This window comes from Rana temporaria, chromosome 9 (assembly GCF_905171775.1).
Source record: "Rana temporaria chromosome 9, aRanTem1.1, whole genome shotgun sequence".
Taxonomy (NCBI): Eukaryota; Metazoa; Chordata; class Amphibia; order Anura; family Ranidae; genus Rana; species Rana temporaria.
Window position 1 is genome coordinate 145,964,080 of NC_053497.1, and position 72,089 is coordinate 146,036,168.

Consider the following 72,089-nt stretch of genomic DNA (forward strand, 5'->3'; position numbering starts at 1 on the left):
TAGTCCAGTAGCAGGGTACAAGATAAGTCCAAGAGGCAGGCAAAAACATGGTCAAACAGTCCGAGGTCAGTTCCAGATCAGGCAGAGGCAGTACAGAATCGTTAGGCAGAAGAATGGTCGAAAAAACAGTCCAGGGTCAGTTCCAGATCAGGCAGAGGCATTACAAAATCGTTAGGCAGAATCGTGGTCAAAAAACAAGCCGGGGTCAGTTACAGAGCAGGCAGTGGCATAAGGGGTGTGAAGGTGTGTGAAGGCAGGAATGGAGGATTAATAATTTAGTTTGGTGTGGTAACGACGAAAACATTCAGTTATACAGAGGCCTGGTTTGGAAGGGCAATCAGCACAATGGAAAGATGTGTCTCGTCTGACTCCTTGACTGGTGCATACCTTGCATTTTTTTTTACGTCGTCGGCCTGTTTCTGTGGGAGGGATTTTATCGGGAAAATGACGCTCGCCGAGACGATTTAATACATCAGATCGGATGGTTTGGGGTGCATCGTTCGGGAAAATAAGGGCAGTGATAAGGTCCTCTTGGTAGCGAAGGAAGCGTTTGGGGTTTTGGGTGGAGTTGCTGTAAATTACATAAGAATTGTATATGGCCAATTGAAAAAAATAAATGGCAACTTTTTTGTACCAATGGTACGTTCTTCTTGTAGCAAGATAGGGTTCAAGCATCTGGTCATTGAAGTCGACCCCCCCATAAACAAATTATAGTCCTGGATGCAAGTGGGCTTTCGGATGGTGGTGCCACGCCTTCTGCGGGTTTCAACAATGGTGTCATTGTGGATAGTAGATAGCATATAGACATCCCTTCTGTCCTTCCACTTCACCGCCAGAACCGCATTGTTTCTCAGACTTGCTGATTCTCCTTTTTTCAACTTTTTGTTCACCAGGCTTTGAGGAAAGCCTTTCCTGTTGTTTCTAATGGTGCCACATGCTGGCGTCTGCTTCCGGTGCAGGTTGTGGAACAAGGGAAGCGAGGTGTAGAAATTATCTACGTATAGATGGTATCCTTTATCTAATAGGGGGTTGATTAGTTCCCAAACAATTTTGCCACTTGATCCCAAGTAGTCTGGGCAATTAGGGGGATTGAGCTGGGTGTCCTTGCCTTCGTATACTCTGAAGGCATACAGGTATCCTGTGACTCGGTCACACAATTTGTACACCTTCACACCATAGCGGGCTCTTTTGCTGGGGATGAATTGTTTTATTTGGAGTCTGCCACTAAATTTGATAAGGGACTCATCCACACAGATGTGTTGGTCCGGGGTATACAATTGGGGGAATTTCTCGGAAAAATAATTGAGTAAGGGCCGGATTTTGAAGAGCCTGTCATGATCTGGGTGATTTCGGGGTTGGCACTGGGTATTATCATTAAAATGTAGGAATCTCATGATGGTGAAGTATCGGGCTCTGGGCATTATGGTGGAGAAGATGGGCATGTGGTAAATGGGATTTTTGGACCAAAAGGAATGGGAAGCGTTTTTTGGGTTGAGTCCCATACACAATGTGAGGCCTAAAAAAGTTTTCAACTCCTCCACCGTAAGGTCTCTCCACTGGAAGGGACGGGCATGGTAGGACGTGGGATTATTTGCAATAAATTGCTGTGCAAATAGATTGCACTGGGCCACAATTCCAGATATCATGTCCTCTGTGAACATTAGATTGAAATAATCAATTGGAGTGAAATTCTCCGTGTTCACTTGGATTCCTGGCTGGGCCGTGAAAGGGGGAATGTTGGCTTCTCCTGAAGTAGCAGGAAGCCACAAGGGGTTCTGAAGGGCATAGGAAAGGCTGGCATGGGTCCTGGAAGTTTGTTGCAGAGGCACTGCGGTGCTGGCGGATGGCCCTGCGGTGCTGGCGGATGGCCCTGCGGTGCTGGCGGATGGCCCTGCAGTGCTGGCGGATGGCCCTGCAGTGCTGGCGGATGGCACTGCGGTGCTGGTGGATGGCACTGCATCCTCACTAGAACGTCTTCGTTTAGCCGGCCGGCTATCTTCCTCCTCTGAGTCACGCAGTGTTCCGCTACTGAGGGCGGGCTCATAATTGACGTCCAACTCAGAATTTGAATTGGAAAGGGACTCTGAAAGAGAGAGCTCCCCGTTGCTCTCGTCGGGGGCAGAAATGATTTGGAATGCCTCCTCAAGGGAATAGGACCTTTTGGACATGGTTGCTGGTGCAACTACACAGGTGTGTGCTAAGCCTTCACTGATGGGCACTGATTGGCGGAGCAGATGTGCACGGATGATGCTGCACAGATGTGCACTGATGATGCTGCACAGATGGGCACTGATTGGCACAGGTGGGCACTGAGGTGGTGGCACAGGTGGGCACTGAGGTGGCGGCACAGGTGGGCACTGATTGGCGGCACAGGTGGGCACTGATTGGCGGCACAGGTGGGCACTGAGGTGGCGACACAGGTGGGCACTGATTGGCGGCACAGGTGGGCACTGATTGGCGGCACAGGTAGGCACTGATTGGCAGCACAGGTGGCCACTGATTGGCAGCACAGGTGGGCACTGATTGGCGGCACAGGGATGGCACTGATGAGGTGGCACAGGGATGGCACGGATGAGGTGGCACAGGGATGGCACGGATGAGGTGGCACAGGGATGGCACTGTACTTTACTGTATGGGCACTGTACGGTGCAAACATTTGCAACAATGTAGCTAGTTCACTCACAGACCTTCTCTCTCCTCACACGCGCTGTCTGTGTGAGGAGGGAGAGGCGGCAATGAGAGATGATCTCATATGTTTACAGCAAACGGCCACTCTGATTGGCCGTTTGCGGCGATCTGTAATTGGCTGTGTCCAGGGGACACGGGCAAAACAGAATTTCCCCGCTGCACGCTCGGGAGCGCGTGCGGGGAACGAGCAAAGGGGAGGACATCAAATGATGTCCTCCTGAGTTTTCAGTACCGCGCTGAAGCCGTCATTCGGCTATAGCGCGGTACGGAAGTGGTTAAGGAGATATTTCTTGCACCTACAGGTAAGCCTTAATCTAGGCTTACCTGTAGGTCTAAGTGTTCTGTAAGGGTTTACAACCACTTTAAGTGAATCGGAATGTTCATGACTCCCTACATGTGACCACCGGCTTTTATAGTTGGAACAACATCAAACAGTTTGCCTTGCAGAGGCCTCCTCAGACCAGTCTTGGTATTTCTATACCATGAATAAAAGCTTTCAAGACTCAGGCCCTACTCTTTGAACCTTAGCTCTACTTCATGGTTTTCCACTCTTTGTACAATGTGTACCTTTGCTATGGACCTTACTAATGTTTCATCATGAATGACCAGGAGACATTTATTTGTAATGTTCTTTATTGAAAATAATAAAAATGGTTGAAACAGAAATTAAGATTCCTATCTTGTCCTCCCTTATCTGTTTCATAAGATGCCATGTCCTTGAAGTTGTAATAAATAGTGGAGACTGAACATTATTCTGCCATATGTTGAAGCACATATCAATATGAATGGGAAATATAACATATACGTTTTGGAGTGCCAATAAGGCAATATCATTGTAGTTCAGCTAGTTTCTCTTGTTAATGCGTATCTAAGTCAACCTTTGACAGCGTTGTCTTTATGCCCTATACATCTGTTTTTTCAATATAAGAAATGCTCCGAAAAGAACAGACATACTTTGATTTATGTGATCTAAGTTATTTGTTAATTGGCTGTGCCTTTGTATTCTGACAGAGGGGAGACTTCCCTTAACATCAGAATACACTGATAGCCGGCGGCACTAATTGAACGGCAAAAATTCAACAGGGTGGTTGTTGTCAATCGGTAGATCAACTTCTGTACAACTGCTCTGCCTACACATGGATGGAAATTCGACCGGTCCCTGTTGAACCAGCTGAATTTTGATCCATGTATGGCCAACTTAAAGCGGGGGTTCACCCGTACATAACACTTTTTACCCTTAGATGGATGCTCGTTTGTCTAGGGGAATCGGCTAGTTGTTTTAAAATATGAGCAGTACTTACCGTTTACGAGATGCATCCTCTCCGTCGCTTCCGGGTATGGGCTGCGGGACTGGGCGTTCCTATTTTGATTGAAGTCTTCCGAGAGGCTTCCGACAGTCGCATCCATCGCGTCACGATTTTCCGAAAGAAGCCGAACGTCGGTGCGCAGGCGCAGTATAGAGCCGCACCGACGTTCGGCTTCTTTCGGCTACTAGTGACGCGATTGATGCGACTGTCGGAAGCCTCTCGGAAGACTGTCAATCAAGAAGGAACGCCCGCTCCCGAAGACCCATACCCGGAAGCGACGGAGAAGATGCATCTCGAAAACGGTAAGTACGGCTCATATTTTAAAACAACTAGCTGATTCCCCTAGACAAAACGAGCATCCATCTAAGGGGAAAAATTGTTTTATGGGTGAACTCCCGCTTTAAAACCACATCAGTTCATGAATGTTAATGGAACAAGTGTGTGTCAGTCTGTGATTGTTTTCCCCCAAATATGGTGAGGTAGATAGTTCCCCTGTATAACACCCATTTATATTCTATTTCTTTCTTTAGTAATCTTGCCTCTACTTCCTATTAAAAAAATAATATCTGTTGTCACAAAATCCGTCACTGTATCTTTAATTCCCAACGAGCTTATTTATTGTACGTCTATCAAAATTATATCAGAATCGGCTTGCTGCCAGATGTGGACGATATTCCTGGTAAGGCACTTTGCTTGGGTAGTCTGTCCTCTTGACTTATTGATAGCCGGTCCTAAAAGAAGAACACATACATTCATGGTATCTTTTTCTGTATTCATGACTTAAACTAAATGACAGGTTACAATAATGGCTGTAAATACAGAAGACTGTGCGCCACCACAAAAAAATAAAACAAAAAAAAAATGCAGAAGAATAATAAACACTAATATTGAGAGGCTGCAGCATACAATAATAATGTGTTCCCAAGACAATAATTAACACAAAAATGTGTATTGCGCTACTCAAAATGTACAGTATATAACCCTGCCTATGTATTGTACAATAAATCACAAAATATGCATTATCCTATTAAAGGAGTTGTAAAGTCGTGTGGTTATTCACCTCAATGTATTCCATGCATTAAGGTGAAAAACCTTCTGTGCTGCAGCTGCCCCTCAGAGTCCCCCTTTTTCTCACCTGAACCCGATCGTTCCAGCGATAAGCACGAGCCCAGAAGCTCCAGCCACTGTCTCGGGTCCTCATTGGATAGACTGATAGCAACAGGAGCCATTGGCTCCTGCTGCTGTCAATTAAACCAGTGACACATGAGGCAGGGCCAAATCCTGCTGTCTGTGTCAGTGGACGCAGCAGCAGGACTCGGGAGCGCTCCCCTGCACGAGTGCCCCAATGTAAATCGGCTCTCCGTGGGGGCACTAGCCGAAGAGGAGGAGCCAGGAGAACACAGAAAAGGAGGATCGGGGCCCGCTCTGTGCAATAAAAAAAAACAAAAAACATTTGCAAACACTTCAATTAATATAAACATACCTAAAATAAATCATCACAAACAAAAAAATAATAAAAATTAATAAATGTCCAATCAAAAAGTTAATTAACAATCTTCGTGCTTAATAAATTCAACTCCGTGCTCCACCTGAAGAATGTGCAAAACTCCACAAAATTAGAAGCCACAATATAGCACACTCACAGATTCATTTGGAGTCTCATGCCCCGTACACACGTGCGGGATTTCCGACGGGAAAAGTTCCCATCGGAAATCCTGAGGGGAAAGCCGAGAACCTGCTCGGTCAGTCTTTCCCCTACACAGGGTGGGTTTTCCCCACAGGAAAACTGCGATGGAGCTTTGGTCGGGAATCCCGGCCGTGTGTATGCTCCATCGCAGTTTTTCCCATAGGAAAATTGTCAAAAAACGCTAGGCAAAAGTCCGCCGGTTTTCCCGGCGGGAAAAAAGAGAGCTGGTTCTCTTTTTTGGGGCAATTTTCCCGTCGGAAAAACTGCGAGGCGCATACACACGGCCGGGATTCCCGGCCAAAAGCTCTCCTCGCATTTTTCCCCTCGGGAGAACCGTCCGTGTGTACGAGGCTTCATACTCTTTACCAGCATTGAGAAAACACTCACTTCCGGTTTCGGCTCAGGACCAAAAGTGACGTCACCTGGCTCCACCCTACGCATTGCGTAACTGCTCACATAGCTTTAACAGGCTCTTGGAAATTAGTGTTTTCTCAATGCTGGTCAACAGTCTGTGAGCCTGCTATATTGCAGATTGTAATTTTAAGTAAACGGTCGTGCACCATCAAAGGCTTTTTCTTCTTCTCTTATGAGCAAATATATGAGCAGAAGGATGCTGATGAGTTAAAGGGAACCTACTTTCCTTTACATAATAGATTAGAGACACCACCAGATGATGCAATAAGGTGCTTTGTGACCTGTATCTCTATATAGCTCCACTATTCAGGTGAGCGAGTCTTCTTACTGCTGGTGGAGTTTTGCACATTCTTCAGGTGGAGCACAGAGTTGAATTTTATTAAGCACGGAGATTGGTAATTAACTTTTTGATTCGACTTATTCATGTTTTTTTTTTTGTGATAATTTCTTTTTTGCACATTTATATAAATTAATGGGATTATGCATATTTAGTGATTTACTGTACAGTACATAGGCACAGTATATAGCCACGGTTATATAAGTTGGAGAGCAGAGCAATACAAATTTTTGGATTAATTGTTATAACAATTACTGCTATGTTCACCCTGGGGCTTAAAACTTTGTGGGGTACAAAATATTCCATAACTGTTTCTTTATAATTATACACTTGGACAATGAATACGAAGGTCACATATGGGGTCTTACCCTTCCAATGCCTGGATAGGCTTGTATAGGCCCAAGTCTTGTGGTTCTAGAAAGCATTCCAATTCTGCTGATCACCCCGCCAGTGGTGTCTTGTCTCGGTACTAGTCCCAGATCTCCTATCCGGTAATGAGGACTGACGCCTGGGCCTTTCAAAGTGGGGGACACAAGATGCCTAGAAGAAACTGCCATGTGTTTACAATCAATGTTCCTACAATGTGTATGAAATACCATCTCTACAGTGAGACCCAGAAAAAGGAATACAACATGTTTTTAATAAGTGTATGACTCTCAGAAATTCATTCTGCAAAAACGTCAGTATCAGAAGCAGACCTACAGATCATGAAGCTCTTGAAGATTTGAAATTTCAAAGGTGATCAGTATCAATGGGATGCAACTGGGCTTTTCAAATCTTTCAGAACAGCCTGTTTATTGCCTTATCTTTATGATATACCATGCCATGTGGTCCTGAGTCTGGTATGTGGCTTAGCTTGGCTCTACTAACAAGCTGCTTCCATGTAGTCAAATCTCGTTTTCAGTTTGAAATGGTAACCCCAACAATCCCACTAAAAAACCCTGTTTTCGCTTTCTCATCCATTGAAGGAAACAGGAATTCTTAATATTCTTATGCCGTGTACACACGATCGGAAATTCCGACAACAAAACCGCAGATTTTTTTCCCAACTGCATCTTGACTCAAACTTGTTTTGCATCAAATCTTGTCGGAAATTCCAAACGTCAAGAACGCAGTGATGTACAACACTATGACGAGCCGAGAAAAATTAGGTTCAATGATTCTGAGCACGCGTCGAATTGATTCCGAGCATGCATTGGATTTTTGCATACAGACGACCGTTGCTCTTAAATTTTTGTGGTCAGAAATTCCGACAGCAAATGTTCGATGGAGCCTACACACGGCCGTAATTTCCGACCAAAAGCTCACATCAAACATTTGTTGTCGGAATTTCCGACCGTGTGTACGCGGCATTAAACTGTTGGGTTATACTGCCCCATACAGGAGAAGTGGTCACTGGAAATAAAAAGGGGGTGGCCTGCACAGGATAATCCAGCCCAAAACCACCATGCCTCAATTTTTTGCTATTGTCCTCTGTAGAGTGAATGTGTTTTTTTGCAGCCATGTTTCTGCATAGTCTATCTTGTTTTAGAGCTCATTGGCCTTTTCCTAAGAATTCCTGTATCCCTCCAAAAAATAAAAAAAGGATTTTATGGCAAGTACAGAAATCCTACATTTCTGCCACTTGTCCTTTCGGTCATTACTTATAGCTAAAGAGCATACTGAGGATTTAAATGTGCTTATTTTAATAAATTGTACCTGTTGGCTTTAGGTGTAATGTGAAGGTCCGTAGATTGGTTATCTCTGCTCTGGAAGTCATCTAAGGCTGGACCAAGCCCTAATGTGGCAGCACTGTTGAGTATCACCCAGAGTTTCTCCAAAAGTTGGTTTTGTGTTACTAATAATGTCGATTCTGGGTCATCCCCCTCAATTTTGGATGTCTCCTGCACAGACATACGGTAAATAGTGAAAATAAATACAAATAAAAACCTTTTATCACACCTTGTAACCTTTCCTGGACTGCTCTTATAATATTGCAGTACAGCCACAGGTAATGAAATATAGAGAAATATTACAACAGACTTTAGACTCAAGGGTTGTATGTATCCCCACTATGGCCCGGATTCACGTAGGAGATACGATGGCGTATCTCCAGATACGCCGTCGTATCTCTGAGTCTGAGGCGTCGTATCTTGGCGCCTGATTCAAAGAATCAGATACGCCAGAATTTGTATAAGATATGACCAGCGTAAGTCTCCTACGCCGTCGTATCTTAAATGCATATTTACGCTGGCCGCTAGGGGCGTGTACGCTGATTTACACCTAGAAATATGTAAATCAGCTAGATACGCCAATTCACGAACGTACGCCCGGCCGTCGCATTACAGATACGCCGTTTACGTTAGGCTTTTTCCAGCGTAAAGTTACCCCTGCTATTTGAGGCGCAGCCAATGTTAAGTATGGACGTCGGGCCAGTGTCGAATTTTCCGTCGATTACGTCGTTTTGCGTAAGTCGTTCGCGAATAGGGCTGTGCGTCATTTACGTTCACGTCGAAAGCATTGGCTTTTTGCGGGGTAATTTGGAGCATGCGCACTGGGATACTTTCACGGACGGCGCATGCGTGGTTCGTAAAAAGCGTCATTTACGTGGGGTCACAATACATTAACATAAAACACGCCCACATGTTCCATATTTGAATTAGGCGGGCTTACGCCGGCCTATTTACGCCACGCCGCCGCAACTTTGCTTTGAGAATACTGCACTTGCCTGTCAAAACTGCGGAGACGTAGCGTAAATAGGATACGTTACGCCTGCTCGCAAATACGCGCTCCCTACGAGAATCTGGCCCTATATGTGCTATGCAGATCTCTTGACTTGATAGGGATACCAGCAGAGGGACAATGAGCTTCCAGCAAGGCACTCTCTCATTGACTACCAACCAATCTGCCCCTAGTTGTACACTCAGGCCTGGATTTACAGGAGTAGATGGGAAATCTTTCAATGGGAACACCTGTTCCAATGCTAGCTTTCAAAGGTGGGATTTTCTCCAACTTTGGGGATACTTGCACTTACTTTCTGTCATGTGTCTGGGATAGAACATTTTAAATAAGTCTCCCTGATGGAGACAAAGATAGCAATGAGAAAATGGGCAAAGGTTCTAAGCCCTCACTTAGGGGCTTGGTGTAGGTGCTAGGAGACATTATGAAGGCTAATTTAAAGCGCAGCTCCACCAAGATTCTTTTTTTTTTAAATGCTGCAAAAAAATAAAATATTTATATATATATATATATATATATATAGCTAAAGGCCCAGATTCTCAAAGGGCTTACGACGGCGCAACGCCATTTGCGCCGTCGTAAGTCCTAATCTGGGCCGTCGTATCTATGCGACTGATTCTTAGAATCAGTTACGCATAGATATCCATTAGATCTGACAGGCGTAAGGCTCTTACGCTGTCGGATCTTGAATGCAATTTTTTTTTCCGCCGCTAGGTGTCGCCTCCGTCGTTTTCCCCGTCGTCTATGCAAATTAGCAAAATACGTGAATTCCCGAACGTACGCCCGACCGACGCAGTGAAATTACGACGTTTACGTAAGATTTGCGACGTGTAAAGTTGCCCCTGGGTCTATGAGACGCAGTCAATGTTAAGTATGGCCGTCGTTCCCGCGTCGAAATTGGAAAATTTATGTCGTTTGCGTAAGTCGTCCGTGAATGGCGCTGGACGCCATTTACGTTAACGTCGAAACCAATGACGTCCTTTGCGACGTCATTTAGCGCAATGCACGTCGGGAAATTTTAGGGACGGCGCATGCGCAGTACGTTCGGCGCGGGAACGCGCCTAATTTAAATTATCCACGCCCCCTACCCAGATCATTTGAATTAGGCGGGCTTGCGCCGGAGGATTTACGCTACGCCACCGCAACTTTACAGGCAAGTTCTTTGTGAATCAAGCACTTGCCCGTAAAACTTGCGGCGGCGTAACGTAAACGAGATACGTTACGCCCGCATAGTTCGCGGGTCCCGCGGGCGCGGTCACGGAGCTTCGGACCGGGTCACGGCTGGGCTCTTAAAAGGGGACATATACATACGTCCCTGTGCCCAGCCGTGCCATTCTGCCGACGTATATGGGCGTGCGGCGGTCCTTAAAGCCGGGGTTCACCCCCAAATTTTTTTTTAACATTACATTCAGCCGAGTTGTCAGAATGACAATCGCCTGTTTTTTTTTATTTCATTGCCATACATACTGTATTTTCACCGCCGCTTCCGGGTATGTAATGTGCGGGACTGGGCGTTCCTAAGTGATTGACAGGCTTCCGACCGGCGCATACATTGCGTCACGAGTTGCCGAAAGAAGCCGGACTGCGAGTCGGCTCTATACGGCGCCTGCGCACCGACGTTCGGCTTCTTTCGGCAACTCGTGACGCGATGTATGCGCCGGTCGGAAGGATGTCAATCAATTAGGAACGCCCAGTCCCGCAGATTACATACCCGGAAGCGGCGGTGAAAATACGGTATGTATGGCAATGATATAAAAAGAAACAGCAGATTGTCATTCTAAAAACTCAGCTGAATGTAATGTTAAAACATTTTTTTTGGGGGTGAACCCCCCGCTTTAAGTGGTTAAGAATGCATTATGAAAGTACATATTTCCCACTCTGCTTTGGGCTGTCTGATAGATACCGTATTATCAATGATCAGGTCCTTCATTAAGTTCTGATATGACTCCCCAAATAAAACAACTTACTAGACTTAAAGTGGATGTAAACCCACTCTCATCCTTTCTAAACTACTGCCATAGTGCTGATTTATAAGGATATAGATGCCTCCTGCATGTATCCTTACCTGTCAAATGTCTCCCCTCTGTCTGTTATAAGACCTGAAAAACTGCACATTCTGTGGGTGGGTCTGTTGTCTGGAGCTCTGTGGGTGGAGTTGTGATGTCAGTATACTCCCCGCCCACCTCTACACTCCCCATGTCAACATGCATTTTCTCCTGTGTATTCCTTACACTAAATTCTGCTATGATCACTAACATCCAGTCAAAATCCAGAAAATTAACCACATAAATTGAGAAAAGGAGTAGGGGTGGGAATTAAAAAATAATGCCAGTCTCGGGCTAGTGCATGAGATATGTAAATAACCTGTCACTCACAGCAAGGGGGCAGAACGGACTAAGGTGTTCTCCTGTTTGTCCGTTTTTTTTTTCACTGAAAAAAGAAAAAAGAGGATTGCTCAGAGCTGGATTAACTCTGTGTGGCAAGGCTGGGCACAGATGATAGGAAATCTTATCTTATACTGTACATTGTGACAGCAAAAAATAAAAAAAATTGGGTTTACATCCACTTTAATGATCATGGCCCAGATTCTCAACCAAGATACAACGGCGTATTTCCAGATACGCCGTCGTATCTCTGCGTTGAGCCGTCGTATCTATGCGACTGATTCTTATAATCAGTTACGCATACATATCCATTAGATCCGACAGGCGCAAGTCTCTTACGCCGTTGGATCTTAACTGCATTTTTTATTGGACCGCTAGGTGGCGCTTCCGTCAAAATCCGCGTTGAGTATGCAAATTAGCTAGATACACGAATTCCCGAACGTACGCGCGGCCGACGCAGTAAAGTTACAACGTTTACGTTATGCTTTTCCCGGCGTAAAGTTGCCCCTGCTATATGAGGCGCAGCCAATGTTAAAGCGGTGGTTCCCCCTTAAAAACTATTTTTTTTATTCCACTGGCCCCCCACATTACAATCGAATTAAGGCTATTATTTTTTTTTGCTGCTGTACATACCTTGATACAGCATCTTCACCCGTGTATCCGTGTTGCGAGTCCCGCGGGAGTGGGCGTTCCTCACATGTGTTTGATTGACATTTTTCCCAAAAACGAGCTCCCCCTGTCGCGTAAGCCGCGTCACGGTTGGCGGAAGGAGCCGAACGGCGAGTCGGCGCTATACTGCGCATGCGCATCGCCGTTTGGCTCCTTTCGCCAATCGTGACGCGGCTTACGCGACGGGGGGAGAGCTCGTTTTTGGGAAAAATGTCAATCAAACACATGTGAGGAACGCCCACTCCCGCGGGACTCGCAACCCGGATACACGGGTGAAGATGCTGTATCAAGGTATGTACAGCAGACAAAAAAAAATAAGAGCCTTAATTCGATTGTAATGTGGGGGGGCAGTGGAATAAAAAAAAGTTGTTTTTAAGGGGGAACCACCGCTTTAAGTATGGCCGTCGTTCCCGCGTCGAAATTTTAAAAAGTTACGTCGTTTACGTAAGTCGTCCGTGAATAGGGCTGGACGTCATTTACGTTCAGGTCGAAACCAATGACGTCCTTGCGACGTCATTTGGAGCAATGCACACTGGGATATTTTACGGATGGCGCATGTGCAGTTCGTTCGGCGCGGGGACGCGCTTCATTTAAATGATACACGCCCCCTACCCGCCGAATTTGAATTCCGCCAGGTGATTTACGCTACGCCGCCGCAACTTACAGAGCAAGTGCTTTGAGAATACAGCACTTGCCCGTGTAAGTTGCGGAGGTGTAACGTAAATGAGATACGTTACGCCCGCACAATTTTGCGCGGCTGTACGTGAATCTGCCCTCATATGTCTATATTCCTATCCACAGACAGAAAAACTACACTTATATGCATATTAATATCTGACGACACCTAGATATACTGTATACAAACATATAAGGATGGAGCAAGTGTTTTTACAGCTGTCATGTCATAGATTACAGAGAACTATCGAGAAAGGCGCAGGTAGGGATGCAGCTAAACTACAACATAATCGTGAATGTGAATGTGCTGTTGGGGTGTAGGATTATATTAAAACATCCATAGGCTCAAAGATATCCATGGCAGCTCCTCAATGAGACTGAAGTAATCGCTGCAATATTAAAGGAAACACCAGAGGGTGCCAACAAGTGCATTATATAAGAAAGGACTTTATTAAAAATTGTCACTTGTGACCTTTAATAAAGTCCTTTCTTATATACTGCACTTAGTTGGCGTCCTTTGCCAGAATGTAATCTGCTTACTCTGGAAATTCATACCATAAGCACATCCTTCAGGGATGAGGCAGCCTCCCTCAGGACCCTCTCTACCGTTTGTCTTGTTTTCTTTTCCTCTTCCAGCTCACCAATCACATTGTCCTTCTCTGCAATCAGTCTCTGCACCTCTTCTTCCAGGTGGAACATTCTCTGTCTGGAGGGAAGACGCCATCATTTTATTGACAATAATGTATTAATGATGGAAAAGGCAACTACTGTATGTCCAGGGAGGAAATTGTATATCAGTCTGGTACTCTTCCTTTCTTTTCTAACCACTTGCCGCCCGCCAATGACAAATTGACGTCGGCAAAGTGGTTGTAGAATCCTGACTGGACGTCCACGGATTCCCCGGGGGCGCGCATCGCAGCGATCGTTGTTGCGGGGTGTCAGTCTGACATCCCCCGCAACACCGATCTCGGTAAAGAGTCTCTCACGGAGACTCTTTACCACATGATCAGCCGTGTCCAATCACGGCTAATCACGATGTAAACAGGAAGAGCCGTTGATGGCTCTTCCTCACTCGCGTCTGACAAACGCGAGTAGAGGAGAGCCGATCGGCGGCTCTCCTGACAGGGGGGATTGTTTATCATCGCAGCCCCCCCTCGGATCGCCACATGGACCACCAGGGAAGGGCAAAATAAAAAAAATGAGGGGAAATTTTTTTTGGGAAAAAAATAAAAAAAAGTCTGAAAAAAAAAAAGATGCCAATCAATGCCCACAAATGGGCACTGACTGGCAACATAAGTAAATCAGTGCCGCCCCACAGTGTCCATCAGTGCCGCCCCACAGTGTCCATCAGTGCCACCCCACAGTGTCCATCAATGCCACCCCACAGTGTCCATCAGTGCCACCCCACAGTGCCCATCTGTGCCGCCCATGAGTGCCCATCTGTGCTGCCTATGAGTGCCCATCAGTGCCGCCCATGAGTGCCCATCAGTGCCGCCCATGAGTGCCCATCAGTGCCGCCCATGAGTGCCCATCAGTGCCGCCTATGTGTGCCCATCAGTGCCGCCTATGAGTGCCCATCAGTGCCGCATACCAGCGCCACCAATCAGTGCCACCTCATCTGTGCCCGTCAGTACTACCTCATCGATGTCCATCAGTGCCATCTCATCTGTGCCCATCAGTGCCCGTAATTGAAAGAGAAAACTTACTTATTTACAAAAAAAATTACAGAAAAAAATAAAAACGTCTTTTTTTAGTTGTTGCGCAAAAAAAAAAAAAAAAATCGCAGAGGTGATCAAATACCACCAAAAGAAAGCTCTATTTGTGGGGAAAAAAGGACGCCAATTTTGTTTGGGTACAGTGTAGCATGACCGCGCAATTGCCATTCAAAGTGCGACAGTGCTGAAAGCTGAAAATTGGCTTGGGCGGGAAGGTGCAATAGTGCCCTGTATGGAAGTGGTTAAAACTAAAGACCTCTCTGAGGCTGTCTTCTATACCAAGACGTTCTTTGTTACACATGCCGCGTACACACCATCGGAAATTCCGACAAGAAAACCGTGGATTTTTTTCCGACTGAATTTAGGCTCAAATTGGTTTTGCATACACACAGTCACACCAAATTCCGACCATCAAGAATGCGGTGACGCACTACAACGAGCCGAGAAAAATTAAGTTCAATAATTCCGAGCATGCGTCAAATTGATTCCGAGCATGTGTTTTTTTTGCGCGTCGGAATTGCATACAGACGTTGCAATTTTTCCCAGAACCAGATCTTAAATTTTTCTGAGCAGAAATTCCGACAGAAAAATTCAGACGGAGCCTACACACGCTCGGAATTTCCGACCAAAAGCTCACATCGGACTTTTCTTGTCGGAATTTCCGATTGTGTGTACGCGGCATAAGAGTTTGTTATTATGGCGTTTCATCCCTAACTTTGGTCTGTTTGGGGCTACTGTAAAAATGTTTCCAGTGTTCAAGTATCTGAAGGTTTGGCCAAAGCTACCCTTTGTGCCCACACCTACACTGCTGCTGCTTTGTTTATAGTTGCTGTAACTGAAGGTGTAATCCTACAATTTCCTCTGCCCACAGTTGGGGTTCTTTCCCGTCATTCCCAACTTAAAGCGGAATTCCAGCCACAATTTCACTTTTTAAATATAAATACCCCTGTAATACACAAGCTTAATGTATTCTAGTAAAGTTAGTCTGTAAACGAAGGTCCGCTTTGTTAGGTTGTTACAGCATTTAGTCACTTTATAAAATAGAAATTGACTGGGGCCATCTTAAGTGTGGGCATCATGAAGCCAGACTGTATGACTTCCTGGATTTCAGCCTTGCAAATCTCGCACATGCTCAGTGCTGCACAAGCAGTGTCAGATTAGGTTTCAGCACCTGTGCTGTCCAAGTCACATGATTCTTTGAGACTGGGGAGTGCACAGACTCCTGGAAAGTTACACCCACTACATTCCCAGGAGTCTGTGCAGTGAAGCTTAAGCACCTAGGTGCAGGAAGTGGGAAGATTAACTATTCTGCCTAGCAACAACACTTTGAAGGCATCTAAAAAAAAAAAAATGTTCGTAAAGGACTAATGACATTTTTTTAAAACTACTGATGTAATGTTATATTTATGGGTGGAACTCCACTTTAAGATGTTGTGGATAATGGGTTATCATGGATGTAACATACACCAATCACAGTTTTCCTTTTATTTTCTCATTTTAATTAGAAAGATAAAATCTGGAATTTTATTGGTTGCTATGGGCAACGTCTTTGGTATAACGCAGGGGTAGGCCACCTCGGGTGAAACTACAAGTCCCATGAGACATTGCAAGACCCTGACAATCACAGGCATGACTCCTACAGGCAGAGGCATGATGGGATTTGTAGTTTCACCACAGCTGGAGGCCCGAGGTTGCCTACCCCTGGTCTAATAGGTCTTTAGCAAAGTGCCAAAGACTCCTCGTAAAAAGTCACCTGAGGGTTTCTGCCTCCTCCTGCAGGCTCTGATGGACTTCGTGCAGCTCAAGTAGCTCATGTTCCTTCTGATTGGCTATGTCCAACATCACCTGCTGTTGTTGGCACTTTTCAGTTAACATGCGGATGACCTAGAATATAAAGCAGCCATAGGAGAGAAGGAAAATTCTTATTTCAATATACATGTGTGATGTACCATCTGAGCGATAATCGGTGTAATGATGCTCCAACATTTGGCAGTGTCCCTCATTTAAAGGTTATTTTTTTTATTAAAAAAAAAATAGTTTTTGATATTTTTAGATCTTCCGTTTTTATTCAAATTGATTCTGCCATAATGGTTCTTGTTCCGGCACCTTCTGTTATGGGGTGATAACTGTGCCCCAGTTGTGCTCCTGAGTTGGTGACTATCATATGTACAGGCAGGTGCAGTCTATTTTCTCCACAGCAGGTGGCGATCAACCTCAGCGGCATTGCAGAAGAAGAGGAAGTCAACAGGAACTTAGTTCCTTTATGGTTTCCTAGGTCATAAGGGGGCAGCTATCCGATTGGATGCTGGTGCTCCATGTGACTCTGGTGGCCTTCTTGGGTCAGGCAGAGTCTATTTACAGCGAGGAAAAAAAAAGGATTTTTGTACTCACCGTAAAATCCATTTCTCTGAGTTCATAGACGGACACAGCCTTCATTGACCTTAGGGTTATGCTTCTTCCTATATAACCCTAAGGTCAATGAAGGCTGTGTCCGTCTATTAACGAAAGAGAAAAAAGGATTTTTGTACTCACCGTAAAATCCATTTCTCTGAGTTCATAGACGGACACAGCCTTCATTGACCTCAGGGTTATGCTTCTTCCTACCAGGAGATTTATCTCCTGGTAGGAAGAAGCATAACCCTAAGGTCAATGAAGGCTGTGTCCGTCTATGAACGAAAGAGAAAACACATTTCAGAAAAGTTGTAAATTGATTTGCATTTTAATAGGGGATCAATTACTTATTTCACTCATCATTCAGAAAGATTTCTGGCTCCCAGGTGTCTTCTATACAGGTAACGAGCTGAGATTAGGAGCACTCCCTTAAAGGGAGTGCTCCTAAACTCAGCTTGTTACCTGTATAGAAGACACCTGTCCACAGAAGCAATCAATCAATCAGATTCCAATCTCTCCACCATGACCAAGACCAAAGAGCTGTCCAAGGATGTCAGGGAAAAGATTATAGACCTACACAAGGCTACAGTAGTAACAGGTAACCTGTCTACCTACATGACTATGAGGGACACACATTGCCTAGACATGGTTCACCTTTGTCGCTATCGGGAAGCCAATTCAATGCTAGTTGACGCGTTGTCATGCTTCCTGGTGGCCTGACACAAGCATACAGATCAGCATCAGATCTGACAACACTAAAGCCCCGTACACCCAATCGGAATTTCCGTTTGGAAAAAGTCAGACAGACTTTTCCCATCGGAAATGCCGACCGTGTGTAAGCCCCATCTGAGTTTTTCCATCGGATATTCCAAGGAATTCCATCAGAGTTTAGATAGAGAACATGTTCTCTTTTACTTCGATGGAATTCCGATGTGAGTTTGGCCGGGCGACAGCCCGATCGTGTGTACGAGGCAATATAGTGTATGTATAGCCAGAAATAGATTCTTTTTAGTTTTGCATAGGGTAGTGAAGGGTTAAATTCCCTATCAGTTTAACCACTTAAGGACTGCCTAACGCCGATATACGTCGGCAGAATGGCACAATCACGTACCCGTACGTGATTCCTTAAGCCCAGTTGTGGGGTCGCGAGCACGGCGGCGCGCTCGCGACAACGGTCCGAAGCTCCGTGATCGCTGCCGGTGTCCCGCGATCGGTCACCGGAGCTGAAGAACGGGGAGAGGTGTGTGTAAACACACCTTCCCTGTTCTTCACAGTGGCAATGTCACTGATCGTCTGTTCCCTGATATAGGGAAGGACGATCAATGACGTCACACGTCCATCCCCGCCCCCCTACAGTTAGAAATACATGTGAGGTCACACTTAACCCCTACAGCGCCCCTAGTGGTTAACTCCTAAACTGCAATTTAATTTTCACAGTAATCAGTGCATTTTTATAGCATTTTTTACTGTGAAAATGACATTGGCCCGGATTCAGAGAGCAATTGCGCCTGCGTAACCATAGTTACGCAGCGCAATTGCTTACTTGCGCCGGCGTAACGAATGCTCCTGATTCAGGAACCTCGTTACGCCGACTGCAGCCTAAGATATGCGTGGCATAAGGCTCTTATGCCCGCATATCTTAGGCTGCATTCTTGCGATGGCCGCTAGGTGGCGTTCCCGTTGTGCTCAGCGTATAGTATGCAAATTGCATACTAACGCCGATTCACAACGTTACGCGAGCCCTGCGTACGCAGTTTACGTCGTTTGTGTACGGCGGTTTTCACGTAAGGCTGCCCCTGCTATTAGCAGGGGCAGCCAATGTTACGTATACCCGTCGTTCCCGCGTCGCGAAATTTGAACTTTACGTTGTTTGCGTGAGTGAATCGTGAATGGCGCTGGACGCCATTCACGTTCACTTTGAAGCAAATGACGTCCTTGCGACGTCATTTGCCGCAATGCACGTCGGGAAAGTTTCCCGACGGAGCATGCGCTCTAAGATCGGCGCAGGAACGCGCCTAATTTAAATGATTCCCGCCCCCTACGGGATCATTTAAATTGCGCGCGCTTACGCCGGGCATTTTGCCGGAGCGCCCACGCAATTTACGGAGCTACTGCTCCGTGAATCGCGGGTAGCGCAGAAAATTTGCGGGAGCGCAGGGCAAAAACGTTGCCCTGCGCCTCAGTAAAAAAAGCGCAAATGTACCTGAATCTACCCCATTGGTCCCAAAAATGTGTCAAAATTGTCCGATGTGTCCGCCATAATGTTGCAGTCACAAAAAAAATCGCTGATTGTCGCCATTAGTAGTAAAAAAAAAAATATCAATAAAAATGCCATAAAACTATCCCCTATTTTGTAAACACTATACATTTTGCGCAAACCAATCGATAAACGTTTATTGCGATTTTTTTTTACCAAAAATAGGTAGAAGAATACGTATCGGCCTAAACTGAAGACTTTTTTTTTTTTATATATATATTTGTGGGGGATATTTATTATAGACAATTGCGCACGACTGCGCAATTATCAGTTAAAGCGACGAAGTGCCGAATTGCAAAAAGGGGCCTGGTCCTTTACCTGCATATTGGTCCGGTCTTAAGTGGTTAAACAGTTTGCATCCCTGACCAATCATCTACAGATAATCACTGCACAAATGGCGGCATGCGCTGTCAGCTTCTCATTGCTTTACATTGGGCTTCCAGTCTACAATCCTGCTGAGTCTACCGCAGGAAATCATAGCTGGCCCCTAAACGCACGTGTAAGTGGGCCCTATACTGTGATTATACTGCGTCCATCTCTGATCATTGTCTCTAGGAATACACTACACACAAATGACTCCAGCACTGTTGAGGGTAATATGTCACCTTTTGGTTGCTGAGACTTTTCTTCACCAGCTCCTTCTCATTCTCCTCCAGCATCACCAGCTGTTTGTGGAGTTCCGATTCTCGCTCTTTCAGAAGGTCGTTCTCATTGATCAGCTCCATGCTCTTATCTGACATCTTGGCCAGCTGGGAACCAATAGCCACATTCTCGCGGATCGCTCGCTTTGTAGTCTCCGCCATCTGGTTGTTGGACACCCGGCGGAATTCCGCTGCCACAGTATTCACCCGCTGGACCATTTCCTTCTTTAACCTGTGGGAATCCATACATAGAATGGGGGATGTAACCCATCACAGCGACCAGGTTGACCAACCAACCGTCATCTAGAAGGAAAGTTCTACTAGTGGGACCAACACCAAGAATTGCCACCCACTACTATCCCTGGGATTTGTTTGTGTACCTGACAACACCTGTGTAGACACTTAGGGCTAGATTCAGATACATTATCGTATCTATCGGCGGGCGTAGCGTATCTCAGATACACTACGCCGCCGTAACTTAGGGCGCAAGTTCCGTATTCAGAAAGAACTTGCGCCCTAAGTTACGGCAGCGTAGTGTAAAGTGTAAATGTGTCGGCGTAAGCCCGCCTAATTCAAATTTGGCTGGTAGTGGGCGTGTTTTATGTTAAACTATCATGACCCCACGTAATTGACGCTGTTTTCGAACGGCGCATGCGCCGTCCGTGGACGTATCCCAGTGCGCATGCTCGAAATCACGTCGCAAATAGTCAATGCTTTAGACGCGAACGTAACTTACACAAAGCCCTATTCGCGAACTTTTTACGCAAACGACATAAACGACGGAAAATTCGACGCTGTCCCGACGTCAATACTTAACATTGCGTACACCTCATATAGTAGGGGTAACTTTACGCCGGTCCGACGCATTACGTAAATGACGCATATAGATACGCTGGGCGCAACTACGTTCGTGAATCGGCGTATCTACCTAATTTGCATATTCTACGCGTAAATCTACGGAAGCGCCACCTAGCGGCCAGAGTAAATATGCAACTAAGATACGACGGCGTAAGAGGCTTACGCCAGTCGGATCTTAGCAAAATTCCGGCGTATCTTGTTTTCTGAATACAGAAAAAAGATACGCAGGCGCATCCTAGTAGTTACGCGGCGTAGCAATAGATACGCCAGCGTAACTTCTTTCTGAATCTGGCCCTTACTAGGTAGTTCTATCTGTATACACAAGAAACTGAGATTTCTAAAACCATTTTTTTTCTGTGCACTCAGAACCTGTAGTTATCTCTTATGCCGCGTACACGCGATCGGAAATTCCGACAAGAAAAAAAGGATTTTTGTACTCACCGTAAAATCCATTTCTCTGAGTTCATAGACGGACACAGCCTTCATTGACCTTAGGGTTATGCTTCTTCCTACCAGGAGATTTAGGCAGAATTCTACAGCACTTAAGGTGTTAAAAACTTCCCTTCATGCCGCTCCTCCCAGGGGGCGTGGCTCCCCCAGGCATAACCCACACCCTGCTTTAGCAGCCTCAGTTCGTAACAAGCAGTACAAACAAAGGAGGGTTGGGTGCTGTGTCCGTCTATGAACTCAGAGAAATGGATTTTACGGTGAGTACAAAAATCCTTTTTTCTCTTTCGTTCATAGACGGACACAGCCTTCATTGACCTTAGGGACGTCCCCAAGCAGTGTCAAAAAATTCGAGGGGTGGGAAAAATAACACAGCAAAAACAGGTTACACCCCAAACAAAAACCGGAGTTAAGGAGGAACGGAGGAACTCCAACCTTAAACTGCCGCCTGTAACACCTGCGGCCGAAGGAGGCATCAGAAGATGCACTCACATCCACCATATAAAACTGTGAAAAAGCGTGGACCGACGACCAGGTCGCAGCCTTACACACCTGTAACACAGAGGCTTGGTGTCGGAAAGCCCAAGAGGCCCCGTTTGCCCTGGTCGAATGCGCCATGACCCGAAAGGGGGGCGCCCTCCCTTCAGGGCATAGGCCTGAAGCACAATCCGTCGGATCCACCTGGAAATGGTGGCCGACGAGACTGCCAGGTCCTTACTGGGACCGGACACAGACACGAACAGTGAGTCCGACTTCCGGAACGGAGCGGTCGCTGACAAGTAAACTCAAAGGGCCCGAACCACATCCAAAGAATGTAAAGTGGCCTCCTTCGGGTTCTTCGGCTGAGGACATAAGGATGGAAGAATAATGTCCACATCCAAGTGAAAAGCCGAAACGACCTTAGGGAGAAAAAACGGCTGCGGCCGCAGCACCACCTCATCCTTACGGATGACCAAGCAGGGAGCCTTGCAAGACAAGGCCGCCAGAACAGACAGACACCCGTCTGATCGAGGTAATTGCTACCAGAAATAAAATCACCTTTTGTGACAATAAACAAAAAACCTCCCGAATGTCCTCAAAGGGAGCATCCCGAAGCACTGAAAGGACTAAATTCAAGTCCCATGGGGGTAATGGAGGGCGCACCGGAGGGGCCACCTGCCAGACCCCCTGACCCAACGCACGCACCCAGGAGTGCGATGCCAAGGGTCGCTGCAAGTAAAAACAGCCAGAGCAGAAATCTGGCTCCTAAGCGTACGTAAGGCGAGAGCCTGAACCACTCCCTGCTGCAAAGACAGCAGAATCCTGTACACAACGCATGTACGAGAGTGCCAGTTCATCTCCCCACACACAGAGAAGTAGGCCTTCCATGTATGAGGAAAAAACCTACGTGAGGTAGACTTTTGTGCAGGCAGCACGGTAGAGACCACCGAGCCCAATAGGCCTCGGTCCTTAAGCCCCTGGCTCTCAACAGCCACGCCGCTAAGGCCGGTGGCTGTGAAACAGGGTGGAAGATCGGACCCTGTAACAGAAAATCAATTCCCAGGGGAAGACGCTAGGGGGCGTCTGCCAGCAGACGCACCTGGTCCGCGTACCAGAAGCGACGCGGCCAATCTGGGGCAATCAGGACCGATAGAATCCCTACAGCTTCTACTCTGCGCAGCAGGCGAGGAAGAAGCTTCCGAGGAGGGAAGGTGTAAAATAGGCGACAGCGACCCCAAGGAGCCACCAACGCGCCTGACGCGTCCGCCCACGGGTCCTTAAACCTGGCCACGAACCGTGGCACCTACCGATAGAGACGGGACGCTAGAAGGTCCACGTCCGGAGTGCCCCACTTTCGTCACAGACCCCGAAACACCTGCGGGTGGAGAGACCACTCTCCTTGGCCCAGTGCAGTGCGACTTAGGTAGTCGGCTAGCCAATTCCGTATTCCCGGAATGTACCCGGCCGATAGAGCCGGAACGGACCCTTCGGCCCACCGAAAGGATGCGCGCGACCCCCGTCGCTGCAACAGAACTCCGTGTGCCTCCCTGATGATCAACCTACGCCACGGACGTGGTGTTATCGGACAGGATCCTGACCGGTCGGCCCTGTAGATCCAGGGACCACCTGGTAAGGCAAAGCTTGATTGCTCGGAGCTCCAGAACGTTGATCAGTAGGCAGGACTCCACCTGAGTCCAGTGCCCCTGGGCTGACTGGGTGCCCCAAGCGCCCCTCCCCAACCGGAGAGGCTGGCATCCGTCGTGACCACTGTCCAGTGGCCTGCAGAAAAATGACTTTCTGGCCCGAAGCACCGGAAACGCCAGCCACCACACCAGGGGAGACATGATCAGATGACTCAACTAAATCTGGTAATCCAGAGATGACGGAAGCTAGTCCCATCGTGACAGCAGTTCCCTCCGTAGTACCCTGGCGTGGAATTGGGCATACGGAACCGCCTCGAAAGAGGCTACCAACTGACCCAGAACCTTCCTGCAGAATCGCAGAGATGACCGCTTCTGGGTCGGCAACTGCTGCACAGCAGATAGCAGAGTCTGAAGTTTTTCCGCTAGGAGAAAAACACTCCCGCCCCGGAGGAATCCAGGACCAGACCCAGGTATCCCTGAGACGGAATCAACCCTGATTTCAGGACAATCCAGAAACCAGCCGAACACTCGGAGAGCCTGACACGTGATAGACACGGCTCCACCAATGCAGAGCTCGAAGAAGCTCGTAGGAGAATGTCGTCCAGACATCCCATGATAACAAACCCCCGCTGTCACAGCCGGGCCAGTATCGGTACGAGCACCTTGGCCAAAACCCGCCGAATGGGAAGGACACCATTGAAAATGGTCCCCCCTGACCGCAAAGCACAGAATCTCCGGTGGTTTGAGGATATGCAGGTACACGTTCATGACATACAAGGATGCCAGAAAATCCCCCTGATGAAGTGCCGCTATTACCAAGCGAATCGACACCACCTTTGCACCTTGACAAAACAAAAGGAGGGACTTGAGGCCCAGGATCGACCGGGCCCCATCCTCCGTGGGGACACAAACAGAATGGAGTAAAACCCCGAGACCGTTCCAACGAGGGAACTGGCACAATCACTAGCCTGACCAGAAGATCCTGGACAGCCCATGACGGAGTCAACCGGCGAACCGGAGGAGGCCAGAAGCCGGAGGGAAAAAACCTGTTTGGCAGACAAGAGAGAAACTCAATCTTGTACCCCAAGGAAAACACTTCGCAATGCGAAGCCAGTCTCCCACCCGAGACACGGGCGGGAGCAGACCTTCAGGCGGAAGCAGGCATGTGCGCAGGCATGCGGTATCCGGTGCGCTGCTACCCCGCAGCGGGGATTCAAGCACCATGTAGACCTACCCCCACCGCACAGGGCGAGCGAAAAAACGCTCAGAGCTAGGCAAGGAGGGTCCTTGCACAGGGCGAGGTCCCTAGCCCTTCCCAGACTGTGGGAACAGCATGCGCTTACCACCCGTGGCATCCTCAATGATGCCAGTCAGGGAAGACCCAAAAGGACCGTTCACCCTTAACGGCCATCACCAAGGCCACCTTAGAGGTCCTTCTTCCAGCTCCTGCAGCAGGAGCTTCGCCCTTTTAGTCGGGGCCTGACCAGGGCCCCGGCCAGAGCCGGCCTCACCGCCGAACCCACCACCGTGAATAGGGAGCGGGCCACGGCCTCCACTCTCCTATCAGCGGGATCCTGAAAAGCAGGAGCCCCTTCCACAGGCAACGTGGTGGCCATGCGCAGTCTGGACACAGGGGGATCCACTGGCGGAGGAGAGACCTACTTTATTTTTTTTTATTTTTTTTTTAAAGCCCCCCTTAAGGGGGTAACGGGTTGCAAAGTTTTTTGACAAACTTTTTGCGTTGCATCCCATTCCTTGTATAACATATAGTCCAAATAAGGAACACAAGGAAACCCTTCAGCGGTGCGTGGTAGTCTGCTGGTACTGACACGGAGGTGTCTCCGCCACATCCTCAATTTTTAGAGTCTCACGCACCGCAGAAACAAGAGCTCCAACAAATTCTTGCCAGCAACTGACTGCAGTCATCCTCACTATCCATAAGGGTTAAACCCGCAGCCTCTGACATAACAGAACCAGAAAAAAACAGCGATTCTGTGTCATCCCCAGAAGCAGGCTTCAGGGAGGGGGCGCTTTTTTACCCCCAATCCGGGCACTAGCTGCTTCAAACCTGGCAAGAAACCCAGGACAGCCAACATAACAGATGTGGCAGGGGGAGGGGCGTTAAGGGTTAACTCAGGCATAGCTTGAGTTCCATAGTGTCAGCGCTGAGTCACCCACCCTGCAAGGCAGGACAAAAAAAAAACACTGGTCACCTCCTTGCTGCTATTGCAGAGCATGGGGGCCCCCGGTATACACCACCCCACCCAGCTGCAGAGGGAGCTGAAAAACCTGAGGTGTGCTCTGATGTGCTGGCTGTGATGTGTCTTCACCTCATGGAAGATTCACAGTGTTTCACAGCCTAAAACTGTAACAGCACTAAAACTGGTAGCAGAGACCAGAGGCTGTGCTGAGTCATCTCAGGGAAGAATCACAGCGTTACCAAGGAGATTTCCAAGATGGCCACCATCTGAGGTAAAAATTACCTCATAGAACACAGCAGCACTGGCTGTGCTTTGTCTGTCACCTCAGAAAAGAATCACAGCGTTACCAAGGAGATTTCCAAGATGGCCACCATCTGAGGTAAAAATTACCTCATAGAACACAGCAGCACTGGCTGTGCTTTGTCTGTCACCTCAGAAAAGAATCACAGCGTTACCAAGGAGATTTCCAAGATGGCCGCCGTCTGAGGTAAAAATTACCTCATAGAACACAGCAGCACACAGCAGCACCCCCCAGAGTAACAACACAGTCCCCCAACAACACACGGGCCCGGTGGTAACAAAGAAAACCCAGGAGGCCCCCCTTTACAGCCACTACCCAGTCAGGGGAAGGAGGGAGAGGAAGGGGAGAGAGGAAAGCAGGGCGGACCCTCAGTCGACCTCCCCAGGGAAAACACCAGCCAGACCACTTACCTGAGTAAGGGGCCACTACTTACCCGTCCTGCGACTACGCGGCTGGAGGTATCCCAGACAGAACCAACGTCCGTAAACGGCATGGCTGTCGGCCAGACACACTGTGACAAAGCCATAGAGACCGGTCATATGTGTGCCCTAGAACTGAAGTTCCCCGGCCGCCCCTGGAGCAACAGGGCCTGTCGTGGACGTCCCAAAGCTGAGCTGAGGGCCGGCACATGCTCGAAGGCCGAACATGGGGGGACTACAAGAGTCGAGGACCCAGCCTGTCACCCAGTCGGCTGTTGATAGAAGAATCGCAGGATTCAAAATGCAGGAACAAAATAATAAAAAAAGCGAGAAAAATCGCCAGAAAAAAACTCCAGAGTCCAGGAACTCCAGAGAGAGCCTTGACCTCCTGTCGTTAGGCAGAAAACAAACTGAGGCTGCTAAAGCAGGGTGTGGGTTATGCCTGGGGAGCCACGCCCCCTGGGAGGAGCGGCATGAAGGGAAGTTTTTAACACCTTAAGTGCTGTAGAATTCTGCCTAAATCTCCTGGTAGGAAGAAGCATAACCCTAAGGTCAATGAAGGCTGTGTCCGTCTATGAACGAAAGAGAAAACGTGGATTTTTTTCCGACGGAATGTTGGCTCAAACTTGTGTTGCATACACACGGTCACACAAAATTCCGACCATCAAGAACGCGATGACGTACAGCGCAAATGCTCACTATCGGTCCAGATACCGATACTGAGCTCTTCTGCTTGATTCTGAGAATGCCTTTTTTTTTTGCGCGTCGGAATTGCATACAAACGATCGGAATTTCCGACAAGAACTTTTCCCCTTTGGAAAATTTGAGATCCAGCTCTCGAATTTTTGCTGTCGGAAATTCCGACAGAAAAAGTCAGATGGGGCCTACACACGGTCTGAATTTTTGACCAAAAGCTCCCATCGGACATTTCTTGGCGGAAATTTCGACCGTGTGTACGCGGCATTTAAAGGGGCTGTAAAGGTACAATTTTTTTTCCCTAAATAGCTTCCTTTACCTCAGTGCAGTTCTCCTTCACTTACCTCATCGTTCCATTTTGCTTTTAAATGTCCTTATTTCTTCTGAGAAATCCTCACTTCCTGTTCTTCTGTCTGTAACTCCACACAGTAATGCAAGGCTTTCTCCCTGGTGTGGAGTGTCGTGCTCGCCCCCTCCCTTGGACTACAGGAGAGTCAGGACGCTCTCTACGTTGCAGATAGAGAAAGGAGCTGTGTGTTGGTGGGTATCCTGACTCTCCCGTAGTCCAAGGGAGGGGTCGAGCACGACACTCCACACCAGGGAGAATGCCTTTCATTACGGTGTGTAGTTACAGACAGAAGAACAGGAAGTGAGGATTTCTCAGAAGAAATAAGGACATTTAAAAGCAAAATGAAAGGATGAGGTAAGTGAAGGAGGACTGCACTAAGGAAAAGGAAGCTATTTAGGAGAAAACAATTGTACCTTTACAACCCCTTTAAGAACTTTATAGCACATTATTAAAGTGTGTAGGATTCCTTATGCCGCGTACACACGATCGGAAATTCCGACAAGAAAAGTCTGATATGAGCTTTTGGTTGGAAATTCCGACCGGGTGTATGCTCCATCAGGCTTTTGCTGTCAGAATTTCCGCAAACAAAAGATTGAGAGCAGGTTCTCTATTTTTCCGACGGAAAAAGTTCCTATCGGAAAATGCGCTCGTTTGTATGCAATTCCGACACGCCAAAAAAAAGGCATTCTCAGAATCAAGCAGAAGAGCTCAGTATCGGTATCAGGACCGATACTGAGCATTTGCGTGAGTACTTGTATTCGCGTAAATGCACCCGATGCTTCACCGATACTTTTCTTTTCACCCGAGAGCGGGTGGAGAGCGGGCGGAGAGCAGAGCAGTCCTAGGGTATGTCACTAATGGAGGAGAGGAGAGCTGCTGCCGCTGCCGCCATCTAGTCCCCAAAGAGAAAGTCAAGCCCCCCCCCATCTAGTTGATCAGCGGGGGGAACATAATAGCTTTCATTTGAATAGCTGTGTGTTCCCCGCCGCGCGTCGTCATATATAGCCCCTCCCCCTTGTCCGGGCACTTTGATAGACAGATCACCCATCCCAGGATTGGACGGGTGATCTGTCTATCAAAGTGCCCGGACAAGGGGGAGGGGCTATATATGACAACTCGTGGTGGGGAACAGACAGCTATTCAAATGAAAGCTATTATGTTCCCTGCGCTGATCAACTAGACGGCAGCGGAGGGGGGGCTTGGCTTTCTCTTTGGGGAAAAGGCTGCATTTGGGGACATGGCTGCATTTGGGGACACATGACTGCATTTGGGGACATATGACTGCATTTGGGGACACATGGCTGCATTTGGGGACACATGGCTGCATTTGGGGGATACATGGCTGCATTTGGGGGATACATGGCTGCATTTGGGGGATACATGGCTGCATTTTGGGACACATGACTGCATTTGGGGACATATGACTGCATTTGGGGACACATGGCTGCATTTGGGGACACATGGCTGCATTTGGGGGATACATGGCTGCATTTGGGGGATACATGGCTGCATTTGGGGACACATGGCTGCATTTGGGAGATACATGGCTGCATTTGGGGGATACATGGCTGCATTTGGGGGATATATGGCTGCATTTGGGACACATGGCTGCATTTGGGGATACATGGCTGAATTTGGGGATACATGGCTGCATTTGGGGGATACATGGCTGCATTTGGGGGATACATGGCTGAATTTGGGGATACATGGCTGCATTTGGGGACACATGGCTGCATTTGGGGGGACATGGCTGCATTTGGGGACATATGGCTGCATTTGGGACATGGCTGCATTTGGGACATGGCTGCATTTGGGGACACATGGCTGCATTTGGGGACACATGGCTGCATTTGGGAACACATGGCTGCATTTGGGGACACATGGACACATTTTTAAAAAAGTATCGGTGATCGCAGGGCCGGCCCTACCATGGGACCCGATGGTACCATTGTACCAGGCAGCACTTTCAGGGGGGCAGCAAATTTCCTGCCCGCATGCCATCCCATTCCGCCAGCTCCACTCTCCACTCCACTGTGGGGCTAATTGCCGCCCGACCGCTCCCCCCGTTCCACTCTCCGTTTCACTGTGAGGTTAATTGCATGAATAGAGCCATGACAGGTCCTTTTTATACTCCTATATACATGTATAGAGCCATGATAGGTCCACTTTAGTTATCATGATATAAAATAATGGATGTGGGGGCATTTTGGTGAACGTAATTTTTTTTTGGGGGGGGGGCAGCATTTAATTCTTGGTACCAGGCAGCACAATGTCTTGGGCCGTCACTTGGTAATCGGTATCGGCAAATACATAAAAAAAAGTATAGGTACTTGTACTCGGTCCTAAAAAGGTGGTATCGGGACAACCCTAGTTAGAATACACCGATCAGCGCCACTGGCTATAGCAAAAATCCATCAATTGGTAGTTCGACTTATGTTCATCCACCCTGCCCATACATGGATCAAAATTTTGTTTTAGGAATTTTTTTTTACCGATGTGAAAGCTTTCCATTGCTGCTTGTGGTAGGGGATGATTGAGTGCATCACACAGCTCCTTTTTTTTAAAATTAACTTTATTTGAAGTGTACAAAATGTACACTTCATTCACAGGAATGTACAGCAGTGTGTTTCTGTGTGCCCCTGTGGTGACAGGCATTTGCCACACATTAAAATGTCACTGTATATAGTGAGAATGCACCCTAAAACTGGAGTGCCCAGAATCTGGTGCAGCTGTGCAAAGTAACCAATCAGCTTCTGACTTCAGCTTGTTCAATGGAAACTCAGCTTCACCCAAATGGGGACGTTCTAGTCTAAGGCACCCACACAATGGTGTCAGTTGGGGAAATAGTTTCTTATCTATAGTGTCAGTGGGAGGAATAGTGCCCCATCATTGGTGTCACCTGGAGAAATAGTGTCTCTTTATAGTGTCAGTGGGAGGAATGGTGCCCCATCATTGGTGTCAGTTGGAGGAATAAAGCCACATTGATGGTATTAGTGGGAAGAATGGTGCCTCATCATTGGTGTCAGTTGAAGGAATAAACCCACATTAATGGTGTCAGTGGGAGAATGGTGCCTCAACATTGTTGTCAGTTGGAGGATTGAAGCCCCATTTATGGTGTCAGTGGGAGGAATGGTGCCCCATCATTGGTGTCCGTTGGAGGAATAGTGCACCAAGGGCCAGATAAAGGCAAGCAAAGGGTCACATCTGGCCCCCAGGCCACAGTTTGGAGCTCACTGGCCTAGGCAATCCAAGCAGAAGTTCTCCTCTACTCTTCCTCTCTGCAGTCTTCTGGGACACATCGCAGTTGAGCTGACACACCTGGGAGCCCACAGATGAGCTGCCACAGCTATGAGCCCACAGTTGAGCAGCCACAGCCGGGAGCCTACAGTTGAGCTGCCACAGCCGGGAGCCCACAGTTGAGCCGTCACAGCCGGGAGCCCACAGTTGAGCCGCCACAGCCGGGAGCCCACAGTTGAGCTGCCACAGCCGGGAGCCCACAGTTGAGCTGCCACAGCCGGGAGCCCACAGTTGAGCCGCCACCGCCAGGAGCCCACAGATGAGCTGACACACCTGGGAGCCCACAGATGAGCTGTCACAGCCGGGAACCCACAGTTGAGTTGTCACAGCCGGGAACCCACAGTTGAGTTGTCACAGCCGGGAACCCACAGTTGATATGTCACAGCCGGGAGCCCACAGTTGAGCTGTCACAGCCGGGAACCCACAGTTGATATGTCACAGCCGGGAACCCACAGTTGATATGCCACAGCCGGGAGCCCACAGTTGAGCTGCCACAGCTGGGAGCCCACAGTTGAGCTGCCACACCTGGGAGCCCACAGTTGAGCCATCACAGCCAGGAGCCCACAGTTGAGCTGACACACCTGGGAGCCCACAGTTGAGCCGCCACAGCCAGGAGCCCACAGTTGAGCTGCCACAGCCGGGAGCCCACAGTTGAGCTGCCACAGCCGGGAGCCCACAGTTGAGCTGCCACAGCCGGGAGCCCACAGTTGAGCTGCCACAGCCGGGAGCCCACAGTTGAGCTGTCACAGCCGGGAACCCACAGTTGATATGTCACAGCCGGGAACCCACAGTTGATATGCCACAGCCGGGAGCCCACAGTTGAGCTGCCACAGCTGGGAGCCCACAGTTGAGCTGCCACACCTGGGAGCCCACAGTTGAGCCATCACAGCCAGGAGCCCACAGTTGAGCTGACACACCTGGGAGCCCACAGTTGAGCCGCCACAGCCAGGAGCCCACAGTTGAGCTGCCACAGCCGGGAGCCCACAGTTGAGCTGCCACAGCCGGGAGCCCACAGTTGAGCTGCCACAGCCGGGAGCCCACAGTTGAGCTGCCACAGCCGGGAGCCCACAGTTGAGCTGCCACAGCCAGGAGCCCACAGTTGAGCTGTCACAGCCGGGAGCCCACAGTTGAGCTGTCACAGCCAGGAGCCCACAGTTGAGCTGTCACAGCCAGGAGCCTACAGTTGAGCTGCCACAGCCGGGAGCCCACAGTTGAGCTGTCACAGCCGGGAGCCCACAGTTGAGCTGTCACAGCCGGGAGCCCACAGTTGAGCTGTCACAGCCAGGAGCCCACAGTTGAGCTGTCACAGCCAGGAGCCTACAGTTGAGCTGTCACAGCCAGGAGCCTACAGTTGAGCTGTCACAGCCAGGAGCCCACAGTTGAGCTGTCAGTGCCGGGTGCCCACAGTTGAGCTGTCAGAGCCGGGAGCCCACAGTTGACATGCCGGTGCCGGGGAAAAAAGACAGAGGGAAAGAACTGCTCAGGTGAGCACATGGCTGAATTTAGGACAGGTGAGTGTTTAAGAGGCAACAGCTACCGTTTTTGTAGCTGCTGACTTTCAATAAACACAAATATGACCGGAGCTCCTCTTTAAGCTTTCACAAAAAACCTAGAAGCTAATTGGTTACCATGTACAGCAGCACCAGATTCTGTGTGCACCAGTTTTAGTAAATAACCCCTCCCCCCTCTTATCTTAAATAATTATATTTTGGGCAACAATTCACAAAAATAATGTAATGGAACCAGAAGACACACAGGACTCCTGTGCAATTCGCACCGGAAGCGCTCCGGAGATGTGTGAACCGGCTCCATAGAGAGCCTGTCACAATCTCCTGCTATTGAGAATTGGATGTAAGGAAGCCCACATCCAATTCACAATAGTGTGAGCACAGCCTTAAACTTTCAAGAGAATGAAGATCAGACCATTATTTGGGGAAACATAAGATGTGCACAAGGCAGAGGAATAATTCCTCCATACCCCTAATTTAGGGATCTTCAAACTACACATCCCATGAGGCATTGTAAAACTCTGACATTCACAGACATGACTAGACATGATGGGAATTGTAGTTCCTGAACAACTGAAGGGCCGTAGTTTGAGGACCTCTGCGCCTAATTGGATACTTTCACTGAAATGAATTGACTTCACAGCGAGCCTAACCTGTCCTTATCCAGCACTGCCTTCTTCTCCAGATCGTACATCATCTGTTTACGTTCTTCGTCCTGAGATCTTAACTTTTCTTCCAATGCAGCAAATTTGGCCATCAGCTCCTCTTTCTGCACCCTGAACTCTTCCAAGGAAGCCAATTTACCGGCTGAAAACAAAGCACACCATCAAGTTTACTTATGTTACAATTTGTCCCAGGTGCCAAACTGCCATCTCACTTTATTGTGTTAATTTGTATAGTGCTGGCTCAACCTCTAGTCTCCGCCCCTGAGGAGCTTACAGTCTAATGTTTCTCCCACAATCATAATCTACTTAAAACCCATCTTGGTCAAAGTAAATCAGGTTATGACAGATTATTATTCCTTCATGGTTTCCAGAAAAATGAGTGACAAGGAAACAAAAGAAGGAGACTATACAAGACTGTATTCCCTGCATGGGCAAAGCACAGATTCACTTTGGGGCTAAAACATTAGCAGGTTGTCACTATACTGTGTATTGGAAATGATAAATAGTTTTCATTTTTTTTTTTTACAAATAAATGTGAAAAGTGTGGTGTGCATTTATATTCAGCCCCCCCCCCCCCCCTGAGTCAATACTTTGTAGAACCTTTCACTGCAATTACAGCTGTAAGTCTTTTTGGGGATGTCTTTACCAGCTCTGCACATCTAGAGAATGACAATTTTGCCCATTCTTCTTTGCCAAATAGCTCAAGCTCTGAAAAATTGGATGGAGAGCGTCTGTGAACAGCAATTTTCAAGTCTTGCCACAGATTCTCAATTGGATTTAGGTCTGGTCTTTGGGTCATTCTAACACATGAATATGCTTTGATCTAAATCAAGGGTGTCAAACTCAATTTCATTGTGGGCCGCATCAGCATTACGATTGCCCTCAAAAGGGCCGGCTGTATCTGTAAGATTAGATGTCCAGCGCATCCCCTCCCCTTACATTAGATGTCAAGAGCCACCCCACCATCAGAAGTTGGGTCCCCCACTCTCCCTTACATCACAGTGCACCCCCCTTACCATATGCTGCTGTTGGGAAGAAGCTGGATGCATTGCTTGAAAGCAGAAAGTAAGGACAGAAGAGAGGAGGGCATGATAAGGGGCAAAAAGTGCAGAAAGAGAGTAGTGCAGAGGGTAAGATGATGGCAGCATCTACAGTGAGGAGTGCAAAAGGGAACAATGGTGGGCAACATGACAAGGATTGTGGTGTAGGAGAGGAATGGCAGTATGTGTAGGAGAGGAATACAAAGGGTATGACAATGAGCAGTATGTGTAGGAGAGGAATATAAAGGGCATGACAGTGAGCAGTATGTGCAGGAGAGGAGTACAGAGGGTACGACACTGAGCAGTATGTGCAGTAAAGTACAGGGGGTATGACAGGGAGCAGTATGTGCAGTAGAAGGGTACAGGGGGTATGACAGGGAGCAGTATGTGCAGGAGAGGAGTACAGGGGGTATGACAGGGAGCAGTAGGTGCAGGAGAGGAGTACAGGGTGTATGACATGGAGCAGTATGTGCAGGAGAGGAGTACAGAGGGTATGACATGGAACAGTATGTGCAGGAGAGGAGTACAGGGTGTATGACATGGAACGGTATGTGCAGGAGAGGAGTACAGGGGGTATGACAGGGAGCAGTAGGTGCAGGAGAGGAGTACAGAGGGTATGACATGGAACAGTATGTGCAGGAGAGGAGTACAGGGTGTATGACATGGAGCAGTATGTGCAGGAGAGGAGTACAGGGTGTATGACATGGAACAGTATGTGCAGGAAAGGAGTACAGGGTGTATGACAGCAGGCAGTATGTGCAGGATAGGAGCACAGAGGGTACTGCCATAGATGTAATGTTCAGAAGATGGTAGATAGAGAAGGCTATGATGATGTACATAAAGTGCAGACTTTATGTACATCGGGTTTGTAAGACAAGAGAGGAAAAGTGCAAAGTGTCGGAGGATATGATATAGGCGTGATGACATCTTTATGAAGACAGTCCAGGGTCAACTAGACCCCTGATACCTCCTCTGTGTCCATCGGACATACACTGAGTAGAGATAATCCCCCATCTGCAGTTCAGTCAGCTCAGAGAACCAGCATACTGAAGCAAAGAACCTGGATGTGCTCAGAGGTGACCAATTATGGGTTCAGTGTGTGTGTAAAAGACATTGGTGTACCCATCCCATGCTTCTAATGCATCCTGTGTGCTTCTCCTGGGGTTATGGCCTTCTTTCTCTCTGGAAAAAAACTGTGACAGCGCAGGGGAATTGTGTAGAAGAGGTGGTAGGGGAGGCGATTACAGGTTGTCAGGAATGGCAAGGCCGATAGCTTGTGGAGGGCAAAACAAAGACATGAAGATACCAGAAACAGGTTAATACAGATAGGATGGTGAGAAGTGAGTGTGGAGGACAACTCTTACCCAGAAGCATGTTCTCTGAAGTAAGACGGTCCGTTTTCTCCTGGGACTCACTCCGTACCTGACCCAGCTGGGCCTCGTAAGCTTCTTTCTCGGCATCTTTGGCCTCTTGTAGTCCAGTCAGCTGATCGTTGAGGTCAGCAATTTCATCCATACGCTGGTTGAGGGTTGTCTTGAGGAAAGACACAATCTCCTTCTTGTCACTGGAGAGTTGATCGAACTGTGCCTGGAATTGGCTATCCTTTGCACAAATTTCATCCCATTTGTTCTGATACCTGTGTATAAGACAATAGTAAGGCCACGTTTACATGTGTGTGCGTTTCTGCATGTGTGTCTGCATGTGTGTGTGTGTATTTGTATGTCTGCATGTGTGTATGTCCTGCATGTGTATGTCTGCATTTGTGTATGTCTGCATGTGTGTGTGTATGTCTGCGTGTGTGTCTGCATGTATGTGTGTATTTGTATGTCTGCATGTTTGTATGTCCTGCATTTGTGTGTGTGTGTGTGTGTGTATACTGTATGTCTGCATGTGTGTATGTCCTGCATGTGTATGTCTGCATTTGTGTTTGTGTGTGTGTATGTCTGCGTGTGTGTCTGCATGTATGTGTGTATTTGTATATCTGCATGTGTGTGTGTGTGTTTGTATGTCCTGCATTTGTGTGTGTATGTCTGCATGTGTGTTTATGTCTGCGTGTGTGTCTCTGCATGTGTGTGTGTGTATTTGTATGTCTGCATGTGTGTGTATGTCTGTATTTGTGTGTGTGTGTGTGCGTGTTTGTCTGCATGTGTGTTTGTGTGTATGTCTGCGTGTGTTGGTGTATTTGTGTGTCTGCATGTGTGTGTGTGTCCTGCATGTGTGTGTGTATGTTTGCATTTGTGTGTGTGCATTTGTCTATGTGTGTATGTCTGCATGTGCGTGTGTGTGTATGTCCTGCATGTGTATGTGTGTGTATGTCTGCATTTGTGTGTGCGAGTCTGTATGTGTGTATGTCTACATGTGTGTGTGTGTCTGCATGTATGTGTGTCTGCACCTGGGCTGAAGGTTCTAGTTACACCACTGCATAGGGCCTATGCATCCATGACCTGTGTGACGCCATGTTTACCGCACGAGGATGCACAGGTGTTCCCCACTTTCCCGATGCGGACGGTCACATTCAGGTTAATTAGGACACACCGGCTCCACGGACACCGCCGCTGCTCCCAATGTGACATCTGTGCGGGTGCACGGCCCCAAACGAACCCAAGCACCTGCATAGCTGTTATATGGAGAGCGACAGCTGTGTCCCTGCAGCCGCTGCATCCCAATTGACTTGAATGTGCAACCACATGTGGGTAAGCACAGACGGCAGTTGAAGCATGCATGCATACCTCCTGCATACCTCCTGTGTGAACGAGGTCTAAAAGTAAAACTGCACTTCAAATTTAAAGTTTATGTACAGCTCATTCTTTTTTTTTTTCAGTTTTGGTTAGATACCACCCACACAGAAGAATGCAGGAGATGAGTGTCATTAACCCTAATGGCCCTGCATGCACTAGAAATTGTAGTAGCTGCTTCCTGCACTGGGAACTGAGTCGCACTCGCAGTTTTCGTGTAGGCTGCAACTGAAAAAATGGAGCAGGAACCTTTTGCCTGCGTTTTCAGGAGGCACAGCAGCCCATTCAAATGAATTTGCTGCCACGCCAGCACAAAATGCAGCTCCCCGAGCCACACAAGTGAGGAGGCCTGAGGGACAATTTACACTTGTCTTCCGGATAGCATTTTTAATTTCACGATCGTGTGTAGGCAAGGCCGTTTTAATGATCGAGTTGAAAAAAACGTTGTTTTTTCTAGACCCTTTAAAACGTCATTTTTTACAACATTTTTTAGAACACCATCCCTACTGTGAAGCACGGAGGTGGAAACATTATGCTTTGGAGCTTTTTCTCTGCTAAGGGTACAGACCCACTTTGCCATATTGAGGGGCCAATGGACGGGGCCATGTATTGTAAAATCTTGGATGAGAACCTTCTTCCCTGAGCCAGAACACTGAAGATGGGTCGTGGATGGATCTTCCAGCTCAACAGTGACCCAAAACATACCACCAAGGCAACACATTTGTTATTTAAAAGGAAGCACATTAATATATATATATATATATATATATATATATATATATATATATATATATATATATATATATACAGGGCTCGACAAATCCCAGGCGCCAGGTCGCCATGGCGACTAGAAATAGGGTTCTGGCGACTTGGCTTGGAAGGGGGCAAAAAAAAAAAAAAAAAAACATTTTTTTTTGTGTGAGCTGGCACCATCTGGTGGTGAGCCGTTGGTATTACAAGTTATTACCACCAGATGTGTGAGCTGGCGCCATCTGGTGGTGGCCGTTGGTATTGCAAGTTAAGCATTACAAGTTAAACAGCAATTCTAATGTAATTTTTCACTATTTTCACTGCCATCTTCTTCCCTCTAATTAGAACCCCCAAACATTATATATATTTTTTATCCTAACACCCTAGAGAATAAAATGGCGATCGTTGCTACTATTGATACTTTCTGTCACGCCGTATTTGCGCAGCGGTCTTACAAGCACACTTTTTGGGGAAAAAATTACACATTTTTTTTATTAAAAAATAAGACAACAGTAAAGTTATCCCCATTTTTTTTATATTATGAAAGATAATGTTACGCCGAGTAAATTGATACCCAACATGTCACGCTTCAAAATTACGTCCGCTCGCGGAATGGCGACAAACTTTTACCCTTTAAAATCTCCATAGGCGACATTTAAAAAATTCTACAGGTTGCATGTTTTGAGTTAGAAGAGGTCTAGGGCTAGAATTATTGCTCTCGCTCTACCAATTGCGGCGATACCTCACATGTGTGGTTTGAACACCGTTTACATATGCGGTCGCTGCTCACGTATGTGTTGGCTTCTGCGTGCAAGCTCGTCGGGACAGGGTGCATTTTCTGGCTCCTAACTTTTTTAGCTGGCTCCTAGATTCCAAGCAAATTTGTCAACCCTTATATATATATATATATATATATATATATATATATATATACACACACACACACAGTACCTTAAAAAAGTATTCACACCCCTTGAATTTTTCACATTTTGTCATTTTACAACCAAAAACAAACGTATTTTATTGGGATTTTATGTGATAGACCAAAACAAAGGGGCACATAATTGTGAAGTGGAAGGGAAATGGTTTTCATTTTTTTTTTTACAAATAAATATGTGAAAAGTGTGGCGTGTATTTGTATTCAGCCCCCTTTACTCTGATACCCCTAACTAAAATCTAGTGGAACCAACTGCCTTCAGAAGTCACCTAATTAGTAAATAGCGTCCAACTGTGTGTAATTTAATCTCAGTATAAATAAAGTTGTTCTGTGAAGCCCTCAGAGGTTTGTTAGAGAATCTTAGTGAACAATCAACAGCATGAAGGTCAAGGAACACACCAGACAGGTCAGGGATAAAGTTGTGGAGAAGTTTAAAGCAGGGTTAGGTTATAAAAAAGATCCCAAGCTTTGAACATCTCACGGAGCACTGTTCAATCCATCATCTGATAATAGAAAGAGTATGGCAAAACTACAAACCTACCAAGACATGGCCGTCCACCAACTTCTTACGGCTTTCTTACAACAATGGCTTTCTTCTTGCCAGGCCCGGATTTACTCCCTTTGCCACCCCATGGCCGGGTCCTTCAATTCCGCGCCCCCCCCCCCCTATGCCACACACACACACACACCATCACATAGGGGGTTTCTGAGCCCCCCCCCCATGTGATAGAGATTAGGTAAAAAAAAAAAAAAAAATTAAATTACATTAAAAATCCCCCCTCCAAATTCTATAGTGAAATACAGTACTTAGAACTCCGTCTTACTGGTTACATGTTGAATTTTAAAAGCAGCAGACTTCTGTCAGATTAGAAAACCTGTGAGATGGGCAGGCTTGCTGCTGCTTTTAAAATTCAACATGTAAGCAGTCAGATGGAGTTCTAAGTCCTGTATTTCACTATAGAACCTCAGTTTACTGTAATAAATACCGTATTTATTGCGGTATAACGCGCTCCCGCGTATACCGCGCACCCCTAAAGCGACCCCCAATCCTGTGGAAAAAAAGTTATTTTTGTACTTCCAGTTTTGGTGTCTTGCGCGGCGTCCATCGGCGGCCTCGTCGGGTCCGGCGTCCTTCTGCGGCTTCGGGTGTCCTTCTGCGGCTTCGGTGTCCTTCTGCGGCGAGTCCGGTGTCCTCTTCGGCAGGTCCGGTGTCCTCTTCGGCAGGTCCGGTGTCCTCTTCGGCGGGTCCGGTGTCCTCTTCGGCGGGTCCGGTGTCCTCTTCGGCAGGTCCGGTGTCCTCTTCGGCAGGTCCGGTGTCCTCTTCGGCGGGTCCGGCGTCCTTCTGCGGCTTCGGGTGTCCTTCTGCGGCTTCGGTGTCCTTCTGCGGCGGGTCCGGTGTCCTCTTCGGCAGGTCCGGTGTCCTCTTCGGCAGGTCCGGTGTCCTCTTCGGCAGGTCCGGTGTCCTCTTCGGCAGGTCCGGTGTCCTCTTCGGCGGGTCCGGCGTCCTTCTGCGGCTTCGGGTGTCCTTCTGCGGCTTCGGTGTCCTTCTGCGGCGGGTCCGGTGTCCTCTTCGGCAGGTCCGGTGTCCTCTTCGGCAGGTCCGGTGTCCTCTTCGGCAGGTCCGGTGTCCTCTTCGGCGGGTCCGGCGTCCTTCTGCGGCGTCCTCGCGTCCTCCCAGCGCCGAGTTTTGAATACTGCGCCAGCATATACCGAGCGCAGTACACTCGGGCAGGCTCGGCAACTGTCGCGCTCACGTCCTGTACGTCCAGGACGTGACCGCGGAAGAAGCCGAGACTGGCCGACTATACCCGAGTGTACTGCGCTCGGTATATGTCGGCGAAGTATTCAAAACTCGGTGCGGGAAAGCGGGTATCGGCGTATATCGCACACCCACGATTTTGCCCTGATTTTCAGGGCAAAAAAGTGCGCGATATACGCCGATAAATACGGTACATGTAAAACTCTGGGGGGTGTACAAAGATGTCCGCTTGTCCCCTTCTCACTGTATCCTTAGGGTGGAGGAGTGCGGAAAGTGTAACAAGATGGCGGTGATTTGTCATATTCGGCTACCCATCACGGTTTTAGTGTGCTGTTTTGTCGTAAAAGTATTGGAACGTATATGGCGGTGTTGCGCATGCGCAGTGCAAACATTTTCAACGCCACTTCCGGAGCAAACTGTGATGGGTAGCCATATGTGATGAGACAAGGGGCGGATGCTTTTCTCAATACAGACCGGTGTTCTGCCGAAGAAGGTCCCCCCGGCGGATAAGGACCCCCCTGTACTGTCTTTGGGCCTCTTGGCTGCTTCTCTGATTAATACTCTCCTTGCCCGGCCTGTCAGTTTAGGTGGACGGCCATGTCTTGGTAGGATTGCAGTTGTGCCATACTCTTTCTATTTTACTCATTACATTCAGCAGGTTCCTGAACTGGCCAAATTTCGATCCATGTATGGCCAGCTTAAAGCGGGATTCCACCCGCGATTACATTTCTTTTTAAAGTCAGCAGCTACAAACACTGTAGCTGCTGACTTTTAATAAGGACACTTACCTGTCCTAGGCGCCCGCAATGTCGGCCCCCCCGAGGCCGATTGCTCAATCCAAGCAGCTCCTGGCGCCGCCATCCTTACTGAGGGAAACAGGCAGTGGAGACTAGCGGTTTCGCTACCCGTTTCCTACTGCACATGCGCGGGTCTCGTGGCGCTTTTGTAAATGGGCGGCTGCTTTCTGGGATACACACAGTTCCCAGAAGACAACGCGGGGAGGATGAGGAAGAAGACCTGAACGCGGTATGGGAAGAGGCAGATTAGGAACCTCCGCATAGCAAGCGCCATTTCTGGTAAGTAAAAAAAAAAAATCAATTTTTTTTACACGATTTTGGTGTATTTTTTTTTTTTGTTCCCTGGAAAGTAAAAGCATAATGGGCTAGTAGGCATGGCATTGCATGCATTCCACGGCTACCAGGTTTGCTAATCTGACAGAAGACCTGCCGTCAGAATAAGACGGCGGACATTTTACTACACCCAGCTACGTCTTGAATCTCAGAGTATATTTAGTAATAAAGTGAGTGTATAAAAATAAATATAGAGGGCCAGATTCTTGTAGATCGCCGCATCTTTGCGGCGGCGTAACGTATCTCATTTACGTTACGCCGCCGCAAGTTTTACGGGCAAGTGCTTGATTCACAAAGCACTTGCCTGTAAAGTTGCGGCGGCGTAACGTAAATCCTCCGGCGCAAGCCCGCCTAATTCAAATGATCAGGGTAGGGGGCGTGGATCATTTAAATTAGGCGCGTTCCCGCGCCGAATGTACTGCGCATGCGCCGTCCCTAAAATTTCCCGACGTGCATTGCGCTAAATAACGTCGCAAGGAAGTCATTGGTTTCGACGTTAACGTAAATGGCGTCTAGCCCTATTCACGGACGACTTACTCAAACGACGTAAATTTTTTAATTTCGACGCGGGAACGACGGCCATACTTAACATTGGTTGCCCCTCATATAGCAGGGGCAACTTTACGCGTCGCAAATCGTACGTAAACATTGTATCTTCACTGCGTTGGCTGGTCGTACGTTCGGGAATTCGCGTATTTTGCATACTCGATCGGGAAAACGACGGAGGCGACACCTAGCGGCGAAAAAAAAAATTGCATTTAAGATCCGACAGCGTAAGAGCCTTACGCCTGTCGGATCTAATGGTTATCTATGCGTAACTGATTCTAAGAATCAGTCGCATAGATACGACGGGCAAGATTAGGACTTACGACGGCGCACATTGCGTTGCGCCGTCGTAAGCCCTTTGACAATCTGGGCCAGAGTGTTGATATCTGTGATGGTGTTTGGATGTTACATTTTGAAAGAGGATGGACGCCAGCAGTATGGAGGTGGCGGAGGCCATGTTGGTTCACCCCACACTGCTCGGCGCTAAACCTTTCAAAATGTAACATCCAAACAGCATCACAGATGTCAATATATTATATTTATTTCTATACGCTCTTTTTATTGCTAAAATGACTGTGAAGTTCGAGACGTAGCTGGGTGTACTAAGATGTCCGCTGCCGCTGTTCTATCAGATTACCGCTACCCATCAGAAAATGCAACAGAAGTGACATTCCGATGGAAAAATACTTATTGCGCATGCGCAATGCATCCCAACATGCGTTCCACGGAGCTATGTGTTCCAAACCCTCATGATCTGATGGGTAGCGGTAATCTGATAGAATAGCGCATTCTGTCAGATTAGCGAACCCGTCACGCATGCGCAGTAACTACTCAGCTGACGGAACGTCACTTCCGTTACCCAATCTAACGGGTTGCCGATTCTGACAGAACACTGGGCCTTTTACAGGGCATGCTGGGAGTTGTAGTGCTACTACATCTGGGACTTGTAGCCCCTCTGATTTCAGTCAGGGCATGCTGGGAGTTGTAGTGCTACTACATCTGGGACTTGTAGCCCCTCTGATTTCAGTCAGGGCATGCTGGGAGTTGTAGTGCTACTACATCTGGGACTTGTAGCCCCTCTGATTTCAGTCAAGGAATTGCTGACACCTGTAGTCCCCCCACAATCACCTCTCCAGGCGGCCCTCCAGGTCCCGGATCTGGAGTTGGTAGAACTCCTTGCTCTCCTCGGTGACGGGCTCCACTCTGCTCCTCTCCTCCGCCTTCTTCTCCTTCTTTTTCTTCCCGGTCGCGCTCCCTTTTCCCTTCTTCTTCTTGGGCGCCATGGTGCCTTCACCAACCGCTCCGCCGTCTACAGCGTCCCGCTGCTAGGCAACCACGGAGGGGGAGGGGCCGCGGCGCACACACCCACTGGGATGATAGAATGGGCGGGCTTCAGGGCGGGGTTTTCTGAGCCGAGTGCAATGCTGGCGCAGACTCTTCTGCGTGTGGTGGGCGGGGATAGTTAAGTGATGGGAGGCGGATGTGGGCGGGGCCAGGCTGTGTTTGGGATCAGTAGATGTCAGTGAGCTGTGATCATGTCACCTGTCATGTCTTATAATATATAATAGCTGGTGATCCTGTCACTTCCTGTAGGGGGAGGGGTGCTGGGTTAGGGAGCACCCATATCTTCTAGGGGTGTTGGCAGAGTCATGTATCTATACAAAGTAGATGCCAGTAATCCCAACTTCTTACCCCAGGCCACATTCACCCCCACTGATCTGGAATCGCACAGCGCTAATCTGCCTGTGATTCCAAATCACACAAAAATTGCAGCAAAGTTGGCCTCCGTGTGCCATTCATTCTTCACGGCACCCCAAACGCCACGCAATTTTACCACAAACCAAAACTTGTCACCCCAAAAAGCTCATGAGTTTTGTTTGAAGCCACAATGCACATAGAGCAACCCGTTCAAGTGACTAGGCTGCCCTATGGGCGACACGCACAAACGCATGTTTCCCCCCCCCCCCCCAAAAAAAATCATGTGTCGGAAACGCGTAGCGGAAAGGCGGCGGGCGCAAGCGCGCCTAATTGAAAATAGGCTGAGGGGGCATGTTTTATGATAATTTGCTTTGACCTGACGTGATTGACGTTTTTTTTGGAACGGCGCATACGCCGTCCGCCTACATTTCCCAGTGTGCATTGTGGCCAAGTACGCCGCACGGTCCTATTGATTTCGACGTGTACGTAAATGACGTAAATCCCTATTCACGGACGACTTACGCAAACAACGTAAATTTTTCGAATTTCGAAGCGGGAACGGCGGCCATACTTTAACATTGGCTACACCACCTAGGGGGCATGTTTATCTTTAGGCGGCCTATCTCTTACGGAAACGGCGTATCTGTACTGCGGCGGCCAGGCGTACGTTCGTGAAGAGGTGTATCTAGTGATTTACATGTTCTACGCCGACCGCAATGGAAGCGCCACCTAGCAGCCAGCCTAAATATTGCACCCTAAGATAGGATGGCGCAAGCCGTCGTATCTTAGATAGGTTTAAGTGTATCTCAGTTTGAGAATACACCTAACTCTTACTGAATCTAGCTACTAGAGACTTAAGCCCCATACACACCATTAGATTTTTGTCTTCACATTTACCAAAACCATGTAGTGCAAGGGCCTGCCTGATTCATACAAATTGAAACTCTTAAAGGGTCACTAAAGGAATTTTTTTTTTTTTGCTGAAATGACTGTTTACAGGGTATAGAGACATAAAAGTTAACTGATTCCTTTTAAAAATAGATCCAAATCAATCATATAATGTGCCTGCAGTTTAGTTTCGTTTTTGTTGTTTCCTGCTTCTCTGATGTACAGAGCCAATAGAGGGCAGTGATGGTTTGTAAAACAAAACTGGATTGGTGCTCAGGGGTTTTAGACACACAGGGCCAGATTCAGATAGGTCAGCGGATCTAAAGATCCGCTGACCTATCTGATTTACGTTACGCCGCCGCAAGTTTTTGAGGCAAGTGCTTTATTCAGAAAGCGTTTGCCTGTAAAGCTGCGGCGGCGTATCGTAAATTCCCCGGCTAGGGGGCGTGTAAAATTTAAATCAGGCGCGTCCCCGCGCCGAACGAACTGTGCATGCGCCGTCCGCAAAGTTTCCCAGCGTGCATTTCTCCAAATGACGTCGCAAGGACGTCATTGGTTTCGACGTGTACGTAAATTACCGTATTCGCGAACGACTTGCGCAAACGACGTAAAAAAATTCAAAACTCGGCGCGGGAACGACGGCCATACTTAACATAAGCTACGCCTCATATAGCAGGGGTAAGTATACGCCGGAAAAAGCCGAACGCAAACGACGTAAAAAAAAAGTGCCGGGCAGTCGTTCGTTTCTGAATCGGCGTAACTCCTCATTTGCATATTCGTCGCGTAAAAGATACGGAAGCGCCACCTAGCGGCCAGCCTGGAATTGCAGCCTAAGATCCGACGGTGTAAGACACTTACACCTGGCGGATCTTAGGGAGATCTATGCAAGCAGGCGTCCCAGAGCCGGAGTCCCTCCTTGCAAGCAGGCGTCCCAGAGCCGGAGTCCCTCCATACAAGCAGGCGTCCCAGAGCCGGAGTCCCTCCTTGCAAGCAGGCATCCCAGAGCCGGAGTCGCTCCTTGCAAGCAGGCGTCCCAGAGCCGGAGTCCCTCCTTGCAAGCAGGCGTCCCAGAGCCGGAGTCCCTCTTTGCAAGCAGGCGTCCCAGAGCCGGAGTCCCTCCTTGCAAGCAGGCGTCCCAGAGCCGGAGTCCCTCCATGCAAGCAGGCGTCCCAGAGCCGGAGTCCCTCCATGCAAGCAGGCGTCCCAGAGCCGGAGTCCCTCCATGCAAGCAGGCGTCCCAGAGCCGGAGTCCCTCCTTGCAAGCAGGCGTCCCAGAGCCAGAGTCCCTCCTTGCAAGCAGGCGTCCCAGAGCCGGAGTCCCTCCTTGCAAGCAGGCGTCCCAGAGCCGGAGTCCCTCCATGCAAGCAGGCGTCCCAGAGCCGGAGTCCCTCCTTGCAAGCAGGCGTCCCAGAGCCGGAGTCCCTCCATGCAAGCAGGCGTCCCAGAGCCGGAGTCCCTCCATGCAAGCAGGCGTCCCAGAGCCGGAGTCCCTCCTTGCAAGCAGGCGTCCCAGAGCCGGAGTCCCTCCATGCAAGCAGGCGTCCCAGAGCCGGAGTCCCTCCATGCAAGCAGGCGTCCCAGAGCCGGAGTCCCTCCATGCAAGCAGGCGTCCCAGAGCCGGAGTCCCTCCATGCAAGCAGGAGTCCCAGAGCCGGAGTCCCTCCTTGCAAGCAGGCGTCCCAGAGCCGGAGTCCCTCCATGCAAGCAGGCGTCCCAGAGCCGGAGTCCCTCCTTGCAAGCAGGCGTCCCAGAGCCGGAGTCCCTCCATGCAAGCAGGCGTCCCAGAGCCGGAGTCCCTCCATGCAAGCAGGCGTCCCAGAGCCGGAGTCCCTCCTTGCAAGCAGGCGTCCCAGAGCCGGAGTCCCTCCATGCAAGCAGGCGTCCCAGAGCCGGAGTCCCTCCATGCAAGCAGGCGTCCCAGAGCCGGAGTCCCTCCATGCAAGCAGGCGTCCCAGAGCCGGAGTCCCTCCATGCAAGCAGGCGTCCCAGAGCCGGAGTCCCTCCATGCAAGCAGGAGTCCCAGAGCCGGAGTCCCTCCTTGCAAGCAGGCGTCCCAGAGCCGGAGTCCCTCCATGCAAGCAGGCGTCCCAGAGCCGGAGGTTTTAAGTTAAAAATCATTCTTTTTTTGCTAGAAAGTTACTTGGAACCCCCAAACATTATATATTTTTTTTTTTAGCAGAGACCCTTGAGAATAAAATGGTGGTTGTTGAAATATTTTATGTCACGCTGTATTTGTGCAGCGGTCTTTAAAATGCATTTTTTTTTTCGGGAAAAAAACACACTTTAATGAATAAAAAAACGAAAAACAAAGTTAGCCCATTTTTTTTTGCATAATATGAAAGATGATATTACGCCACAAGAATCGTGATCTTTATTCTAGGCAAAAAAATATTTTTTCCCCAGAATCGTGCAGCTCTAGGGCCGGAATCAGATAGATTTCTCTATCTATCTGCTGGCGTAACGTATCTGCGATACGGTATGCCGCCGTAACTTTGGGCACAAGTTCCGTATGCAGAAAGAACTTGAGCCATTAGTTACGGCAGCGTAACGTATGTGTGGCGGCGTAAGCCCGCCTAATTCAAATGGGGATGTTGTGGGCGTGTTTTATATCAATTTAAGATGACCCCGCGTATTTTGCGTTTTTTGATGAACGGCGAATGCGCCGTTCGTGAAAGAATCCCAGTGCGCATGCTCGAAATTACGCCGCAAAGCCTCATTGGTTTCGACGTGAACGTAACTTACGCAAAGCCCTATTCGCGAACGACTTACGTAAACGATGTAAACATTTCAAAACTCGGCGCGGGAACGACGTCCATACTTAACATTAGCTACGCCTCATATAGCAGGGGTAACTTTACGCCGGAAAAAAGCCGTAAAACGTAAACAACGTAAAAAAATGCGCCGGCCGGACGTACGTTTCTGAATCGGTGTAAATACCTAATTAGCATATTTCTTGCGTAACTATACGGAAGCGCCACCTAGTGGCCAGCGTAAATATGCAGCCTAAGATACGACGGTGTAAGACACTTACACCAGTCGGATCTTAGGAAAATCTATGCGTAACTGATTCTCTGAATTAGGCGCATAGATACGACGGCCCGCACTCAGAGATACAACGGCGTATCTGGAGATACGCCGTCGTATCTCGTATCTGAATCCGGCCCCTAGTGTATACATTGGGGGTTATTTAAGGCAAATCCACTTTGCAATGGAAGTGCAGTCGCTGTAAATCTGAGGGGGAAGATCTGAAATTGTTGTTGCAGGAGATGCCAAAAATCTGACTTGTATCTTAGTGCAGACTTCTGGGAAAATCAGGAAGCCAATCACACAAGCAGGAAATAATGTTTATGGGAGGTGTTCTGTAAACATTCTGGCCCAGATTCTCGTACGAGTTACGCCGGCGTATCTCCAGATACGCCGTCGTAACTCTGAGTTTGAGGCGTCGTATCTATGTGCCTGATTCTTAGAATCAGTTACGCATAGATTTGTATTAGATTCGACCGGCGTAAGTCTCTTATGCCATCGTATCTAAGTTGCATATTTACGCTTGCCGCTAGGGGCGTGTACGCTGATTTACGTCTAAAAATATGTAAATCAGCTAGATACGCCAATTCACGAACGTACGCCCGGCCGTCGCAGTACAGATACGCCGTTTATGTTAGGCTTTTCCCAGCGTAAAGTTACCCCTGCTCTATGAGGCGTAGATGAGGCTTACCAATGTTAAGTATGGACGTCGGAACAGCGTCAAATTTTTAACGTTTTACGTCGTTTGCGTAAGTCGTTCGCCAATAGGGCTGTGCGTCATTTACGTTCACGTCGAAAGCATTGGCTTCTTGCGGGTTAATTTGGAGCATGCGCACTGGAATACTTTCACGGACGGCGCATGCGCCGTTAATAAAAAGCGTCATTTACGTGGGGTCACATTAAATTTACATAACACACGCCCACATCTTCCACATTTGAATTAGGCGGGCTTACGCCGGCCTATTTATGCTACACCGCCGCAACTTTGGTTTGAGAATACTGCACTTGCCTGTCAAAGTCGCGGAGGCATAACGTAAATAGGATACGCTACGCCCGCACAAAGATGCGCGCTTCTACGTGAATCCGGGCCTCTGTGTACAGAACACCTCCAGGGAGCCATATTCCATTTTACAGAAAATGACAGCGCTGCAGATTAAAAAGGAAAGATAATTGTTAATAACCTTCAATTACAATATAACTTGTGACGCAATTGTATATGCCATTTAATGATTTTTTCCATGGATGTGGAGTTACCCTTTAACGCTCACACATCTACAAACAAATGGAATCTCACCTTTAGGTGGAGTGACCCTTTAACCCAACACTTTTCACAGCATATAAAGCAAAAGTTCACAATGGGAGCTGATGTAAAATGTTCTTTATTTAATATAAAACCTGAGATGTTACAGTTATACCAGGGAACAGCAATTGCCAGTAACAAATGGGATATTGGCCCTGCATTGTATATGATGACAAGTGTCTGACTGTGACTTGGTATCAGCTTCTTTGACTGGGAGAATGAGGGGCTGGACTGGCAGCCAGAGCATAATGTACACAATGATTATAAAATTATAAACAAGTGTAAAAAAAAGACCCCCCAAGAATAAATCCATAAAGCCAACACCAATTAGAAAAAGACTTTGGCCTGCATTCAAGAAGCAATTGCGCCTGTGTAACCTTAAGTTACACAGCGCAATTGCTTACTTGCCCCGGCGTAACGAATGCTCCCGATTCAGGAACCTCGTTACGCCGACTGCAGCCTAAGATATGCGCGGCATAAGGCTCTTATGCCCGCATATCTTAGGCTGCATTCTTGCGATGGCCGCTAGGTGGCGTTCCCGTTGTGCTCAGCGTATAGTATGCAAATTGCATACTAACGCCGATTCACAACGTTGCGCGAGCCCTGCGTACGCAATTTACGTAGTTTCCGTATGGCGGTTTTCGCGCAAGGCTGCCCCTGCTATTAGCAGGGGCAGCCAATGTTACGTATACCCGTCGTTCCCGCGTCGCGAAATTTGAAATTTACGTAGTTTGCGTAAGTGAATCGTGAATGGCGCTGGACACAATTCACGTTCACTTTGAAGCAAATGACGTCCTTGTGACGTCATTTGCCGCAATGCACGTCGGGAAAGTTTCCCGACGGAGCATGCGCTCTACGATCGGCGCGGGAACGCGCCTAATTTAAATGATTCCCGCCCCCTACGGGATCATTTAAATTGCGCGCGCTTACGCCGGGCATTTTGCCGGCGCGCCCACGCAATTTACGGAGCTACTGCTCCGTGAATCAAGGGCAGCGCAGTAAATTTGCGGGGGCGCGGGGCAAAAACGTTGCCCTGCGCCTCCGTAAAAAATGCGCAAATCTACTTGAATCCGGGCCTTTAAATATAAAAACTGGGTTTTTGGTTGCTAAGGGCAGCAAAGGCACTTTCCTTTCCTAGCGTTTCTATAAGTCAAGCATGCCTCAGCAATGTTATTTAAATCTGAACTCCAGACAGGCATACCGAGACATCACTTAATACAGAAATAAAAGATAATCACATTAATGTTCACATTCACATAGCAAATGTAACGGCGGAGACTGAAGCCCTGTACACACGGCCGGGATTCTTATCAGGAAAAGAAAAGTTGTTTTTCCCGACGAGATTCCTGGCAAGTTTTCTTGGCGGCCGAGAGTACACACGTACGATTCAAAAGAACCACCGTTCTTTAGAATGGCACGAACGCGGTGACATCATCGACTACCTATGCCTTGGAAGCTACCGCAGATGCGTCAAAGTCATTTCGAGCATGCGCGGGTTTCCATGGAGGCAGGTAAGTATACACACGCGCGGGTTTCTCGGCAGGAAAACACTGCAGAGAATCCCAACAAGAAAAAAAAGAAGAGAGCAGGTTCTCTATTTTTCAACGAGAAACCTCAAAGACACGCTTGGTTTACTCGGCAAGAAAGCTCTGCCAGCAGTTTTCTTTCCGAGAAAACCGTGCGTGTGTACGAGGCTTAACCTTAAGACCCCTTTCACACTGGAGGCATTTTTCAGGCACTTTAGCGCTAAAAATAGTGGTCCGGATTCAGATATGAGATACGACGGCGTATCCCTGGATAAGCCATCGTATCTCTGAGTGCGGGCCGTCGTATCTATGCGACTGATTCAGAGAATCAGTTACGTATAGATTTCCCTAAGATCCGACCGGTGTAAGTGTCTTCGTATCTTAGGCTGCATATTTACACTGACCGCTAGGTGGCGTTTCCGTATATTTACGCAAGGAATATGCTAATTAGGTATATACGCCGATTCAGAAACGTACGTCCGGCCGGTGCATTTTCTTACGTCGTTTACGTTCGGCTTTTTTCGGCGTATAGTTACCCCTGCTATATGAGGTGTAGCTAATGTTAAGTATGGACGTCGTTCCCGCGCCGAGTTTTGAAAATTTTACGTCGTTTGCGTAAGTCGTTCGCGAATAGGGCTGGACGTCATTTACTTTCACGTCTAATCCAATACGTCCTTGCGGCGTACTTTGGAGCAATGCACACTGGGATATTCCACGGACGGCGCATACGCCGTTCGTAAAATACGCGGGGTCACAGTTAATATACATAAAACACGCCCACATCATCCCCATTTAAATTAGGCAGGCTTACGCCGGAACCAAATACGTTACACCGCCGTAACTATGGGCGCAAGTTCTTTCTGAATACGGAACTTGCGCCCAAATTTACGGCGGCGTAACGTATCTCAGATACGTTACGCCGGCACATAGATACACAATTGTATCTGAATCCAGCCCACTGCCTATAGAGCGCCTGAAAAATGCCTCATCTGCAGTCCCAGTGTGAAAGCCTGAGTGCTTTCACACTGGGACTGCAGTTAAAACTGGGACATGCTGCTGTTAAAAAAAGGACCCGCCAGCAGCCGTAAAACTCCTCTAAAACGACGGCAAAGCGCCGCTAACACTAGCGGCGCATTACCGCTAACGCGACAGCGCTGTCAGCGTGAAAGGGCTCGAAGACCTGGGCCATTCTCCTCCGGGCTGAAGAGGAAGTGTGTCATTAGACACGATTGGGAATCCTAAGACTCCCTGGGCAATCTGGTCCCAGGAGCTGCTTGCTGATTGGCCGGGAGGAGAATCAGGAAGACAATAGTGAATATCAATTTGCTATTGTCACACAAGTGAGTGGGCTCACTGCGCCCCAAGCCCACCCTTTTTTGAAGCAAATTAGTGGCCCAGGCTCTAATCATGTGCTTCAAAAAATAAAAAATCATTGGATACCATGCGTCTGGCGCCCTGCATGTATGGACGGGCCGCCACTGGTCAGCACTATAAGTCAAACAGGCACTGCCACACTAAACGTGTGCTGCTCATCTACCAACAGAAGCTGATAGAAAACTGGGCAGAGCAGCGTGATGGCATCGTGTAGAGCAGGTGTACTCTGGAGGGGGCAGGACCTGGCTGTTCTGTCTGACAGGGGCGCCCACTTCACAAAATTAGCTAAATAGAATGTCAACTTTTTGTCGGCAGGTAAGACAGTTTACAATCATATCTTTGAACTGTGTATTCATCTATCTGGCTCGAGTTCAGCTTTAAAACATGCCTACAAGGTATTGCATCTTCAGAAATCTCCCCTTGACTACTAAGCTGAGAAAAGCCCAAAGATTCCCATAACCCACAGCAAGTCACCAACCCACCAAGCGCTATATATTGCACTACATAGACAATAATGCTACATTAGGCATTGTAAACACTTATCCATTGTTTTAAATATATCAAAATAGACTTTTTGTATCTTTGCATGTAAAAAAAAGAAAAGAAAAAAAAGGCGGACCTTATCTCTAAAAAAAATCTTAATTATAATATTTCTATTAGGACTTCTGTAAAAATATATAAAAGATGTTTTCTGTTCTGTCCACAGCAATCAGTAAAAATCAGCAGGAGGCTGGAAAGTGGGGGCAGAAACATAAAAGGATAAGTGTACTTGGCATACCAACCTTGCTATACAAGTTGGTAGAAGACTTTGCCAGGGTGCTGGGCAGAAGAGGCCATACCAACCTATTCACGCTTCCACAGATCAGGGGTGCACAATACCCCAGCAACCTGTCCCAGCTGGGAGCAGCTTCCTCCTCTACCCAAATACGATACCACCCGCCACTTGGTGGCATAATAGACATCATGGCCCGATTGGAGACTTTTAACCTATGCACAGAAGAAGAAACTACCCAGCTGGAAGACATGGGGGTTTGGCAGCAGTGTGGGGACACTTCGGCCCGGATTCACGTAGCACTTACGACAACGTATCTACAGATACGCTGCGTAAGTGTAAATGTGCGCCGTCGCATCTATGCGCCGTGCCCATAGAACTAGATACGCCTGAAAATAGGCTTAATCCGACCAACGTAACCTTCCTACGCCGGCGTATCTTGGGCGCATATTTACGCTGGCCGCCTCATTGCAAATGAGGGAGATACGCCGATTCACGAACGTACTTGCGCCCGGCGCAGAACTATACGTCGTTTACGTAAGGCGTACAGTTATTCCACCTAAAGGAGGCGCATCCCATGCAAAGGTATGGAACAGCCGTCGTATTTTACGTCGTTTACGTAAGTCGTACTTGAATGGGGCTGGGCGTAGGTTACGTTCACGTCGTAGGCATTGAGCCGTCGTATCTTAGGGAGTAAATTTGACGTGATTCTGAGCATGCACCGTTCGTTCGGCCCTTCATTTGCATGGGGTCAAGCTTCATTTAAATGGATCACGCCCACTTCCTTCCTACTTTGAATTAGGCGGGCTTACGCCGGACAATTTACGTTACGCCGGCGCAACGTTGGGAGCGAGTGCTTTGTGAATACTGTTCTTGCCTCTCGATGTTACGTCGGCGTAGCGCATATGAGATGCGCTACGCCCGCACAAATATACGCCGCTCTACGTGAATCCGGGTCTTCGAAAGCTAAAAATACAATTATCCTAAAAATGAACTTGTCAAACCAGAGTTAAAAAGTATGGAGAGAATATTTCATTCAATACAGCTTAAAGGGGTTGTAAAAGGTTCGTTTTTTTTCACCTTAATGCATTAAGGTGAAAAAAAAAAAACGACAATGACGCCCCCCCCCCTTTTACTTACCTGAGCCCGTTCACCTGCTGCGCTCGCCCCAAAGTCCTCTTCTCCACTCAGTCTGGCTGTTGATTGGCTAGACTGGATGGATTGATAACAGCGCAGCCATTGGCATGCGCTTCTGTCAAAAACATCCAATGACGCAGTGTTAGTTCTTGCGGGGAGGAGCCGAGACAGCCGCTGAGGGACCCCAGAAAACGTGGATCGGGCCACTCTGTGCAAAACAAGCTGCACAGTGGAGGCAAGTATAACATGTTTGTTATTTTTTTTATTTAAACGGAACCCTTATTGTCCCTTTAAGCTCCTGAGGTCAAGGTGGCGATTGGTGGAGGTAAGAAGATTAAATTCTCCCAGCCACCAATCCCCAAGACCCGTATGAACAAGGATCTAGACTCTAAACTGTAGTGTTTCAAATACATTCAATTCTCTTTACACATTACTTGAAACAGCAACAATAATCTTTATATACATTATATATATATATATATATATATATATATATATATATATATATATATATACACATACATATATATATATATATATATATATATATATATATATATATAATTACGGTCATTCTTAACCCTTAAAAAATAAAATATTTTGTGTATATATATATATATATATATATATATATATATATATATATATATATATATATATATATATATATATATATATATACACACACACACACATACATATATACACAAAATATGTATTTAATTTTTTTAGGGTTAAGAATGACCGTCATTTTTTTTGTTGATCCTCCAAGGAGATGTTCTCCTATATTCAGAATAAGTTACCACATCTGCCTAAATCGTAAATAAATTTAAAATTTTCTGGACCTACAGCAATCAAATAAGGGAAATGGAATGGCTCCTGATAAGTTCATATTTCTTTGTAATGTTTAATGTTTCCAGTACCGTTGGACTGCAGCAAAGATGGTCCAGCAGGGTAAATCCCTCTGAGAGCAGAGAAGTCACATCGACAACGGTGAAAGTTTCTTTCCACGCCGCCGACTTATTTTCCAATGGACGTACCAAGCACCAGTGAAAACTGTTCAGCCAATATCCTAAGATCACATCTCGTCTCGTGACGGCGACTGCATCCCGCTATGTACATTTCTCCTTATATCCTTCAGAGTCTTCTGTGATCCGCTCCAATCCGTCCGCACGCTGTCATCATCCCAGAGGGTGGAGGTCTCGGTGTCGCTCTGCCAGTTGGGTTCTCCGGTGTAATGGATTGGAAAGACAAGGAGCGGCTGGACTGAGAACACTCTCAAGTTTCGGTTGGAAAAATAGCTTTTGTATTCCTCACTGGTGGGCAAAAGTCAGAAAAAATAAAGTCAGAGGTAAATACAATATTAATGGAGGTATTTAGCAGTTAAAATATTAAGCAAAGTAACAATTTCTTTCTGCTGTATGGATGGCAACACACCTCTAACAATTTGGTTACACCTCTTGGCCTCATTTCATGTCTGCCAGAAGGCGCCAAAATAAGTGCGCAATAGGATGAAAATCTCTACCTGCGCAATAAAAGAGAATCATATCTATCTATCTATCTATCTATCTATCTATCTATCTATCTATCTATCTATCTATCTATCTATATCTCACATAGATATATATATATACACATACACACCATATATATGCAAAATAGTGTTACGCTTTTCCAACAAAATTATATATAAATATTAGAGCTGCACAATTAATCGTTAAAAAAATTGTGATCTCAATTTAACCCCCCTGACATCTCCAATGCAGAGTTTGCCGATTCTTTCATATAACACGTGGAGAGACTTATCAGCTGTCAAAAGAAAATACCAGTCTGCCAAGTTCTTAACAGGAAACATTGGCCCAGATTCAAGTAGAATTGCGCGATATTTGCGGGGGAGCAGGGCAACGATTTTGCCCTGCGCCCCCGCAAATATTTTGCGCTGCCCTCGATTCACGGAGCAGTAGCTCCGTGAATTGCGAGGGCGCGCCGGCAAATTTGCCCGGCGTAAGCGCGCGCAAGTTAAATGATCCCGCCGGGGGCGGGAATCATTTAAATTAGGCGCGCTCCCGCGCCGAACGTACAGCGCATGCTCCGTCGGGAAACTTTCCCGACGTGCATTGCGGCAAATGACGTCGCAAGGACGTCATTTGCTTCTAAGTGAACGTGAATGGCGTCCAGCGCCATTCACGTTTCACTTACGCAAACGCTGTGAAATTCAAATTTCACAGCGCGGGAAGGCCGGCTATACTTTAGTATTGGCTGCCCCTACTATTAGAAGGGGCAGCCTTGCGCTAAAAGTAGCCGTACGGAAACTCCGTACCTGGCTTGCGCGGGGCCCGCGCAAGCTTGTGAATCTGCGGGGCATAAGATTTTAGCCTGCAGTCGGTGCAACGAGGTTCCTGAATCAGGAGCACTCGTTACACCGGAGCAAGTAAGCACTTGCGCTGCGTAACCTATGGTTGCGCGGGCGCAAGTGCTTCTTGAATCTGGGCCATTGTAATTAACGCTTCCTTCTTAGATCAAAGGGATAAACTTTTGTGTGTGTAAAGAAGAAAAATCTCAGCCCCGAAGATTTTCCCCCTTAATGACAGGGCCTTTTTTTGCGATTCGGCACTGCATTGCTTTAACTGACAATTGCTCGGACGTAGTACCCAAACAAATTTGACGTTCTTTTTTTCCCCACAAATAGAGCTTCCTTTTGGTGATATTTGATCACCTCTGCATTATTATTATTATTTTTTTTTTTAAAAGGCTGACAATTTAAAAAAACAAAAAACATTGGCCCAGATTCAGGTAGATCCGCGCAATATTTGCGTGGGCAAAGGGCAACGATTTTTGCTCTGCGCCCACGCAAATATTTCGATTTGCCCGCGATTCACGGAGCAGTAGCTCCGTAAATTGCGCGGGCGCTATGCTAATTAGCCCTGCGTAAGGGCGCCTAATGTAAATGATCCCGCCGGGGGCGGGAATCATTTAAATTAGGCGCGCTCCCGCGCCGAGCGAACAGCGCATGCTCCGTCGGGAAACTTTCCCGACGTGCATTGCGGCAAATGACGTCGCAAGGACGTCATTTGCTTCTAAGTGAACGTGAATGGCGTCCAGCGCCATTCACGAATCACTTACGTAAACGACGTGAAATTTAAATTTCACGAGCAGGAAGGGCGGCTATACTTTAGCATTGGCTGCCCCTGCTATTAGCAGGAGCAACCTTACGCTAAAGTCGCCGTACGGAAACTCCGTACCTTGCGTGCGCAGGGCCCGCGCAACTTTTGTGAATCGGTGGCCAACGCAAGAATGCAGCCTGAGATATGAAGGCATAAGGAGGCTTATGTCTGTCATATCCCGATGTTCCTGAATCAGGGGCATTCGCTACGCGGGAGCAAAACAGCTATTGCGCCGCGCAACTATGGTTGCGCGGGCGCAATAGCTTCTTGAATCTGGGCCAATATATTTTACTTTTTGCTATAATAAATATCCCCCCCCATCCACATATTTTTGGTAAACTTTTTTTACAATAAGGGCAGTTCCGTTTTTTCTGCACCAATACAGTCAATTCCGGTGAGTTTCTAGTCAGTTTCTGTACCGAAAACTGACTGGAACTTACTACACTGGTGTGAACTAGAGCCAATGGAATACATGGAAAACACTGTGCATGCATTTTTAGTGCAGAAAAAAAGCACACGGAACTAAACGGAACTGCGTCTGGTGTGAACTGGCACTAAGCGTATATTCATTGGTTTCCGCAAAAGTTATTGCATGTACAAAATAGGGGATAGATTTATAGCATTTTTTTTTTTACTAGGAATGGCGGCGATCTGCAATATTTAGCAGGACTGCGACATTGCGGTGGACAGATCGGACACTTTTTCGGGACCACTGACATTTATACTGCGATCAGAGCTATAAAAATTCATGATTCATGGGAACAAACCACTTTGCCAGTGTATATGTGCGTGAGCTGGTCAGCAAGTGGTTAAAATGTTACTAAACCCAGGACACAGTTTTGTGACTATCAGTGTCCAGCCAATCACTGGTTAAAGCATGTAGGAGAAGTTTTATGATTGTCCTATGAGATTGCAAGACCCCTGACTCTCTGTGTGGACAGTGCTGATTGGCCCTGTGCTGATCACATGCACCCTCCTCCCAAGGAAAAAAAAAAAACCTCTTTAGCAATACACCAAATGGAGCATGTGCAGCCTGACTCCAACAAGCATGCTGTACTGCATATACACACTGTAGTGGGTTTAGTAACACTTTAACCACTTAAGACCCAGACCAATATGCAGGTTAAGGACCTTGCCCCTTTTTGCGATTCGGCACTGCGTCGATTTAACCGACAATTGCGCGGTCGTGCGACGTGGCTCCCCAAAAAAAATTGGCGTCCTTTTTTTCCCACAAATAGAGCTTTCTTTTGGTGGTATTTGATCACCTCAACAAAAATAGAGCGACAATTTTGAAAAAAATGCAATATTTTTTACTTTTTGCTATAATAAATATCCCCCAAAAAAGATATATAAAAAAAAATGTGTTCCTCAGTTGAGGCTGATACGTATTCTTCTACCTATTTTTGGTAAAAAAATAAATAAAAAAATCACAATAAGCGTTTATCGATTGGTTTGTGCAAAATTTATAGCGTTTACAAAATAGGGGATCGTTTTATGGCATTTTTATTAATATTTTTTTTTTACTACTAATGGCGGCGATCAGCGATTTTTTTTGTGACTGCGACATTATGGCGGACACATCGGACAATTTTGACACATTTTTGGGACCATTGTCATTTTCACAGCAAAAAAATCTATAAAAATGCATTGATTATTGTGAAAATGACAATTGCAGTTAAGGAGTTAACCACTAGGGGGCGCTGTAGGGGTTAAGTGTGACCTCATATGTGTGACATGACGTCACATGTGTGGATGTGTGACGTCATTGGTCGTTTTTTCCTATATCAGGGAACAGACGATTAATGACAGTGCCACTGTGAAGAACGTGGAAGGTGTGTTTACACACACCTCTCCCCGTTCTTCAGCTCCTGTGACCGATCACTGGACACCGGCGGCGATCGGGTCCGCGGGTCCCGTGGTTACGGAGCTTCGGGCCGGCGGCGCGCGACCCACGGCTGGGCTCTTAAAGGCGACATACCTGTACGTGCCTGTGCCCAGCCATGCCTTTCTGCCGACGTATATGTGCAGGAGGCGGTCCTTAAGTGGTTAATTGAACAAGCTTAAAATAGAAGGTGATTGGCTACTATGCATAGCTGCACCAGATTATGAGTGATCCATGTATGATGAAAGTACTCCCGCGCTGTCAGTAGACTAAAAGACTAAGGGGACACTGCTACAAGCACCTGGTGATCTATCCTGGTAGAAAACAATGTAACAAACGAAAAGTGGTGGTGTCTCAAATTTTGGGGTATTGTGCCATATACTAGGCCCTGGCGAGGCCCCTGGGGTAGGGTGACCACGTGTCCCGGTTTGCCCGGGATCGTCCCGTAATATACATTTTTGTCCCGTGTCCCGGGAGCCTTCAAACCGGGACAATAGAGAGTCCCGGAATCAACTGCCTGCCACACTCACTGCCGCTGCTGTCGCTGTAATTAAATGATTCTAAATCACTGGTTGCTAGGGAAGCCCCGCTTGGCTTGTAGCAACCAGTGACGTCACCGTGTCCCGCTCTCTGCGCCTCCGACTCCTCCCCCACCTCCTCCTCCTCCAGCGGCCAGCCGTGATTCTTGCTGCAGAGAGAGCAGCAGCGCCAGCGTAACAGGCAGAGAGACAGCACCGTCACAGCAGTGAGTCACTCACCTACCGCGGCACAGACCAAGACATCCTCCTCCTCCCCTTCAGGCCTTGGTTGCTCAGCTGGACTCGATCCGCCGCCCGTCCTGAGTCCCGACCTCCCGCGAGTCCCGACTTCCGCTGCGCCGCGCCGGCCATCCTTGGAGCAGGGGCAGAAAAGGTAGGTGCAGGGGGGGGGGGGGGGGGGGGTTGACCATGCAATGGGGGGAGAGATTATACAGTCCAGATTACAATTTGCAGGGGCAGCAGAGGTGACAGTGAGAAAGGGGGGGGGGGGGTTGCATGGTGCACCCCCCTTTCTCTGTCACCTCTGCTGCCCCTGCAAATTGTAATCTGGACTGTATAATCTCTCTCTACCCAGTCCTCCGTCAGCCAGTCCCTCTGTCAGCCAGTCCCTCTGTCAGCCAGTCCCTCTGTCACCCAGTCCCTCTGTCACCCAGTCCTTCCGTCACCCAGCTCTCCGTCACCCAGTCCTTCCGTCACCCAGCTCTCCGTCACCCAGCTCTCCGTCACCCAGCTCTCCGTCACCCAGCTCTCCGTCACCCAGCTCTCCGTCACCCAGCTCTCCGTCACCCAGCCCTCCGTCACCCAGCCCTCCGTCACCCAGCTCTCCGTCACCCAGCCCTCCGTCACCCAGCCCTCCGTCACCCAGCCCTCCGTCACCCAGCCCTCCGTCACCCAGCTCTCCGTCACCCAGCTCTCCGTCACCCAGCTCTCAGTCACCCAGCTCTCCGTCACCCAGCCCTCCGTCAGGCAGCCCTCCGTCACCCAGCTCTCTGTCACCCAGTCCCTGTCACCCAGCCCTCCGTCACCCAGCCCTCCGTCACCCAGCCCTCCGTCACCCAGCCCTCCGTCACCCAGTCCCTCCGTCACCCAGCTCTCTGTCACCCAGCTCTCTGTCACCCAGCTCTCTGTCACCCAGCTCTCTGTCACCCAGCTCTCTGTCACCCAGCTCTCTGTCACCCAGCTCTCTGTCACCCTGTCCCCTGTCACCCTGTCCCCTGTCACCCTGTCCCCCAGTCCTCTGTCCCCCAGTCCCCCCTCACCCAGCCCTCTGTCACCCTGTCACCCAGCCCTCTGTCACCCTGTCACCCAGCCTTCTGTCACCCCGCCCTCTGTCACCCCGCCCTCTGTCACCCCGCCCTCTGTCACCCAGCCCTCTGTCACCCAGCCCTCTGTCACCCAGTCCTCTGTCACCCAGTCACCCAGTCCTCTGTCACCCTGTCACCCAGTCCTCTGTCACCCAGTCCTCTGTCACCCTGTCACCCAGCCCTCTGTCACCCGGCCCTCTGTCACCCGGCCCTCTGTCACCCGGCCCTCTGTCACCCGGCCCTCTGTCACCCAGTCCTCTGTCACCCAGTCCTCTGTCACCCAGTCCTCTGTCACCCTGTCACCCAGTCCTCTGTCACCCGGCCCTCTGTCACCCGGCCCTCTGTCACCCAGCTCTCCATCACCCAGTCCTCCGTCACCCAGCTCTCCGTCACCCAACCCCCTGTCACCCAGCCCTCTGTCACCCTGTCACCCAGCCCTCTGTCACCCTGTCACCCAGTCCCTCTGTCACCCAGTCCCCCTGTCACCCAGTCCCTCTGTCACCCAGTCCTCTGTCACCCAGTCCTCTGTCACCCTGTCACCCAGTCCTCTGTCACCCAGTCCTCTGTCACCCTGTCACCCAGCCCTCTGTCACCCAGCCCTCTGTCACCCTGTCACCCAGCCCTCTGTCACCCTGTCACCCAGCCCTCTGTCACCCAGCCCTCTGTCACCCACACCCAGCCCTCCGCCACCCAGTCCCCCTGTCCCCCTCTGTCACCCAGCCCTCTGTCACCCAGTCCCCTGTCACCCAGCCCTCTGTCACCCAGCCCTCTGTCACCCAGCTCCAGCTCTCTGTCACCCAGCTCTCTGTCACCCAGCCCTCTGTCACCCAGCCCTCTGTCACCCAGCCCTCTGTCACCCAGCCCTCTGTCACCTGTCACCCAGCCCTCTGTCACCCAGCCCTCTGTCACTCAGCCCTCTGTCACTCAGCCCCCTGTCACCCAGTCCCCTGTCACCCAGTCCCCTGTCACCCAGCCCTCTGTCACCCAGCCCTCTGTCACCCAGCTCCAGATCTCTGTCACCCAGCTCTCTGTCACCCAGCCCTCTGTCACCCAGCCCTCTGTCACCTGTCACCCAGCCCTCTGTCACCCAGCCCTCTGTCACCCAGCCCTCTGTCACTCAGCCCTCTGTCACTCAGCCCTCTGTCACCCAGTCCCCTGTCACCCAGCCCTCTGTCACCCAGCCCTCTGTCACCCAGCCCTCTGTCACCCAGCCCTCTGTCACCCAGCCCCCTGTCACCCAGCCCCCTGTCACCCAGCCCCCTTTCACCCAGTCCCCTTTCACCCAGTCCCCTTTCACCCTGTCCTCCGTCACCCAGCCCTCCGTCACCCAGCCCTCCGTCACCCAGTCCCCTGTCACCCAGTCCCCTGTCACCCAGTCCCCTGTCACCCAGTCCCCTGTCACCCAGTCCCCTGTCACCCAGTCCCCTGTCACCCAGTCCTCTGTCACTCTGTCACCCAGCCCTCTGTCACCCAGCCCTCTGTCACCCAGTCCCCTGTCACCCAGCCCTCTGTCACGGGCCCGCTGATTTCAGGATACGCCCCTGCCCCCAAAACTGGCAAAAAAATATGTAAAAAAACGTATTTTTTTTTGGGGGGGGGGGGTGTCCCTGAATGGCAGTTTGGAAATGTGGTCACCCTACCCTGGGGCCATAAGGTTAGGTCTTTGAGCCAACTTGAATCCAAGTATATTTTTTCCATGTACACCTTTGCACCAAAAGGACTCAATATTGAGTTTGACTTGAACGTTTTTTTGAGTGACTTTTAAAGGACCAACAGCTACCAGCCTCATGTTTCTCTTTCCTCCCTCCCCCCCCCTTTTTTTCTCCTTACCACACACAGCAGGACATTCTATGGTTTATTTCACTATTCCATGTATATGTTACTTACGGTCTTTTGATATGATATGTGTCATGCACTGCCAAAGTTTTTTCTGTGTTGGGTACAGAGCTCCTTTTGCGTTTCTTTACATGCCCATGTCATCTTTGTCTCTTGTTCATAGATGCCCAGGAGTTTTTACTCTAACGGCTCTATGCACTCTGACACCAGATATGTGCATTATATATGCGCAGTATACACTTCTATACAATTATCACGTTTCTATATGGGCTGAACCTCTATGTGCCTTAATACCGTTATTATTCAGGCTCATGCCCTTTCTCTTACCAGGCATTAGTATCAGTAATACCACCTGCAGTTACATATATATATGTGGCTTGCATTGAGGTGTCATTGGGATCTGATACGTTTAGCAGCTGTATGCTGACTATACCAGTTGCCCCCTTTTGTTTTTGTTTTTCCTTTCAAGATGCCTGTTTTATCGTTTCATGTACTGTTTGCGCTTTTACACACGTTTTTATTTTGTGTTTTAACCTATCCGGTTTTAATTGTATTTTTAAATGCACTATTGCCTCATCAGCCTGTATAGATTTATGTCCGGGTATTTACACCTTTGCCCTTTGGCCAGCAGCCCTGCATGTGCCTTAACCTGCCAGCGATGCCCATCTATGTGTTTATTCGCAGCAGACTCAGGCAAAATGGCGTATTGTTTTACGATCTATGGATATTGCTTTGCGGGCTTCGAGAAAATGGCCACCGGGCGCCCATATCTGCAGACTATATAAGTTCATGTCATACACCCAGTGTTATCCCCTGATGAAGTCACGTGACATGACGATACGCGTCGGGATTGGAGCACTGGACACTGCACATTCTGACGGTTGGCAGACGAGCCCGATGCTCGTGGCTATATATAACCGGTTTAGCTGCTAAATGTGAGTTTTTTTATTTATTGCTTTTACCAATAAATCTGTTCCCTACGGGATTATGCAATGTGCCTCCTCTTTCTTCTCTACTCCATTGCCACTCTCTGAGCTATCTATTACCGCAAGTGTGAGCCCAGGAGATAAGGAGGGATAAGGAAAAGACAAGCAGGATCTATTACGAGCTTGGCGTTCGTGGAGATAGGCTCCTTATCTTTTTATTCTGAGTGAGTGTATTGATACTGCATTCTTCTTGAGCCACGTGAAGGGTCACAGAGTTACGCTATATACCTCCCTGTTATCGCTCCACATGTGTATACCTGGAATTGGGTCCTCCAATTTGCACTTCCAGACAGACCCTGCCGCCTGGTGTAACTGTGGAGTATTAATGCCCCCTTTCACACTTGTACGACTTCAAAGTCGCGCGATTTTACCGCAATTTCGCGGCCGTGATTTCAATGAATGCCTGTGTAAGTGGCATCAAAATCGGACCAAAGTAGTGCAAGGACTACTTTGAAGTAGGCACAACTTAAAGTCGTGCCAGTATGAATGGTAGTCATTGAAAATAATGGAGAATGACTTGTCATACGATTTTGCAGTCCAAAATCGTGGGACAAGTCGTATAAGTGTGAAAGGGGACTTAGGCTGTTAGTACAACAGCTGCGAGGTGAGCTGCTAAGAGACACAAGAGGTGTTCCTGCACTTTGAAGTTTCCTCATCCTTCAACACTTGGCTTTGGGATCACGACCTAGAGACTTTCATTTATTTACTCATCTATTTATTCACATATCTATTCACTCTTATTATATGCACTCTCTGTGCATGTGTATACCACATCATATTATATTGTGTACATATAAGTACTTTATCCATTCACATGTTGCACTGTGTTTCATGACTTATATTATTATTTATTTCACCTATCTATTGTCATTTGGATTATTCAATGGTCATTTGAGGCAATTTTCATGTTCACGCATTTAGTGTATCACACTACTCCCCTTTCTTTTCACGCCCCCTTCATATGAGTGCTCCAGTTTTAAGAAATCTCCTAAAATTTCTTGCTAATACTTGAGAAGGTGGGCTTTGTTGTTCTAATACTGGAAACACTCATTCCAACTCTTGTCTTACAATGCAGTCCTCTGGTGTTTTAGTTGTTAGATATTTTCAACAATGTCACCACCAAATGTTTTTTTTACGCCGCAAAACAAAAAAAGTGGCTTTACAATACTGCTGACTACCACACAATATATTCGGTACTTACAATTACACGGCACATGTGTTATACATTTCACGGTTAATCCTTTCCAGATCATCCATTTTCTTAATCAACTGCATCTTATGCAATCTGACACATGCCAACATTTCTGTACAGTTTAAAGGCAAACTTAGCTTCTGAGAAATTCCAGATTCCTGATTAGCCTCAGCTTTAGCCCTTTTGGAGTTCAGCATGCAGCAAGTAAAGTCAGAATTCTTCATACGAAAAAACTAATTTAAAGTCAGTGGCCCAGATTTAGGTAGAATTTGCCCCTTTCTTACGGAGGCACAGGGCAGCAATTTTGCCCTGCGCCCCCGCAAATTTACTGCGCTACCCGCGATTCACGGAGCAGTAGCTCCGTAAATTGCGGGGGCGCTGTGTAAACTTGCCCTGCGTAAGGGCGCCTAATGTAAATGATCCCGTAGGGGGCGGGAATCATTTAAATTAGGCGCGCTCCCGCGCCGAGCGTAGAGCGCATGCTCTGTCGGGAAACTTTCCCGACGTGCATTGCGGCAAATGACGTCGCAAGGACGTCATTTGCTTCAAAGTGAACGTGAATGGCGTCCAGCGCCATTCACGAATCACTTACGCAAATCACGTAAATTTCGAATGTCGCGACGCGGGAACGACGGGTATCCTATAGCATTGGCTGCGCCTGCTATTAGGATGTGCAACCTTACACGAAACCCGACGTACGCAAACTACGTAATTTGCGTACGCAGGGCTCGCGCAACGTTGTGAATCGGTGTTAGTATGCAATTTGCATACTATACACGGATCACAATGGGAGCGCCCCCTAGCGGTCATCGCTAGAATGCAGCCTAAGATATGCGTGGCATAAGAGCCTTATGCCACGCAGATTTTAGGCTGCAGTCGACGTAACAAGCTCTCTGAATCAGGAGAACTCGTTACGCCTGGGCAACTAAGCAATTGCGCTGCGTAACTTTGGTTACGCAGGCGCAATTGCTCTCTGAATCCGGGCCAGTGACTCAAAAAAGTTGATGACAGAGGCAAGCATGAAAGCCAGGGAATCTGCATTTTTAGAAGGAGGTCAGCAATGTACAGGTTTCCTGTAAATTCTGATTGCAAAGTGCGTGGCCAGCATTAGCTTGATGGAAACAAATCTATAGGATCTATGAAGTTTGGTGATGTAAAGCCACCAGGCTACCTACTTTGGGTGTGTGTCTGCCATGATAGGCAGGAATTCATCCACTGGGAGCATCTTAGATAACGGCTCAGCGTTCAGCAACTTCTGTGCTCCCTGCAGGGAGATCATATAACAGAGAGTCCAGTAGGAGTAATCCGCCACCACCAAGTTCCGCACATTCTCCACCGCCTTCTCAGGATCTGTAGTGACTTGTTTTCTTCCAATGTATCTGTTAGGAGAAGAATGGTTAGCTGGCGTCTTACCAGAAAGTAACATGAGCAATAGGAATATTGATAGCATTATTAGTAGTATGGCTAGGAATATGAACTCATTGGGGGGTCATTTACGAAAGGCAAATTCACTGCTAGTGCACTTGGAAGTGCAGTCGCTGTAGATCCGAGGGGGACATGCAAGGAGAATAAAAAACATAATTTTAGCTTGCACATGATTGGATGATAAAATCAGCAGAGCTTCCCCTCATTTCAGATCTTTCCCTCAGTTCTACAGCGACTGCACTTCCAAGTGCACTTGTAGTGCAAAGTGGATATGCCTTTCGTAAATAACCCCCTATTGTATCCAATCAGCAGGCAGTGATCTGACAACAGTAGATACTGATTGCTTTCAACAAGATGCTGCATATTGCATACCAAAAGTGAATAAAGCTGGCCATAGGTGGGTAGAAAATTGAACATTTTTCAACATGTTTTTTCTTTTTTCCCCATAAAAAATTGGATATTGATAGTCAAATTGAGCACACTAACCATTAGAAAATAGATCAATCGTTCATTCTATTGAATTTTGAAGCGTCTATTGATCAGTTTGTGCAAAAGTTATAGCGTCTACAAAATAGGGGATAGTTTTATGGCATTTTTATTAATATTTTTTTTTTTTACTAGTAATGGAGGCAATCAGCGATTTTTATCGTGACTGCGACATTATGGCGGACACATTTTTGGGACCATTGTCATTTTTACAGCAAACAGTGCTATAAAAATGCACTGATTACTGTGAAAATGACACTGGCAGTGAAGGGGTTAACCACTAGGTGGCGCTGAAGGGGTTAAGTGTGTCCTAGGGATGTGTTCTAACTGTAGGGGGGATGGGCTGTGTGTGACACGACAGTGGTAACAGTTTCCGATTACAGGAAGCTGTGTACACTGTCCTGTCACTAGAAAGACTGGGGAAATGCTTGTTTACATCAGCATTTCCCTGTTCTTCCTCACTGTGACACGATCACGGGTATGCCCTCGGACACCGAGTCCGCGGGACACACAGTCGGAGTCACAGAGCTTGTGGTGGGCACGCACGCGCGCGCGCCGCTCTTCCATCCACAATGCCACTTCTTAAAGGGGACATATATATACGTCTATACGTCCTTGTGCCTGCCCGTGCCATTCTGCCTACGTATATCTGTGGGCGGCGGTCGGCATGTCTTTAAAGTATTTTCCTAACCATCTATGGCCAGCTTTAACCTGTATATATTTGTAGTAAGTGACACCTTACATCAAGTCCCAGTCCAGCTGGGCCGTGCGAACTTCACTCAAAAGACGGATCATCTTTCGCTTGAAAAACGATTCAAAGCGCACGTCATCTTCAAACACTAGGGTCGCTTCCAGCTGTTTATCTACAATCTAACAAAAAACAAAGTCCGATAAAAAAAAGAAAAAAAAAAAGTTAAACTATTTCCATCCACATGACTACAATAAAGTGTACTTAGAACTAACATTCCTCCGTATAACCTTTCGCCAGTCTTCACGCAGTGAAAGGAGGTTCTACAAAGTATCGACTCCGGGGGGCTGAATACAAAATGTACAACGCACTTTTCACATACCGTATTTATCGGCGTATAACACGCACCCCAATTTTAGGAGGGAAGTTTAAAAAAAAAAACATTTTAAATAAAGAACTTTGAAGCCCCCGAAAAAATATTCCCATATTATCCTATGCTAACTGTAGGAAGGGCGAGGGCAGCTATGGATCAGATGAGTGCGCAGTGGATTTCTGTATATCAGCCTCTGCAAACACCCTGAATTGTTTTTATCTTCTACTTTCCATCCTATAACTTTAAAAATCTCTTCCCCGTCTCTCTTACACCCTATCACCTAAGCTGAAAGGCGCCTCCAATACAATGGGAGCAGGACAGAGAATTGAAGAATATGCTTGGATTTATAAATAGCTGGTGTCTGCTATCCATGGAATAGTAAAATGATAGCAATGGTGGTCATATCTTGGAAACACTGACCTGCCATCATTGCAGCCTCGCCAGTGTCTGCAATGCTATGTCCGAGGGAAGAGGAGGAGGAGCGAGCGCCGCTGAATTCCAGAGCCGCGATCTCCTGTGTACCTGGCGCTCCGTCACTCACAGCCACGCCTCCTGACAGAACAGTGGCCCAATACGGGGCCAGGAGGCGTGGCTGTGCGTGACGCCGGTACACAGGAGATTGCTGCTCTATGTAATTCAGCGGTGCTCGCTCCTCTCCTCTGATTTTAAGGGGGGAAAAGTGCGTGTTATACGCAGATAAATACGGTATTTATTTGTAAAAAATAAAATAAAAAATTCAACCATTTATCATTTCCCTTCCACTTCACAATTCCGTGCCACTTTGTGTTGGTCTATCACATAAAATCCCAATAAAATACATTTACGTTTTTGGTTGGAAAATTTCAAGGGGTATGAATACTTTTTCAAGGCACTGTAAATCTAAGCCCTTGCTTGCATGCTTACCTCTTCTGGAATCCTATGTGGCAATGTTTCTGCTCCAAAACCATTGCTGGAGTCTCGTGCTTTGCAGGCTGTATGAATCGAGGGCATGTGTACATCCTCCATGCTCCATACACTCTCACTGCAGGTAGGTGCCTACTAGGAGAGGAAGGTGGATCTGTTCCGGGCTGATCAGTGTTCACTGCTCATTCCAAACCCCACCTGTGCCTTCTACACCTTGAAGTAGGCATCTGATAGTATACAGAGGATGGAAATACTGCACAGGGACCGTACAAGCTGAGCAGTTTCTAACATGCTTAGTAAACAGATTTACTGTCATATTTAGATAGTAGAATGTCTTCATAAACTACACTTTACAGAACACAACTTACAGGCCTTTTTTACTGCAGCTGACCGAAAACCTCTTTTTTATCACATCTGTGTACTTTGAAGTAAGCTGGTCATAAAACACACGGGGGTTGCCACTACTGACTACTTTCTGGAAAAATGTACTACCTGGCTGTCTCTGGCTTCAATATCTTCAGGGGCAACTGACGTATGCAGATCGGCAATATCATAAGACCTTATGCTTGTTTCAGTGACTCACGGTGTTGAAGCCAGAGGGCAGGATTCACGTAGAAGCGCGCATCTTTGTGCGGGCGTAACGTATCCTATTTACGTTACGCCTCCGCAACTTTGACAGGCAAGTGCAGTATTCTCAAACCAAAGTTGCGGCGGCGTAGCGTAAATAGGCCGGCGTAAGCCCGCCTAATTCAAATGTGGAAGATGTGGGCGTGTGTTATGTAAATTTAATGCGACCCCACGTAAATGACGCTTTTCACGAACGGCGCATGCGCCGTCCGTGAAAGTATCCCAGTGCGCATGCTCAAAATTAACCCGCAAGAAGCCAATGCTTTCGACGTGAACATAAATGACGCACGGCCCTAACGACTTACGCAAACGACGTAAAACGTGAAAAATTCGATGCTGTTCCGACGTCCATACTTAACATTGGCACGCCTCATATAGCAGGGGTAACTTTACGCCGGGAAAAGCCTAACGTAAACGGCGTATCTGTACTGCGTCGGCCGGGCGTACGTTCGTGAATTTGCGTATCTAGCTGATTTACATATTTCTAGGTGTAAATCAGCGTACACGCCCCTAGCGGCCAGCGTAAATATGCAGTTAAGATCCGACGGCGTAAGAGACTTACGCCGGTCGGATCTAATAGAAATCTATGCGAAACTGATTCTAAGAATCAGGCGCATAGATAAGACGGCTCAGACTCAGATACGACGGCGTATCTGGAGATACGCCGTCGTATCTCCTTTGAGAATCTGGGCCAGAGTGTCTGCACGACAGCCAGGCAACTAGCATTTTTTTTTTAGAAGGAAAGGTCCTGAATGGCAGCCTATGTGTGCCTCCCATAAGACACATTTAAAAGTGAAGTACAGTAAAGCCTTGGATTGCAAGCATAATTTGTTCCAGAAACATGCTTGTAATCCAAAGCACTTGTATATCAAAGCAAATTTTCCCATAAGAAATAATGGAAACTCATATGATTCGTTCCACAACCATTTATTCCTAAGTCCTTCAGTTTATAGTCCACATAAAAATATTATAGCAATGTGATAGGTTGTGTATCCATAAAATGTCAATTTACAAATGGAAGCCTCCACAAGAGGGTTAGAAGCAAAATCCAGAAGGAGCTACAAAGTATAAAAGAGAAGAGCGGCGCCTCTAAGTGTAGCAATATGGTTACATTTAATAAAGGTACAACATTTAGCAACTCACATGGTTGATGATTAAAAGAGGCACATCCAAGTATGCAGGCATCTGGGATAAAGATGTCCACATAGACAGTCCTCCTCACCGCCAGCTCTCACCGCTGTCAGTCTGCAATCGTGACTGGGAAGACTACCCTGCAGTAGAGCGATCTGAAAGTGAGACTTGAAGCTTTTGTGGAATGAAGCATGGAAGGGAGGACGTTAATGGCGGTGCAGAGGATGGTCTATGGGGACAGCTTTACCCCAGATCCCTGCATGTGCCTCTTTTAATCATCTACCATGTGAGTTGCTAAATGTTGCACCTTCATTAAATGTAACCATATTGCTACACTTAGAGGCGCCTTTCTTGTCTTTTATACATGACGCTGCTTGTATATCAAGACATTGCTTGTATATCAAGTCAAAATGCATTTATAAATTTGGCTTGTCTTGCAAAACGCTCTCAAACCAAGGTTTTACTGTATGGCCAACTTCTCTTGTGGGTCACAGGAGTGCACTTACTGTTGCACTCTTATGACCCAGAATCAGCCAACAGTGGACTAAAGCCTGCTTTCAGCTGACATCACAGAGCCGGTCCAGACTCTGGAAGGATCCTGACAATATTGTTGGGATCCACTCAGCTGCCTGATTGGGGCCAATTTAGACAGGAGCCAATTAACCTACCAGCATGTCTTTGGCATGTGGGAGGAAACCAGAGTACATGGAGGAAACCCACGCAGCCGCAGGGAGAACATACATACTCCAGGCAGGTAGTGCTGTGGTTGGGATTCAAACTGATTACCCTAGTGTTGCTATGCAGAAGTGCTAACCACTTAGCCACTGTGCTGCCCTAAATACTAGTGAACCATCGAATCTTTCAGGAGATTTGTAATTCTGTTCAGCCATCCAGCTTGTGATCTAGACACCCGTAGATGACAAAAACAAGTCAAGGACTTCCACTGCAGTTTAGCAGTATAACTTAGTCTAGGACATATTAACAGCCCTCTGACTGGGCAATGAGGAAGCAGCGGGTCACTGGTGAGTTTTCCCAGTGATCTCTCCTTCTCTAGGCATATTACAGCATAAAAGTGACAGCACTAAGCAATGCAGCAATGGTTGACTTCTAGTACCGCCTGCACAGTCTAATCCTACCAGGCAGGGGGGTTACAGGAAGCGGATATAAATATAAATGCTTCAACTATTTTCATTTAACATGCAGTACATGCAATGATATTTTTTTCCCATTTGGGTTTAAAGTTTAGAATTAAAAAAAAAACCTGTGCATTGTAGCAAGCGGTGCGTTGTAAGCTAGTGTTCTAGCGTCACATATGCATTAATGTAGGTGTGAAGCCAACATTACAAGGAAAACATTTGTGTCTTATTGGTTGAAGTAACAATTGCAATACTATACACTTTATTATAACCTATATAGCTATTGCATGTATATAGCAATTCATGAATCCCTATAATTCACTAGTCTATCAGAGTATGCTTTGCCTAATGATATTAAGTTAGCTATGAAGACAAACACATATGCTAGTAAACAATATCGTATTTATTTCCCAAGAAAATAGGAATATCACACATTAACAGCAGATATCTATAAAGCCTATAACAACAATATAACAGTACATATACTTAACACATCCTCTAGGTAGAATCCTTGATGGCTGAGCTCAGATGTTAAAAGAGGGCTGGCTCTCTGTTTCAAACAGCCCTATTTAAAGAACCTCAGTCGTATCTCATTCAAACTCCCCCATTGCCAGCCTTATTTGCTTTTGGACCAATCAGGGTGTTCACAGGGCAATCCTCCTCAATAGATTATACTACTGACTGTCCTGCCATACTTGGCCTCTGGGGGCAGTATTGCCCATATCATCTCCAATAGCTTGCTGGCCTTTGATCATTGCCATTACTTATTTTGGCAGGTACACCCCATTGAAGCTTGTTTGCGGAGGGGCAACTCAAGGAATCTCGCAGACAGATTGTAGCCGCTAGTATCATGTAAATTTAGAGGCTTAATTGGCTACATTCTAACCTGGGTGGGAGGGGGGGGGTGGCATCCTGTCCTCCAGGAAACTGCAAGCATCAGCCCGGCTGACCGTTGGGAATTAAAACAGATATGTCGAAAATCCAGAAATTATATTAATTCAAATTGCCTTCCAACATTGGTCCTTATGTGGCTTAGGGTTATAAGATGACCACT

General features: G+C 47.7%; 2 protein-coding genes across 2 annotated transcripts in view; both read right to left on the minus strand.

Moving 5' to 3' along the window:
• Window positions 1-4,574: 4,574 nt before the first annotated feature.
• Window positions 4,575-42,988, minus strand: CFAP157 (cilia and flagella associated protein 157). The gene is made up of 9 exons (XM_040324768.1): window positions 42,773-42,988; window positions 35,152-35,423; window positions 32,736-32,889; window positions 19,848-20,115; window positions 16,348-16,478; window positions 13,435-13,585; window positions 8,132-8,316; window positions 6,802-6,973; window positions 4,575-4,726 (listed from the first exon to the last, which is right to left on the minus strand). The coding sequence occupies exons 1-9, from the start codon at window positions 42,925-42,927 to the stop codon at window positions 4,631-4,633; spliced, it is 1,584 nt and encodes a 527-aa protein (XP_040180702.1). The 5' UTR covers window positions 42,928-42,988; the 3' UTR covers window positions 4,575-4,630.
• An 11,258-nt stretch (window positions 42,989-54,246) lies between these two features.
• Window positions 54,247-72,089, minus strand: part of CERCAM (cerebral endothelial cell adhesion molecule) — a gene marked incomplete in the record, with an annotated part of 34,016 nt that continues 16,173 nt past the window's right edge. Inside the window, 3 exon segments of the mRNA XM_040324769.1 lie at window positions 54,247-54,679; window positions 65,442-65,645; window positions 66,920-67,047. Coding sequence (XP_040180703.1) covers window positions 54,442-54,679; window positions 65,442-65,645; window positions 66,920-67,047 — 570 coding nt within the window.

Bases quoted from the DNA above. Each gene is read 5' to 3' on its own strand.
- CFAP157 (XM_040324768.1), bottom strand. From the start codon at position 42,927: ATGGCGCCCAAGAAGAAGAAGGGAAAAGGGAGCGCGACCGGGAAGAAA. The intron at 20,116-32,735 runs GTTAGGCTCGCT...GGATTCCCACAG, and splicing joins GCAGTGCTGGATAAGGACAG to GTTAAAGAAGGAAATGGTCC. The intron at 16,479-19,847 runs GTGACATATTAC...TTTATATTCTAG, and splicing joins AAAGTCTCAGCAACCAAAAG to GTCATCCGCATGTTAACTGA.